The sequence below is a fragment of the Phyllobates terribilis genome, unplaced genomic scaffold (assembly GCF_046119375.1).
Source record: "Phyllobates terribilis strain yellow unplaced genomic scaffold, ASM4611937v1 Scaffold_5__5_contigs__length_657084704, whole genome shotgun sequence".
Lineage (NCBI taxonomy): Eukaryota > Metazoa > Chordata > Amphibia > Anura > Dendrobatidae > Phyllobates > Phyllobates terribilis.
In genome coordinates this window covers 206358181-206430269 of record NW_027362765.1, presented here as the reverse complement: position 1 = coordinate 206430269, position 72089 = coordinate 206358181, and the positions used below count along the sequence as shown (strand labels likewise).

At 44.8% G+C, this 72089-nt stretch overlaps 1 protein-coding gene across 5 annotated transcripts; it reads right to left on the bottom strand.

The window, feature by feature from the left end:
• Positions 1 to 30648: 30648 nt before the first annotated feature.
• CBFA2T2 (CBFA2/RUNX1 partner transcriptional co-repressor 2) lies at positions 30649 to 65050 on the bottom strand. 5 transcript variants are annotated; one of them, XM_073683750.1, is made up of 11 exons: positions 64880 to 65050; positions 40828 to 40971; positions 35955 to 36196; positions 35245 to 35334; positions 34970 to 35151; positions 34633 to 34895; positions 34439 to 34536; positions 33181 to 33373; positions 32880 to 32948; positions 32532 to 32764; positions 30649 to 31489 (listed from the first exon to the last, which is right to left on the bottom strand). In XM_073683750.1, exons 1-11 carry the CDS (start codon positions 64905 to 64907, stop codon positions 31214 to 31216), a joined length of 1818 nt encoding a protein of 605 aa, XP_073539851.1. In that variant the 5' UTR covers positions 64908 to 65050; the 3' UTR covers positions 30649 to 31213. The 5 variants fall into 5 exon arrangements, with proteins under 5 accessions (XP_073539851.1, XP_073539852.1, XP_073539853.1 ...); XM_073683751.1 differs by having other exon boundaries at positions 32532 to 32722; positions 64880 to 65049; XM_073683752.1 differs by lacking the exon at positions 64880 to 65050 and adding an exon at positions 47344 to 47587.
• Positions 65051 to 72089: the final 7039 nt, after the last annotated feature.

Genomic DNA, 72089 nt, shown 5'->3' with positions numbered 1-72089 from the left:
AGGCTAGGTATTCAGCTGGGGGCTGATATTAGTAACCTGGGAAGCTCCATGGGTATTACCCCCTTCCCAGGCTTCAAACATCTGCCCCAGCCGTCTGCTTAACCTCAGCTAGAGCCTAAAATTATGGGGAACCCCACGGCAATTTTTTTTTAAATAAATCCTTTATTTTAACAATAAATGACAAGTACAGTAATCAACACTGTCACTGTACTTCATATATATGTGACTGACATGTTTCTATCTATCTAATCTATGTGTGATTCTCTATTCCTTCTATTCTAAATTGTCGGGTACCGCTGCTGAAATGCCGGCCGGCCTTTTTAAAGAGACGGTGCATGAAAACACTTATTTTTTTTTAATAAATCCTTTACACTAAATGACAAGTACAGTAAGCAACACTGTCACTGTACTTCATATATATGTGACTGACATGTTTCTATCTATCTAATCTATGTGTGATTCTCTATTCTTTCTGTTCTAAATTGTCGGGTACCGGTGTATGCCGCTGCTGAATTGCCGGCTTTTCATGTTTCACTGTGAGCACAGTTCCCATCGATTTGGGCAATCACTCTAATGCCACAACCACCATGGCTGTGGCATTACAGTGAGTGGCAGACAATCCCTGCATGATTGGTGCTCTAAATAGCGCCAGACATGCAGGACACGCTTTTGGTGCATGAACAGTTATCGAACATAACCTCGAACAGCCGAATTTTTTGCAAATCGTTCGGGTTCGTCGAACAACTCGAACACCGCCCAAAACAGCTCAAATTTGAGATTGGCAAACAGTTGTAGTCGAACACCGCTCATCTCTACACCTGAGTGCAGTGCGATTCCCACAGACACTGGCAACAGAGGAGATTGAGAAATTACTTTCTTCGTGTCCTCCGCACCTATGCTCCAATTCTCTGATGCGAGAGGATCGGAGCACAGCGCACTGACACTCGGCTCACGCTTGCAGCAGAGCAGGAGCTGAGTGTCATTAGCATTTCGCATCTGATGCTCTCGCATCGGATGCAATACCCTAGTATGACTCTGGCCTTAGATGGAAGGACTCAGAGTACAGAGCGGGATAAATGTGATCCACAATGTTATGTAAAATGTTCCCAGTAAAAGCTTCAACTCCATCCACAAAAAAAGCAAGTCCCCACTCAGGTCCATCATATGTTAATTAGTGATGAGCGAGCATGCTCGTTACTCAAGATTTACAAGCATGCTCGGGTGTTTTCCGAGTATCTTCGGTGAGCTGGAATGTTGTGTTAGAGTCACTCTGTGTGCATGATTTGCGACTGTTTGACAGCTTTAATACATGTGAGGAATGCTTGTTTGTTAGGCATTCCTATTAAAGCTGTCAAACAGTTGCAAATCATGCGCCCACAGTGACTCTAACATAACATTCGAGCACGCCGCAAATACTCGGCGAGCACCTGAGCATGATCGCCGAAAGGGTTAACAGAACACGCTCGCTCATTACTAATGTTGATGGAAATATAGGGAGCTTCAATGTTACTGGTAGCACAAAGGGTCTGGAAAAGCGTTATAGCTCCTCACTCTCCAAAAGAAATCCAGGGAATTCTGGGCTCACAAATCCATATGCCCCCTCCCTTCTGAACCCCAGTGTGCCTAAATTACATTTAGCCTCCACATGTTTGGAGTTTCTGTAGCAATCAGAGCCCGCCTAATTTACAGGTGCATGTCTCCAGAAGCACGAGCTGGGCATAATGTACTGGGCACTACAATGTACTGGGCCCTTGCAATATATGGGCATTACAATGTACTGGGCACTACAATGGCAGATTTTCAATTTTCACTTAGCAACATCCACTGCTGCTTGTTTCTGGAAAACACCAATGAAGTCAAAATCATCACTACACATGTAGATACATTCCCAGAGGGGTGTAATTTCCAAAATGGGGTCACTTGAGGGGGGATTCTGCTCTTCTGGCACTCAGGGGCTCTGTATATGTAGTCCTCAAACTATTCTACAATAATTTGTTCTCTGAGAATCAAATAGCGCTCCGTCTCTCCAGAGTCTCGCCGTGTGACTAAGCAGTAAGTACTGTACAGCCACATATGGGGTATTTGCACATTCAGCAGAAAGTGTGTGCCAAATTTTGGTGCAATTTTTACCCACTTCCCAATGTGAAAATGTAAAATCTTGGTCTAAAACAAAATTTTTGTGGTAAAAATGTAATGTTTTTTTCTTCACTGCCCAAAGGTAAAAAATTCTACGACGCACCCGTGGTGTCAGTATGATCACTGCACCCTTAGATGAATTCATTGAGAGGTGTACTTTGTAAAATCCCTTCTGAGCTTTGCATTGTGCCTCAAAAATAGTTTTCAACCACATATGGGGTATTGGCATACTCAGAAGAAATTGCGTAACAAATTGTACCACTCATTTTCTACTATTATTCTTTTTGAAAATTAAAAACTTGGGGCAAAAGTAACATTTTAGTGGAAAAAAATGGTAATTTTTAGTGTTGAGCAAACATGCTCGACACTGCTCGGTACTCGCCTGAGCATCACGCTACTCGGGATGTTCGGCGAGCACCGAGCATTTCCGGGTTACTCGGGCGGGAGCTCGGGTCTCCGCCCTGCATGTTTGGCGCTCTTTACAGAGTCAATGAACATGCAGGGATTGCCAGCCAGTCACTGTAATGCCGCAGCCATGTTGGTTGTGGGCATTACAGTGATTGGCTGGCCACACAGCGTCACCTCGAGTATTTAAAACCGGGCCAGAGAAATAGAAGTGTGGTTTTGCAGTTCCACGGTTCAAACCTCTGTATTATCCACTTTTGGGCCATTTTTACCTTAAAAAAAACAGTTTGAGTGTGTCGCTCACTGTTCAGCCGCAAATATATCTATTTAAAAAAGTCTGGTATACACCAGTAAATTATAACTGTGGTTTTGCCGTTCCACGGTAAAAAATCTCTATTATCCAGCTTTTTGTATTTTTTCCGTAAAGAAAAACAGTAGTAGTGTCTCCTGATTGTTCAGACACCAATATATCTATTTAAAAGAGTCTGGTATACACCAGTAAATTACAACTGTGGTTTTGCCGCCCCACGGTGAAAAATCTCTATTATCCTGCTTTTGGCATTTTTTGCCATAAAGAAAAACAGTAATAGTGTCTCCTGATTGTTCAGACACAAATATATCTATTTAAAAGAGTCTGGTATACACCAGTAAATTACAACTGTGGTTTTGCCGCCCCACGGTGAAAAATCTCTATTATCCTGCTTTTGGCATTTTTTGCCCTAAAGAAAAACAGTAATAGTGTCTCCTGATTGTTCAGACACAAATATATCTGTTGAAAATAGTCTGGTGTAGGCCCGAGAAATAGAACTGTGGTTTTGCAGTTCCACGGGTCAAATCTCTGTATTTTCCTGCTTTTGGCATTTTTTGCTGTAAAGAAAAACAGTAATAGTGTCTCCTGATTGTTCAGACACAAATATATCTGTTGAAAATAGTCTGGTGTAGGCCCGAGAAATAGAACTGTGGTTTTGCAGTTCCACGGGTCAAATCTCTGTATTATCCTGCTTTGGGCATTTTTTTCCGTAAAGAAAAACAGTAATAGTGTCTCCTGATTGCTCAGACACAAATATATCTGTTTAAAAGAGTCTGGTATACACCAGTAAATTATAACTGTGGTTTTGTCGTTCCACGGTAAAAAATCTCTATTATCCTGCTTTTGGCATTTTTTGCCGTAAATTTTTTTTTTAATAGTGTCTCCCTGATTGTTCAGACACAAATATATTTGTTGAAAATAGTCTGGTGGAGGCCAGAGAAATATAAGTGTGGTTTTGCAGTTCCACGGTTCAAACCTCTGTGTTATCCACTTTTGGGCCATTTTTACCTAAAAAAAAACAATTTGAGTGTGTCGCTCACTGTTCAGCCGCAAATATGTCTATTTAAAATTGTCTGGTATACCCCAGTAAACAATAACTGTGGTTTTGCCATTCCACGGTAAAAAAATCTCTATTATTCAGCTTTTGGTATTTTTTCCGTAAAGAAAAACAGTAATAGTTTCTCCCTGATTGTTCAGATTGTTTAAAAGAGTCAGGTGTAGGCCAGAGAAATAGAACTGTGGTTTTCCTCTTCCACGGTTCTAATCTACTTTTTTTTTACCCTTTTTCCACTGATAGTGCGAGTGTAAGCTATTTTACTTCCTTTACAATGAGCAAGGCGTGTGGCAAGGGACGTGGAACTGGACATTCTAGTGATGGTGCGTGCAGAGGACGGGGCCGTGGCCAAGGTGAAAATGTGCCACAACCAACAGCCACATCTTCTCACTCCCACTTCTTGACCGAATTACTAGGGAAGCACAGAACAACACCAGTATTGCGAACTGATCAGTGTGAACAGGTTATTAATTGGATAGCAGATAATACTTCCAGTTACCTGGCCACCACCACCTCCGGTCTGTCTTCCACACGGTCAAATCTTAGTAGCCGTGAGTCTCGACCGCATACTCCTCCTCACCCTGATGCTCCTTCCTCCCACCATGCCGAGTGTCATCAGACAGCAACTGATCCCACACTTGGACACTCTGAAGAGCTGTTCTCTGGTCAATTTCCAGATTTGTGCCCCTCGCCTGCTTGAAGTGGTGGAAGATGAGATCCCATGTAGCGATGCCCAAATATTTGAACAGCCACGGCCACAGGAAGTCGACGCTGGCAATTTGTCACAAGAGGTGGACGATGACGAGACACAATTGCCCGGAAGTGAGGAGGAGGATCGTGGTGCGCAAGTGGAAGAGGAGGAGGTGGTGGATTATCTAGTAACTGACCCAATGTGGCAGGAGGACATGCAGAGCGAGGCCAGCAGCACACAGGGTGAGGGAGGCAGAGTACCCCAACAGGCAGAAAGAAGCAGTGTGGTGGCCGCACACAGAAGGCAGGCAACAGTTCCCCGTAACACCAACACGAGGGACTTTGCCAGTAAAACCTGTAGGTCTTCCAGAGTCTGGAATTTTTTTAAAGACTCTGCTGATAACCCCAAAAAGGCCATTTGTACCACCTGCCATGCCAGCATCAACAGGGGTGACAAAACTACCAGCCTGACCACCACCAGCATGATCAGGCACAAGGCAGCAAAGCACCCGACTTTGTGGGGTGAACCCCAGGGTCCACGACCAGTGTCAACGGGTGTCACCACTGCTTCTTGCGCTGTTGTGCGTGCAATAGAACCCCCTGTTGTGTGTGCAAGGCAATCCCCTGTCCATACTGCGTGCAAAGATGCCCCCTCCTCTCAGTCTTCACTTGTTATGGCAGTTTCTCAAGAAACAGTATCAACGTCCACGTCCACGTCCCACCGCAGCGTTCAGTTGTTCATATCCCAGACCTTTGAACGAAAGCGGAAATTGGCAGCCAACGCCCCACAGACCACAGTCCTAAATTCGCACATTTTACGACTGCTTGCGTTGGAAATGCTGCCTTTTAGGTTGGTGGAGACGGAATCCTTCCGCAACCTTATGGCGGTGGCCGTCCCTCGTTACTCGGTCCCCAGCCGACACTATTTTGCCCGGTGTGCCATCCCCGCACTACACAAGCACGTGTCCCAAAACATCTGCCGTGCCCTCAACAACGCAGTTACTGGGAGAGTCCACCTGACAACGGACACGTGGACAAGTGCTTGTGGCCAGGGATGGTACATCTCCCTGACGGCACACTGGGTAAACATAGTTGAAGCCGGGACCCAGTCGGACCTTGGGACGGAACACATCCTCCCCACACCGAGGATTGCGGGCCCCATGTCAGTCAGAGTTGCCCCCACAGTGTACAGCTCCTACGCATCATCCTCCTCCTCCTCCTCATGTTCAGCCTCCATCTCAGATATCACCACATCAGTTACAAGCTGGAAGCACTGCAGTACGGCCTCCGCCAAGCGGCAACAGGCTGTGCTGAAACTCATTAGCTTAGGTGAGAAACCTCACATAGCTTGTGAGTTGTGGACAGCTGTGAAAGAGCAGGCAGATCTGTGGCTGAGACCGCTGAACCTACATCCAGGCATGGTCGTGTGTGACAATGGCCGTAACCTGGTGGCGGCTCTGAGGCGAGGCGAGATCACACACGTACCATGCCTGGCTCATGTGCCTCGTGGTTCAGCGGTTTCTTAAATCGTACCCTGAGTTGCCAGATCTGCTCGTCAAAGTACGCCGCCTGTCAGCTCATTTTCGCAAGTCGGCTACAGCTTCCACCGCCGTTGCTGAATTGCAGCAGCGTTTGCAGCTTCCGTCACACCGACTGGTGTGTGATGTCCCCATACGTTGGAACTCTACCCTCCACATGTTGCAAAGAATTTGTGAGCAGAAGAGAGCAGTTGTGGAGTACCAGCTGCAACAAGGCCGTCGATATTCAGGTCAGACTCCACACATAAGACCTCAGGAGTGGACCTGGATGTCTGACATATGTACCATCTTGACAAACTTTGAGGAGTCCACCAAGATGGTGAGTGGCGATGACGCCACCATTAGCGTCAGCATTCCACTTGTCTGTCTTTTGCAACGCTCTCTGCAGAGAATTAAAGAGGAGGCATTGCAGCCAGAGTATGATGAGATGGATCAAGAAGCCGTAGCGGTCGATTACACACAGCCCAGCCTCATCTCATCCCAACGTGCATTGGGGGACAATGAGGGAGAGGAGGAGGAGGAGGAGGAAGAACAGAAGCTTGTATCATGCTCTGTAGACGGTAGTACCTGTACAACTGTCATACCGTCGGTTCAGCGTGGGTGGCCTGAGGACAGGGGGGGGGAGGAGGTGGAGGAGAGCATGGTCAGTCGTCATCTTGGTGAGGACGCGGAAGTCTTGCCCATTACCAGTGTGGCACGCATGGCTGACTTTATGTTACGCTGCCTTAACCGTGACCCTCACGTTGTCAAAATGTTGGGTGACAGTCATTACTGGTTGGTGACACTTTTAGACCCCCGCTACAAGGAAAACGTTCACTCTCTTATTCCTGAGGTAGAGAGGTCTACAAAAATGTGGCAGTACCAGAAGGCCCTTGCTGCAGAACTGTTAAAAAAATTCCCATCTGAACACGCTAGCGGCAGAGGTCACAGTTCGTTGCCCAACCAAGGCGTACATGCACGAGAGAAGCAACTCCAATCCAGCAGAGGCAGGGGAACACTGTCAACGTTCTGGGACAGTTTTCTCAGACCCTCCCTTCGGACAGACCCTGAGGCGCGGGGTACTCTCACAAGGAGTGGAAAGTTTCAAAAGATGGTGAGGGGGTACCTTGCCGACCGTACCAGCGTCCTCCGTGATTCCTCTGTGCCTTTTAATTATTTGGTATCCAAGCTGGACACTTGGAATGAACTTGCTCTGTACTCCTTGGAGGTCCTGGCCTGCCCTGCCGCTAGCATGTTATCGGAGCGTGTTTTTAGTGCTGCTGGGGGAATTATAACTGATAAGCGCACTCGCCTGTCAACTGACAAGCTGACCCTTATCAAATTGAACAAGGGCTGGATTGGGCCAGACTTCTCATCACCACCAAATGACAGCAGAGTAACATAAAGTCAAATCCACTGTATTATTTCGGGAGGTGTATTCCCATGCACCGCTTCACACCCATACATGGGTATACGCTTTCTCATTTTGGCTGTTTTATGTTCTTATCCTTATCCTCAGCCTCCACCACCACTATACCACCAGGGTGACCGTGGTCCATGTTGCCATTATTGAAAGTTCCTCAGTCCTTATTTTTGTCAGCTTTTGCTTGGAAGGCATAAGCAAAGACTATGGGAGACCCCTCCCCAATAATGGGAATAATATTTTTAAGATGCTGTACTGTATGGCTCTTGTAAGGGGCATTAAAACCGTCTTGTTAAGCTACTGCGACCTCCACCACTTTTCCAAGGGGCATTAAAACCATCTTGCTAAGCTACTGCGACCTCCACGTCTCTTCCGAGGGGCATTAAAACCGTCTTGTTAAGCTACTGCGACCTCCACATCTCTTCTGAGGTGCATTAAAACCGTCTTGTTAAGCTACTGTGACCTCCACCATTTTTCCAAGGGGCATTAAAAGCGGCTTGTTAAGCTACTGCGACCTTCACGTCTCTTCCGAAGGGCATTAAAACAGTCTTGTTAAGCTACTGGGACCTCCACGTCTCTTCCGAGGGGAATTAAAAGCGTCTTGTTAAACCACTCTGAACTCCACAGCTCTTCCAAGGGGCATTGAAATGTTGTTTTTAATTAACTCTAACCTCCACGACTCTTCCAACGGGCATTGCATTTCCTCCTAATTTTAACACTAAGGGAGACCCACTCCCCAATAATGGGTAGAAGGTTTTTAGTACGCTGTAATCCACGTCTGTTTCAAGGGGCATTGCAGTTCCTCATAATTTTTGGAAAGCCTTCCATTCACTGCTTAGGCCAACAGTGCACAGGAGACCCAGTTGCTATAAATGGAAAAAATGGTCTAGTTAAGGCCCTCTGACCTCCATGTCACTTCCAAGGGGCATTGGAGTGGCTTGAAATTTTTGTTAGGCATTGCACTCACTGTATGCCCTATAACTGTGTAGCCGAACCGCTCCTTTTGGTACAGAAACATATCCTACAAGACATGTGTGGTTGACTGGCCTGATATTGATGTGAATGGTCCCTGTTCCTCCTGCTCTTTCTCCTTTGCCACCACCTCATCCATCATTTATCACCTGAAGCTTTGTTTTAACGGGAGTCATAGAACTGGGATAGTAGCAGGAAAACATCCAGCAATCCTCGGAGGAGGTAGGATGTGCGCGAAAACGCTGACCACCTCAGGCCTAGCCGCTACTACATACATGCGCTTGCATTCCAAGAAAACAAAGCAGATGCTAACTTCTATCATCATCATCATGCTCCTCACCTTGGCACTCTCAACTCCCCTGATGGAGAAGCCAGGGCCCACCGGAGGAGTCTGGTTCTCTGGTGGGCTCGTCCAATGCTGCCCTAAAGCAGGCCAGGCTAAGAAAAGTGTGTGGGAAGGTGACAGGAGAAATAGGGGCGGCTGGGGACCGTTTATGGACACACAACCGCCCCCAGGCGGCTGGGGACCGTGTGTGGACACCCGGCCACGGGGTGGCTGGGGACCGAGTATGGACACCCGGCCACCCCCTGGCGGCTGGGGACTGAGTGTGGACACCCGGCCGCCGGGCGGCTGGGGACTGAGTATGGATACCAGGCCGCCGAAGCAGCCATGAGGTAGGGGCCAGCTTCTGCCTACTAAAACTAAAAGGCCCCATTTTAAGTGCAAGCTAGCGGTATGGCATTGCAGCCTGGGGGTTCGTGGGTGGCAGGCTGCACACTTACACTTGCATTAAAAGAAAACAAAGCAGATGCTAACTTCCATCATCACCATCATGCTCCTCACCTTGGCACTCTCAACTCCCCTGATGGAGAAGCCAGGGCCCACCGGAGGAGTCTGGTTCTCTGGTGGGCTCGTCCAATGCTGCCCTAAAGCAGGCCAGGCTAAGAAAAGTGTGGGGGAAGGTAACAGGAGAAATAGGGGCAGCTGGGGACCATTTATGGACACCCGGCCGCCCCCAGGCGGCTGGGGACCGTGTGTGGACACCCGGCCTCGGGGCAGCTGGGGACCGAGTATGGACACCTGGCCGCCCCCTGGTGGCTGGGGACCGAGCGTGGACACCCAGCCGCCGGGCGGCTGGGGACTGAGTATGGATGCCTCACTGCCAAAGCAGCCATGAGGTAGTGGCCAGCTTCGGCCTCCTCCAAACTAAAAGGCCCCATTTCAAGTGAAAGCTAGCAGTATGGTATTGCAGCCTGCGGGTGGGTGGGTGGTTGGCTGCATATTTGCGCTTGCATTGCAAGGAATGGAGGAGGTACAATTGAACACTGCCCTGGGACAAAGACTTGCACAGGGATAGTTGCAAGTCTGCATCTTCTGATGCGGCAAGGATCACTTCTGATGGGCACACTTTTAGGCAGTGACCTGGGTGTCAGAGATGCTTCCAGGGGTCTTCCCCATGCTGTTCCCATGTCTTTTCAGCACTGTATGCATGTGTCACACAGCACATGGCCAGATAAGGTTGTAAAATGTTAAAATGACATTTCCCGGTGAATGCATTTGTCACGGTTGAAAGCAATTCAAAAGTGCAAAAACGCATAAAAAATGCTACTTGTGAACATAGCCCAAGGTGTGGAGGAGTATTTTTGTTTTTGGTTATTTATTTTACCTTATACACAAGTCTTTACCCTGGAAAGGAAATTCCTTAACATATTTCACAGGAAAACAGTTTCAGTTTCGTTTTTGAACGTTTTATTGGGAGCCCGTAAAAGTGGCTTAATACCTCTGACCACGTTGTTGACAGCAGTGACCTGGGGGTCAGAAATGCTTCCAGGGGCGATCCCCATGCTGCCCCCATGTCTTTTGAGCACTGTCACTATCGTTTTGAGCACTTTTTAGGATTTCTACAGACTGCCGGGGGTGCCGCCACAAAAATGCTCGGGTCTCCCATAGACTAACATTGGGCTCGGTGCTCGGGTCGAGCATCCGAGTATCACGGTGAGCTCGGCCCGAGCTTAGAGCACCCGAGTATTTTAGTGCTCGCTCAACACTAGTAATTTTCCATTTAGGCTATGTGCCCACGATGCAGAAATGTTCCGGATTTTTCCTGAGCGTTTCTGCATCTCCCTGGCAGGAAAAAACGCATGCGGATTGTACATGCGTTTTTCCTGCCAGGGACATGCGGATGTGAAGCGTTCTTCACATGCATTTCCGCATGTGGGTTGACAAGCGCTTTCCAAGCGATTTTAGCATCACTTGGAAAGTGCCTGTCAACTTGGTCACACTGTATAAATCCATGCAACCGGCATGGATTTATATAGTGTGACCCGAGAGAATGTATAAAAATAAAAAATAAATCTATACTTACCTTCCGATGGCCCCGGTGCTGACTGCCGGCAGATCGTGGTACACTGCACTGAAGGACCTGCCGACGTCAGCGTTGCGTGACCTGTCACATGACCATGGGCGTACCCAGGATCAAAACTAGGGGGGGGCAAGCCATGGTCACAGATACCGAAGAGAAATATATATATATAGTACAATGCAAAGATTTCACTTCTTACATTACATGAGTGATATCTATTGTAAATTCCACAATAGCTCAGAAACCGGCGAATCGCTCCATACAGTATACTGGCCCCCATAAAATGCTCCATACAGGATACTGGTCCCCATATAATGCTCCATACAGGATACTGGCCCCCATATAATGCTTCATACAGAATACTGGCCCCCATATAACGCTCCATACAGAATACTGGCTCCCATATAACGCTCCACACAGGATTCTGGCCCCTATATAACGCTCCATACAGAATACTGGCCCCCATATAACGCTCCATGCAGGATACTGGCCCCCATATAATGCTCCATATAGAATACTGGCCCCAATATAACACTCCATACAGAATACTGGCCCCCATATAACGCTCCATACAGGATACTGGCCCCCATATAACGCTCCATACGGAATACTGGCTCTTATATAACGCTCCATACAGGATACTGGCCCCCATATAACACTCCATACAGGATACTGGCCCCCATATAACGCTCCATACGGAATACTGGCTCTCATATAACGCTCCATACAGGATACTGGCCCCCATATAACGCTCCATACAGAATACTGGCCCCCATATAACGCTCCATACAGAATACTGGCCGCCATATAACGCTCCATACAGAATACTGGCCCCCATATAACACTCCATGCAGGCTGTTCCCCACACATAATGCCTCATTCAGGCTGTCGTCCCCCCACATAATGCCCCACGCAGGCTGTTCCCCCCACATAATGCCCCATGCAGGCTGTTCCCCCCCATATAATGTCCCATGTAGGATGTCACCCCCCTTATAATGCCCCATGCAGGATGACACACACACCCCTTCCTTATAATGCCCCATGCAGGATGTCACACACCCCCCCTCCCTTATAATGCCCCATGCAGGATGTCACACCCCCTCCCTTATAATGCCCCATGTAGGATGTCACACCCCCCCTCCCTTATAATGCCCCATGCAGGATGTCACCCCCCCCTTATAATGCCCCATGCAGGATGTCACACACCCACCCTCCCTTACAATGCCCCATGCAGGATGTCACATGATGCACCCCCTGGGCCGTGGGGTACCCGGAGCCGGGCCTGTAGATGCTGGGGGTTGTAGTCACCGTGGCGGCGACCCGGTCCGTGACCCAGGGCGGTCAAACCAGGGTAGTTTACGTATAGTCCGACTACGCCACCTGTGGAATGCGGTTATTGGGAACCGCCGCTGTGGAGCAGTCCGCTGAAGCTGGTGGTATGTGCAGCAAGGTGATGTAACTCCCCACAGGAAGAGTGTGTGGATGATGGTGGTGATGGTGCAAGGTGTCGCGGTGCAAGAATAATCACAGAGTCCAAACGGTGCAGTCCCAGATCCTTTACTCATGGTTAAAGCAGTTCCAGTTACAGGGCCAGTGTAAGAGCCCACGGCGTCCTGTGTTCACGCAGTGAGGGGCTCGGACGACCCTCAGATGTCTCCAGAGTATTTATCAGGACCCCCTTCTATGTGTCCTCTCTGGCCTTCTCCCTGCACCTCACACCTAGTAGCACTCCTGTGCAGTGTCCTCGGGCCTTGGTGGGCGACGTGTGTTCCGTCCCCTGGGTCCTATGTGGCCACCTTCCTAGTACACTGGTATGGACTTATGGTCTGCGGTATTTGAAATGCTGCAGCCTCCGGTTCTCTAGTTAGGCCTTGTAGCTCTTGGCTAGTTAAGGGACCGGTTCCCTTTCTCCGGCCTGACCCCCCTACCTCCCTGTAGCGGCAGGCGTATGGGTGGCTTGCTGCACGGCCCGTACTCCTGGGGTCCCTTCTCTTCTCGTCCTAGAGCCTCTTCTGCTCCCCTTTTCTCTCCTTTCTCATTCAGGCTCAGGCCTCCAGACTAGGCCCGCCTCTGGAGCAGAGGTCCTACTGAGCCCCTGCTCCTGCACTCTAAGACACCTTTCTCCCACTGTCTTCCTGAACTAAGATGGTTCCTTACTTTTATATCTTCTACTCTAGTGCTCCCAGGATCTACGTCCTCCACTCCATCCACTACATAGTTCCCCCTCTCTAAGTGGTTCCTCCCCACTCCAGCCAGGGACCAGGGACTGTGCTCTCCCGTAGGAGCAATTTCGCCCTGTCCCCCGGAAATGTGGTGTAGTGGATGTAGTGTTAGGGTCCTGAGCCATACTCCTTCCTTACCTGAGAGTGAGATACCACACCTCTGGATGAGATGCAATACCTCTGTGGCGACCGAACCCTCAGGGGCGCCACACACACACCCCCCCTCCCTTATAATGCCCCATGCAGGATGTCATACACCCGCCCTCCCTTATAATGCCCCATGCAGGATTTCACCCCCCCCCCTTATAATGCCCCATGCAGGATGTCACCCCTCCCTTATAATGCCCCATGCAGGATGTCACCCCCCCTTATAATGCCCCATGCAGGATGTCACACTCCCCCACCTCACCCCCCTCCCTTATACTGACACAGGCCTCCATACAATTAAAAAAGAAAAAAAAATCAAATACTCACCTCACTTCTCACCTGCTGCCGCTGCTCCGGACTCCTCAGCGTCGCCGGCCTCATCCCGCTCTGCGCTGTGACTGCTCAAGAGAGAGCGCGGTGTAAAGACGTCACCGCGCCCTCTGACCTGAGACGTCACAGTGCAGCAGCCGCGGAAGAGACAGGACCTGCTGTGGAGGCATGGGGAGGGGTAAGTATTCTGCCGGGTGCCGGGGCCCTGAGCTAGCGGGGGGGAGCGGGCGCTGATGGTGAGGGGCCCCCCCGCCTGCTCAGGGCCCCGGCATGTGCCCGGGTGCGCCGGGTGCTGACGCCAGCCCTGGTGTGCGGCGTGCGTCCCTGCTTCTAGGGGGGGGCAGCTGCCCCCCCCCTGACCCACGGTGGGTACGCCCATGCACATGACTATGACGTCAGCGCAGGTCCTTCAGTCCATCGCGATTTGCCGGCATGAGAGGAGGAGCGCACCGGGGGCCGCCAGAAGGTAAGTATAACATTTATTTTTTATTTTATTCTTTTTTTCACAGTTTCTATGGTACCCGGGTCCGGAGGAGAGTCTCCTCTCCTCCACACCCGGGTACCATCCGCACATTGGAACGCGTGGATTGCGCATCTACATATACAGTGATGCGGAATCCATGCGTTCTAATGCAAGTCAATGGTGGCGAAAACACAGCGCTTCCGCAAAATAATTGGTAGTGCTGCATTTTTTTCCGCAATGATAATCCGCACAGCACATACGGATTATCATTGGGGAACATGGCAGTCCTTCTACCAAGCGTTTTTTAAGCGTTTCTGCAGTGTTTTTGCCGCTGCGGAAACGCTTAAAAAACGCATCGTGGGCACACAGCCTTACTCAGCTCAATGTTATACAATTCTGTGAATTGCCCGAGGGTTAAAAATGCTCACTACACCCCTAGACAAATTCCTCAAGAGGTATTATGACCCCCACATAGCCCTCCCCTCATTCCACCTCTGCTCTAGTCTCTGCAGCGCGTGGTCTAAATCTCTGCACAGCGGGCGCAATGTAGTGACATCATCGCGTCCGCTCTGCTGAGACGTCAGAACTCAGATGCACAGGGAGCATGATGGAATAGGGAGCTTATGGCCCCCTGTCCCATTACTGATTTCATCTGTATCTGCATCCAGGAGGCAGATACAGCTGGAAGTGTGATGTAGGGCAGGAGTCTGCCACTATTAGCAGTATGCCACTGCTTCTGAGCCCTATCTGATGTCTATGGGACTGTCTATGGAACTGTCAGACAAAGCTGTATACAGCGCTGGCAAAGAATAGTGTAGCGCCCCGAGGGTTCGGCCGCTACAGGGGTATTGCACCTCTGCCAGAGGTGTGATATTCCACTCCCGGGTAAGGATGGAGTATGGACCAGGGCCCAGTTAGCTGCATGCATCACACATACCCCATTTCCGGGGGACAGCTCAACGGTGCTCCCATTTATACAGTAATGCAGGCACGACAGACCATGTCCCTGGCTGGAGTGGGGAGGGGGGAGGAAAACCCAGTGATGTAGGAGCAGAAGGGGACGGTTTCTGAGCATAGGTAGGAGCTCATTGGTTGCTGGTCACCTGAGCTCACACACTAGGGGAAGGTATATAAGGTGGGCACCATCTTAGTTCTGGGAGAAGTTGAGTTCAGTGAGAGAAGGAGTTCAGCCAGAGAGGGCTGACAGGGAGCTGTGGCTCAGTCTGAGCCCAGCTCCACGAGGCAGGCCTAGAGTGAAGGCCAGAGCAGAAGAAAGGAACAGAAACAGAAAGGAACAGAAACAGAAAGGAACAGCAAAGAAAGAGAAGTATCCAAAGTGTAGAAGGGCTCAGAAACAAGAAGGCAGAAGGGTCCCTAAGAACCCATGAGAATACCGGGTGAAGGGTCAGGCAGATTAAGGGTACCGGATCCCAAGTTGGCGGAGGAGAAACTACCCTCAGCCAAAGACCGGAGGTCGTGATCATTTATTGGTGCGACACCTCACCAAACCTGCTAGGAAGGCACCATGTAGGACAGCGGGGAACGGGGCCCACGTTTACCCGCGCAGATCCGCGGTAGCTGGACAAAAGTTGGTCACTGGTGGGGCAGGCCAGAGAAAGGATAGAAGGGGGTCCTGTGCCATATTCCTGAACTGCCTGGGGGTTGACCGAGCCCCTCACCTGGTGGACGCAGCACGGCTTGGGCGGTCATTGCTGACAGAAGTGACTGGGAATATACGAACTGTGAGTAAAAGACCCTGGACTGCAACATGTTGTCTTTGTGCTTTTTGCTTCACCAGCACTAACGGTACTGGGACTCCCTGCACCATCACCCCCACCATCCACTACACTGCCCTAGGGCTGCACTCTTCCCGTGGGGAGTTACCCTACCTCAGCTGCATACACCATCAGCCTCAGCGGTCTGCACTGCAGCGGCGGTTAGCACTGACCGCAATCCACGGGTGGCGTAGTCGGACATTACCTACAGCTCATAGCAGACTACCACTGGTCTGACCACCCTGAGCCACGGAACCGGGTCGCCACCACTACCCCCATCGTTTCCCTGTTGCCCGGCTCCGAGTGCCCCACGGCCCAGGGGGCGAGTCAATAGTACTGCCTTCAACATCACACATGTAAAAATGGCAACATCACTCCCAGTATCCAATGATAAGGGAGAGTACGCATCCTGGTGGACCTAGTCGCAAACATCGTGGAAGCGGCACTCCAAATGTTCAGGTACTATATTTAAAATACATGATGCAATGTTTCGGCTATTCTTATAGACTTCATCAAGCATCATGTTAGAATAAATTTCCCATAAAAGTATTTTAAGACTCGTATACATTATTTCTTGCACAGCGTTTTTAGGCAACAGTGTAATATGTTAGTACAGGCTCAGAGGGACATCTAGTGGCAGACAACAGCTAATCATTAAAATTTCACCTTGTGACTGTATTTATTTATTTTACTCACTCAGTTCTTTACAGACATTATGGGCACTGTCCCCATTGGGGCTCACAATCTAAATTCCCTATCAGTATGTCTTTGGAGCATGGGAGGAAACCCACGCAAACACGGGGAGAACATACAAACTCCTTTCAGATGTTACTGGGATTTGAACCCAGGACCCCAGTGCTGCAAGGCTGCAGTGCTAGCCACTGAGCCACCATGCAACCCTATCTACCAAAGATGAAAATATGCAGTGGTGTAGCGCCAATGGAGGCAGGCCATGTGGCTTCTATGGGGCCTGTGAGCCTGGGGGGTCCGGTGCCATCGCCTGCACTGGGCCCTCCCGCCCATCATCGCACGTTCAACTGTATCGGCATCCTGGATCATTGTGTATACTACCCCTGTACTGTGACATCACTATGTATATTACCCCTGTACTGTGACATCACCATGTATATTACCCCTGTACTGTGACATCACTATGTATATTACTCCTGTACTGTGACATCACCATGTATATTACCCCTGTACTGTGACATCACTATGTATATTACCCCTGTACTGTGACATCACCATGTATACTACCCCTGTACTGTGACATCACTATGTATATTACCCCTGTACTCTGATATCACTGTGTATACTACCCCTGTACTGTGACATCACTGTGTATATTACCCCTGTACTGTGACATCACCATGTATACTACCCCTGTACTGTGACATCACTATGTCTATTTATCCCTTTATTGTGACATCACTGTGCTCACTATCCCTTTACTGTGGGGAGTTTTACTATAGTACATAAGGCCATAAAAGAGGTCACATACATAATCATTATATGGAGGAGACAGGGGTGGACAGCTATTTTGTGTGTGTGGGGGGGGGGGGCAAAGGAGGACATAGCTACTTTAAGCCAAGTTCACACATTGCAGATTTTTTTGTATTTGCAATGTGAACCCAGTGGTCTTGGTGCAGTGGGTTTTGCTCAGTAACAGGATGGTGGTTATATTCAGGCTCTATGTGGTGATGATACATGGTCATGGTGTGACGGCATTATTTTGCAATGTACAGTAGTATTATTGGTATATTGGTCTTGGTATGGTGAGTGTTGTTCATAGTACAGTAGTATATAGTATACGTTATTTGGTAATTGTATGACTATTTTATAGAAGCATTACTAAGAAAATGTAGACATGTTTATAGATTTGTATTTAATTATTTTTGTGGAGGCATTAATGTATGACTAATTACTAGGAGGCACTTTGGTTGGACTATTTTTTAGTTCTGTTTACTATGGTGTTTTTGGGGGTAGTATCTGTATCTCTCTTTTTACTGTAGGAAGCACTGTCTTTATGACAGAACTGCAGGGAACCTTCTGTATGGCCCTGTGTACTGACATTACTTGGAGATGCTTTGTATCTGGAAGCTTTAAAAATGGGATGGCCAGTCCTTAGGCGTCATGCATTGTTACTGATGGCCAGTCCTTAGGTATCAGGCATTGTTACTGATGGCCAGTCCTTAGATAGGCATCAGACATTGTTACTGATGGCCAGTCCTTAGGCGTCAGCAGGGGTGGATTAAGAGTAGCAAGGGCCCCGGGCAGTTTAGAAGGCACGGGCACCCCCCCACACACACACACACACCTGATGTATCACATGTCACATGATCCCCTGTGATAGTTCACGTGAAATTAATTTGGCACAATATTAATTATAATGATTTTTTTTAGGCTGTGTGCCCACAATGCATTTTTTAAGTGTTTCCGCAGCAGCAATTCCGCTGCAGAAACACTTAAAAAACGCTTGGTAGAAGGTCTGCCATGTTCCCCAATGATAATCCGCATGTGCTGTGTACATGCTGCGGAAATTTCCACTGTGGATTATCATTGCGGAAAAATCCGCAGCATTACCAATTATTTTGCGGAAGCGTGGCGTTTTCGCCGCCATTGACTTGCATTGGAATGCATGGAATCCGCATCACTGCATCTGTACATGCAGAATCCATGCGTTTCAATGTGCGGATGGTACCCGGGTCTGGAGAAGAGGAGACTCTCCTCTGGACCCGGGTACCATAGAACCTGTAAAAAAAGAATAAAATAAAAAATAAATATTATACTTACCTTCTGATGGCCCCCAGTGTCTTTATCCGATGCGTCCTGGCTTGCCGGCAGCTCACGATGGTCTGAAAAGGACCTGCCGTGACGTCATTTAGTCATGTGACGGGTCACGCGACAGTTGACGTCGGCAGGCCATCAGAAGGTAAGTATATATTTTTTATTTTTTACCATTCTTTTACGGTCACACTATATAAATCCATGCTAGTTGCATGGATTTATATAGTGTGACCAAGTTGCCAAGCACTTTCCAAGTGATGCTAAAATCATTTGGAAAGCGCTTGTCAACGCACATGCAGAAATGCATGTGAAGAACGCTTCATATCCGCATGTCCCTGGCAGGAAAAACGCATGTGCAATCCGTATGTACAATCCGCATGCGTTTTTTCTGCCAGGGAGATGCAGAAACGCTCAAAAAAAATCCGAAGCATTTCTGCATCGTGGGCACATAGCCTTACATTAATTGTATGACTCAATATGGAGCACACGTAGCCATCTATACACAGCAGGAGGCCGCACGTAGCCATCTATACACAGCGGGAGGCCGCACGGCGCCATCTATACACAATGGGAGGCCGCACGTGGCCATCTATACACAGCGGGAGGCCGCACATAGCCATCTATACACAGCGGGAGGCCGCACATAGCCATCTATACACAGCGGGAGGCCGCACATAGCCATCTATACACAGCGGGAGGCTGCACATAGCCATCTATACACAGCGGGAGGCCGCACATAGCCATCTATACACAGCGGGAGGCCGCACAGTGCCATCTATACACAGCAGGAGGCCGCACGTAGCCATCTATACACAGCAGGAGGCCGCACGTAGCCATCTATACACAGCGGGAGCCCGCACGGCGCCATCTATACACAATGCGAGGCCGCACGTAGCCATCTATACTCAGCCGGAGGCCGCACATAGCCATCTATACACAGCGGGAGGCCGCACATAGCCATCTATACACAGCGGGAGGCCGCACATAGCCATCTATACACAGCGGGAGGCTGCACGTAGCCATCTATACACAGCGGGAGGCCGCACGGTGCCATCTATACACAGCAGGAGGCCGCACGTAGCCATCTATACACAGCAGGAGGTCGCACGTAGCCATCTATACGCAGCGGGAGGCCGCACGTAGCCATCTATACACAGCGGGAGGCCGCACGTAGCCATCTATACACAGCAGGAGGCTGCACGTAGCCATCTATACACAGCAGGAGGCCGCACGTAGCCATCTATACACAGCAGGGGGCCACAAGTAGCCATCTATACACAGCGGGAGGCCGCACGTAGCCATCTATACACAGCGGGAGGCCGCACATAGCCATCTATACACAGCAGGAGGCCGCACATAGCCAGCTATAAACAGCAGGAGGCCGCATGTAGCCATCTATACACAGCAGGAGGTCACACTGTGCCATCTATACACAGCGGGAGGCCGCACGTAGCCATCTATATACAGCGGGAGGCCGCACGTAGCCATCTATATACAGCGGGAGGCCACACGTAGCCATCTATATACAGCGGGAGGTCGCACGGCGCCATCTACACACAGCAGGAGGCCACACGGCGCCATCTATACACAGCGGGAGGCCGCACGGCGCCATCTATACACAGCGGGAGGCCACACGCAGTCACGCACACACAAACATATACAGACATATACATACATGCATAAACACATTTGAAACACAAAAATACATATAAACAGACATCACACAATGATATCTGCCTGCACACACACACACACACTCAATCACACATACACACACTCACTCTCACACATACACACACTCACTCTCACACATACACACTCTCTCACATACACACTCTCTCACACAGACACAGACACACACAGACTCACTATCCCCCGGCTCGGCTCCAGTCCTCCTTTCTGGTGCAGCACTGCAAGCCGGGCGCGCACTGCGTGACGTCACAGTTAGGAGACATGGCCGCGCACAGGGCCGTGTCTCCTAGTAGTGACGTGGCCGGTCCAGCACAGGGAAGTTAACAGCTGCAGTGCTGGCCCGGCCGGAGAAGAAGCAGCATCCGTGCGCCGCTGCTGGGGGAGCGGTCTGGGGACCCCCCTGCCACTGTCTGCCAGTATGTGCCGTGGCACCGCACATATAATGAGGGCAATCTGGCCATAGACACCCCGGGCCCCCTGGAGGCCCAAGGCCCCGGGCGGTAGCCCAGATTGCCCTCATTATAATCCGCCTATGGGCGTCAGGCATTGTTAGTGATGGCCAGTCCATAGGTTCAGGCATTGGTACTGATGGCCAGTCCTTAGGCATCAGGCGTTGTTACTGATGGCCAGTCCTTAGCGGTCAGGCATTATTACTGATGGCCAGTCCTTAGGGGTCAGGCATTGTTACTGATGGCCAGTCCTTAGGGGTCAGGCATTGTTACTGATGGCCAGTCCATGAGCATCAGGCATTGTTACTGATGGCCAGTCCTTAGGTTCAAGCATTGTTACTGATGGTCAATCCTTAGGTTCAGGCATTTCTACGGATGGCCAGTCATTAGGCGTCAGGCATTGTTACTGATGAGAAACCAAAAACAAGCAAAATACCCAAATAACTGGAAGTAAATGGATAAATCGCACAGTGCAAAATTAATCATTATTTGCCTGGCCTGGGGGCCCAAGAAGCATGCCAGATTGCCCTCATCAGGCGCACAGCAAGGTCCCCCCTCCACCTTTGGGCCCCGGTGCACATGCACTGGCGGCCATTTTATCAGCGGGCCCCCATGCGTCCTGATCGGGGGCCCGCCGAGGACCCGGGCCCGCCGGAGGATTCTCCGGTGTCCCGGTGCCCCAGTCCGACCCTAACTAGGAGCAACCTGTCTTGCCTCTTTCTCTTCCTTTTCTAGACTGACTAAAATGGATTCTCTTCTCCCAGAATCCCACAGAACTCCCTCCCACTATGGGCTGTACTTCTACTTAATCCTCAAACTGTCTTTGTGCCTGCTGCCTCTGTGTTACTAAGCAAATTTCACCTCTCCCTTACATTCTATACAAGAGTGAAAAGGAAGACAGTGACATCTTGTGGCCTCCGGTCAGCACTGCAGCCCACAGGGAAATAACCATTAAAGGGAATCTGTCACCTCCTGGGAGATATCAGATCTCTACTATGGGCATACAGGTTATAGAAAAGTAAATCTATACATACCTGTATGGCTCATAGTAGAGGTTTTATTGCAGAGAAAAGTGTTTGTATCACCTCTGTTTTCCACAGGCTTGGCGTCCCCCGGACACCTAGAAATCCCCACCTAACTGTTTATTATTCCTCGAAATCCCCACCTATATGCTTAGTTACCATATTTCCCCCTTCCCCTGCACGTCACATAGCCCTGTGACGTGCATTGTGCTCCCTGACTTCCCGGGATGCGCAAAGCATCGCTCACATAGAGCGCGCTTTGCTTCATCTCGGCCCGTCTCTCTGTACACTGCGTCGCAGGGTTCTATTGCGCAGGCGCTGGGGAGTCAGTGTCACTTCCCGGCGGCTGCGCAATAAAACCCTGTGGCGCAGTACATGGAGAGACGGGGCCGGGATGAAGCAAAGCGCGCTCTGTGTGAGTGTCACTTTGCGCATGCCCGGGAAGTCAGGGAGCACAATACACGTCACAGGGCCCTGTGACGTGCAGGGGAGGGGGGGGATATGGTAACTAAGCATATAGGCGGGGATTTAAGGGAATAATAAAGACATGTTAAAATGACACGCATGGTGGAAGCAATCTCTCCATAGTCCTGTGGAAAATCATTAGGACTCCTGAGGGTAACTAATTATACCTGTAAACAGAAGAGTCACCCTTCAGTCACTGCCACCTGCGCAGCAGCCCCGACGCGCGTTTTGGCAAACGAGCCTTTGTCAAGGTGTAGCGACGGAAGGGTGACTCTTCTGTTTACAGGTATATCACAGGCATATTACTTCCCACATATGTGCACGGTGTACAATTATGTACCTATTATTGTTATGATATCTGGTGGCAGGGGTGGATTAAGAGTAGCAAGGGCCCCCGGCAGTTTAGAAGGTGCGGGCCCCCCCCCCCCCAACACACACACACACACACACACACACACACACACCTACACCTGATGTATCACGTGACATGTCACATGATCCCCTGTGATAGATCATGTGATAGTTCACATGAAATTAATTTGGCACAATATTAATTCTAATGATTTTTTTTAGGCTGTGTGCCCACTACGCATTTTTTAAGTGTTTCCGCAGCGGCAATTCCGCTGCAGAAACGCTTAAAAAATGCTTGGTAGAAGTTCTGCCACGTTCCCCAATGATAATCCGCATGTACTATGCACATGCTGCGGAAATTTCCACTGCGGATTATCATTGCGGAAAAATCCGCAGCACTAACAATTATTTTGCGGAAGCGCAGCGCTTTCGCCGCCATTGACTTGCATTGAAACACATGGAATCCGCATCACTGCATCTGTACATGCGGAATCCATGCGCTTCAATGTGCGGATAGTACCCGGGTTTGGAGAAGAGGAGACTCTCCTCCAGACCCGGGTACCATAGAACCTGTAAAAAAAGAATAAAATAAAAAATAAATATTATACTTACCTTCTGATGGCCCCCGGTATCTTTATCCGATGCGTCCTGGCTTGCCGGCAGCTCGCGATGGTCTGAAAAGGACCTGTCGTGACATCATTTAGTCATGTGACGGGTCACGCGACCGCTGACGTTGGCGGGCCATCAGAAGGTAAGTATAGATTTACCATTTATTTTTTATATCACACTATATACAGTAAATCCATGCAGGTTGCATGGATTTATATAGTGTGACCAAGTTGTCAAGCACTTTCCAAGTGATGCTAAAATCGCTTGGAAAGCTCTTGTCAACCCACATGCGGAAATGCATGTGAAGAACACTTCACATCAGTGTCTCCCTGTCAGGAAAAACGCATGCACAATCTGCATGTACAATCTGCATGCGTTTTTTCTGCCAGGGAGATGCAGAAACGCTCAGGAAAAAATCCGGAGCATTTCTGCATCGTGGGCACATAGCCTTACATTAATTGTATGACTCAATATTGAGCACACGTAGCCATCTATACCCAGCAGGAGGCCGCACAGAGCCATCTATACACAGCAGGAGGCCGCACGTAGCCATCTATACACAGCAGGGAGCCGCACGTAGCCATCTATACACAGCGGGAGGCCGCACAGAGCCATCTATACACAGCAGGAGGCCGAACGTAGCCATCTATACACAGCAGGAGGCCGAACGTAGCCATCTATACACAGCAGGGAGGCCGCACGGAGCCATCTATACACAGCGGGAGGCCGCACAGAGCCATCTATACACAGCGGGAGGCCGCACGGAGCCATCTATACACAGCGGGAGGCCGCACGGAGCCATCTATACACAGCGGGAGGCCGCACAGAACCATCTATACACAGCGGGAGGCCGCACGTAGCCATCTATACACAGCGGGAAGCCGCACGGTGCCATCTATACACAGCGGGAGGCCGCACGGTGCCATCTATATACAACAGGGAGCCGCACGGTGCCATCTATACACAGCGGGAAGCCGCAAGGCGCCCCCCCAAAGACAGCAGGAGGCCGCACGGCGCCATCTATACTCAGCAAGAGGCTGCATGCAGTCACGCACACACACAAACATATACAGACATATACATACACGCATAAACACATTTGAAACACAAAAATACATATAAACAGACATCACACAATGATATCTGCCTGCACACACATACATACACACACACAGACACACACACGCGCGCGAACACACACACGCGAGCACACACACACACTCACCATCCCCTGGCTCGGCTCCAGTCCTCCTGGCTCCTGCTCCTCTCCGGTGGTAAGTAGCAGTGCAGGCCGGGCGCGCACTGCGTGATGTCACAGCTAGGAGACACGGCTGCGAACAGGGCCGTGTCTCCTAGCAGTGACGCGGCCGGGCCAGCACAGGGAAGTTAACTGCTGCAGTGCTGGCCCGGCCGAAGAAAAAGCAGCGGCCGTGCACCGCTGCTGGGGGAGCGGTCCGGGGGCCCTCCCCGCCACTGTCTGCCGGTATGTGCCGCGGGGCCGCACATTTAATGAGGGCAATCCAGCCATAGACACCCCGGAGCCCCGAGCCCCCTGGAGACCCGAGGCCCCGGGCGGTAGCCCGGATTGCCCTTATTATAATCCGCCTATGTCTGGTGATATTACATCTCGCCATAATATATAACACCAATTAGTTACCCTCAGGAGTCCTAATGATTTTCCACAGGACTATGGAGAGATTGCTTCCACCATGTGCGTCATTTTAACACACTTTGTAGTTTCTGTGTATGTCTATTCACCAAATTACTTATTTGTATCTGCATAATAAAAGTGATATACTTTGATTAAAAATATTTCTCTTTGGATCATCATTTTTTGAGCCTGGTGGCTCTTTCCGATTAATGGGCCATACAGGTATGTATAGATTTACTTTTCTATAACCTGTATGCCCATAGTAGAGGGCTGATATCAGCCAGGTGGTGACAGATTCCCTTTAAATACCTAGCAGTAACATACATGTAAAATACATTTTCACACATTTAACCAACAGAAATATCAGAGGAGTGGGATGCTATCCTCACCACCCTCACAAGTGTATTCATACATTTCTAGAAGGAATAGCAGAATGGCACAGAGAGCTCTAAGAAAAGATGGATTTACTAAAATAAACGTATTAGGTGGGCCAACAGGTCCTTATTGACTAATTAGAGGCATAATCAGTGTTAGGGCTCATTCAGACTTATGATGTTCTCATATGAGCGCTAATCGTGGTTTTCACGGATAGCATTCGTACCTGTGATAGTCCATGGGGCCATTCACATGTCCCTGATTTTTTGTGGACCGAGTGTGTTTTTTATTAAAAAACAGGTGCAAAAGTAATGATGAATCAGGGCTTCACTGTAAGGTACATTGAAGTGGCTGTCCAGTCACAGCATATTGAAGACCTTTCCACAGGCATAAGTCAACAATATGGGTGTCTGACAACCCGCGTGCCCAGAGATGGCCGGATGTAAACACTGAGTGGAGCTGCAATGAGCAGCACCTTTCAAAGAGTAGCAGCTGCTGCCAGGTACTGCAGAACAGCTCCTATTCTTTTGAAATTGGAGCTGATCTGCAGGATCCGGCAGCAGCTGCTAAACACTGAATGGCGCTGTTTTGCTGCTCTGTTCAAAATGTTTACATCTCTCAGAGTGGCCCATGGTCTGAGATAGATAAAAAAAAAAATACTAATTATAAACTCACCCCATGTCCCCATTGATCTTTTCATTTCCTCTTTTGGATTGCATTTAATATGACCAGGGTTCTAAAGATCCTCATCTCAATAGAGCAGAGGTTGGGCATGTGCATTGCGGCAAATTTTGGCCACACCCCAATCCACGCCCTTTCACAATTTCTTTTTACACTAGCAGGAGGAGAAGTCAAAGGGGCGCTGGCAGTGAGGGACATTTAGCAGACTGCAGGGCATAGACCTAAATCCAAACTGTCCGCTGTATCTGGAATAGCTGGGACTAGAGATGAGCGGACCGATTCACGGGTTTCTGTTCCAACATCCAGATCAGTGCTGCTGGACGGGAGGCCGCAAATCTCTTACCTTCCGGCGTCCCCAGCGCAGCTTTTGATTAGCCAGGGCACATGACGTCATCTGTGCGTCCTGCTCATCTCTACTTGAGACCTGTGGATTATTTTTTGTTCATTCACAGTCGGAGCCGTCAGAACTTTCTCCTCTTTATGTATCTTCACTATATGACATCTGGCTTTTTGGTGTCTGTGTTTCAATGGACCGCTGTGGAGGCCTGACCCGCCAGGTCTCAGGCGTATGACTTGCTGCACCTAGTCAAAAGATGGCTCCAGCCTGAGACCTTGACTCCTTCCCAGATGGTAGAGAGGGTGGTGGTTGACTGGCTTGTAAAAACTCTGCCAGCAGCTATACAGCATTGGGTGGGACAAGGGAACCCGGGCACCCTAGATCAGGTGGCTAGCCTGATCGAGCATTATACAGCCACCCAGGATTTCATATGGGACTCTGCCCACTGCGACTATCACGCTGTCCCCTGCTAGCCCACGAGCCTTGGAAAGTATCACGACCCTCTGCTGGGGACATGTGGCTGTCAACTACACCCTAACCGCTGAACCTATGGACTGCAAGTTTACTCAACGGGTGTCAACGTATTGCTACACTGTCTATACCGCGGATGCCGTCAGTTCAGCTGGGGAACCCCATCTGTGCCAGGACACCGAGTGGAGGCTCTTTTGAACTCAGGGAGCCTCGTGACACGCGTCCATATGCCACTGATCTGATCAGAGCCGCGGCCTTGACAGCGAACCCAAAAAGATGTGCCATAGGTCTCGAGGAAGCCCGGTACTTGGGGTACACGATTGGCCGTGGGGTTATCAAGCCCCAAATAAACAAGATCGAGGCCATTCAAAACTGGCCCCTGCCTCTTACTACAAAACAGACAAGAGCGTTCCTTGGCATTGTTGTGTATTACCGACGGTTTGTACCTAATTTTGCCGGGAGATCGGCATCCCTGACCGATCTTTTAAAGGGGAAGAACTCTGTTATGGTTCGGTGGAACCCTCAAGAGGAGGAAGCGTTCCAGTCCATGAAGTTGGCATTGTGCGGACAGCCTGTCCTCAATAGCCCCAATTTCAAGAAAGGCTTTATCGTGCAAACGGATGCCTCTGAGGTAGGCCTACGAGCAGGAGGTGAACGGAGCAGAACATCCGGTCAACTACTTGAGTAGGAAACTTACTCTGGAAGAAAAAAATTTTCTAGTGTAATGGAGAACGAGTGCTTGGCCATTAAGTGGGCCTTGGAGTCCCAAGGTTATTTGCTTGGGCGACGTGTCGCTTGGTAACGGACTATTCACCCTTTGTTTGCATGAAAAAATGCCATGAGAAATGCTCGAGTCATACTTTGCCCAGGTGAGCGATGGGGAAATCACATTTTGTATAGGGGAGCTGTGAGGCACATACTGTGCATAGAGGAGATGTGGGCCAATGATACTTTGCATAGGGGAGCAATGGGGGCATCACGCTGTGACTAGGGGAACTGTGAGGGCATCACACTTTGATTAGAGGAGCTGTGAGGGCATCTAACTGTGCATAAGGAAGCTTTGGGGCCCATTGGTGTTCAAGGATGTTCATAGATGGACATTTCCTTTAAATTACACAAAAAATTGTATTACAAGTCATCTTCAAATACAGGATTTATTGAATAAACTTAGTAATAAACGCCCAGCTTCTCCATATAGGATACACAATTACATAGCTTATTTATGAAATATTTGATAATATAGAAAATGTGGGCTTCTCTTATGGATGCAGCCATGAAGCGAACCAATAAACTCATTTAAATAGGACACTTGACTAGAAAAAAAATAGAGAACTCCGAGACAGACACAATGAGGTTTGCATTTGGTGATGCATTGTCTTTGGACGAGAGGGGAAATTTTCCATTACAAATGATAGACGAATGATAGGGGGCAGGATATATATAAATGGTTACTGAACATACACACCTTGCCCTAGCTGCAAGCTGAATAGCTGATGGCTGGTCTTGTACAGATGGGGCAGGACTGGTTTTAGCATTTGCCTCAGCCACGTATGTTATCGGTGGCTATGGGTAACCTACTGTATTAGCTTACTTCATTGCCTCAATCCAGTGCATTAAACTGCAAAGTCAGATATGCTACAATAACACATTACACCAACATTGACGATGTTCATAGTGAGCAACATGCAGGATCATGGCTAAGCTTTCCTTCACACTGCGCAGATACCGGACTAGGGCAACAAAATGTATCTAAATACCCTGGACAAGGGAAATGCTTATTGGCACCATCCATAACAGATCACCCAGGATAAATGCCCTGCCAACCTGACACCTTACCTAGCCCTCTGGAAAAAAAAGATTGTGTACAATGTCTAGGGGCATCACTTATTTCGGATTAAAAGGCTGCTCTGATTATAAAAAGTAAGAGTTGAAGGTCTAGAACGTGGGACCCCCACCAATGCCCTGAGGACCACTCCAGCTTTGCATTTTCAGAAATCACAAGAAAGAAGACATTGATTTCTTTGGTGCATCGGCACATTCATGTTCAGGCTTCTTGAACCCCTTGATTGGTGAAGTTCCCAATTCCTGGACCAAGACACTGTCTCTTTTAGATATTTACAAGATTTTGAAACAAAGTGTGAGATTTACTAAAACTAATTTTAAACACCAGTCTAAAAAGGATTTATATTAAAGTAAAATATATATGTATTTTTTTTTTCAATCAGCTGCCTTGTAGCCAGAAAGCGAGATAAACCAGATATGAGTGGGATGGAGATTTTTCTCCACTTTTTGTGCCGTTTTTTGATTGATGTTAAACTTAATTGGTTAAGGCGTTGCTGATCGTGCTCCTCCCGCTAAATCTTGTTTACTTGTTGTCATTTTTCAAAAGGGGCAAGAAGTGGAGAAAGTCACATATTATTGCAGAAATATGACACGCATCCTAACCTGTGACTTTTTGGTGCCAGAAAAGTGGCACAACAAGGTTCATACATTTCTCCCAATATATGCCACAGCAGCCATTTTTTATTGCTTTTATGCATCTAAAATCTAACAATAAAGCCACTTTGCAAATAGTCTTCAAGAGAAGTTTGTTCTGTGCGTACAGCTCCCGTCTCCATGATTACAGACTAAAAGCTGAGCGAGTAGTTTGACCTGAATATTTTGTAGAACTCTGTTGGGCTCGTCTCTTTTAGGCTGGCAGACAACCAAGGGAATGGCCATAGGTAATGGGCTGAGGTGTAACATTCTGCAGAGACCCGAGGGGAGACTCCTTCTGCAGTCAGATGCAATATGGGACAAAAAGTGATTAAAGAGGAGGAGGAATTGCTGGGGTGGTTTTGTATTTTACGTGTTCTTCTTTTAGGGCAGGGATCAGATGGACAAGTACACCGATCCCCACCCACAGGATAAGCATTGGCCATAATAAGCACTGGCCAATAATTATTTACAAGTGAAATGTTTGCACAGCTTTGCACATAGAGACAAATCATAATCAGTCGCATTTAGCCAATCATTCCATACACTTGTATTGTGAAACAATGACCAGGCTTAACTATAGGGAGAGAACAGGAGTTGCAAAAGCACCCGGACCCTGGAGCCTGTGGGGGCACAAATGGCCCATATTAAAAAATCAACACGTGACAATTGAGGGTCCTGTTGGAAATTTTGCATTGGGACCTAGGATATCTGAAAAAGTCAAACCTAATGAATCACTTTTCTAGAAGACAAACTGATGTGGATCATAGTTAATCATTTGCATGATTTCCTATAGACCTTTAATATATATGGTCATGTGTTAAGCTCTCCATATATATCAATAGCTTAACACACTGTTTGTTGTGTATAACCATGGAAACACTTCGGTCTGCATAGGAGCTGTATACATTAAACAGAACATTTTTTAAATCAAGACTATTTGCAATTCTTTAGTGCACTGGAACAATAAAATAAAACAACTCTTAAAAAAACCCTGTGATTGGATTTGAAGACCAGTCATTCGATGAGTTAAATACTTGACAATCTCGCTCATTGATTATGGGCACATTTAAAGAAACAGGAAAGCGCTGTTTGAAACATGTATAGGAACTATTTGCATAGTAAGCATGCAGCACGTCATTTTCCCTTTATCTCCATTAGGCCATGGACCCACTATCAGTATTTGGTCAGTATTTTTTCTCAGGAGTGGGAGCCAAAACCAGGAGTGGAACAATCAGAGAAAAAGTATAATAGAAACAAGTCACCAATTCTGCATTTATCACCCACTCCTGGTTTTGGCTCCCACTCCTGAGAAAAAATACTGACCAAATACTGATAGTGGGACCATGGCCTTACTCTTCTGGTACTGCCTACTTCTAGATCTAGCTGCCCAGTAACAAGTGCCCAGATACCCATGATGCAGTGGCTCTTATTAGCGCCACCTTTTGTCCATTGAAAGTAACACTTTCTACCTGAGCGGGTTGCTCTTCCTTTATTTCTGATCTACTGATCTATATTCTTAAGTGGAGGGGCTTAGCAGCCAAGTTACAGAAGTACTTAAAATCAATTACAAAAATGCAGACAAATGTACAACAATGGGCAAAGGACAAAAGGACAATTAAAAAAAAAAATAACATGCAAAGTAACAACGTGATATCTTGTGCTGCCATTTTGGTGGATATCGGACTTTTAACCTTTGAGTCTCAGCCATGCCTAAAAGTTCTTATCTTAATATCAGGGGATCCATCTTTACAACCAAGACTGGCCCATTATAGGATGGGACGTGGTCCACAATCAAGTATGCCTTGATGCCTTTTGTGGTTGGGCAGAGAACTATATGGATTGCTATTTGGTATAGACAAATCTTCCAAGTTTTTTTAGTCTTGTGCAACTCTTTTGCAATCCATTTGGTCCACCTTCTACCAAATCCACATGTAACATGTATGTTCATATATAGATATATTCTTATAGTGTAATCCAAAGTCCTTGTGGGTGGCAAATATAAGACAAAAGACAAGACAATGTAGACCAAGTTCCTCATTCACAAGCTTTCGACAGCAGTGATAGACGCAGGAGTGGAGGAGCGGGAGGTGGCACTGGATGACCGTTCAACAGCGGGACTAAGCAGAATGGGGTCTGAGGGTTTGGGTACTAAGGAGCGCATAGGAGTTAGTGCCTTGGAAGGGCCATGTATATTCTGCCCACAGATACGATGATGCTTTTCCCAGTCTTTGTGCTGGCAGAATGATCCGCAGTAGCGAGCAATGTTACACCCGCTGCAGGTCTCGCTGGCCTTACGACCACAGTTCCAACAGGTCTGCAAAAAAGAAAAAAAAAATTGTAAGATTATCAAATTACAAACACTAGGAGAAATAAGAGGGGACTGAACTTGGGCATTAACCCATCTTATTCAGCTGTATCACAGATCAAGTAGAGAAGACCAATCATATAATCAGTTTATACAGGGAAGGAACAGATCATAATTGCATTGTGAGCAATCCAGAGACTGTTTTTTGGGACAGTATGTCGGACAACCGCAGAGAAAAGACTATGTGTCAATGATTTTATCCATAGTAATCAGTCTATTATTGGTTCAGATCACAGACGGGTAGGCACTGACAACATAGTCCTCATATTGGCTTACATTAAAATCAAATCTTTCCTAATTTCACCTCCCCTTCCTATAAATCATAGATGATCAAGTCTATGGGCAAGAACAAGGTAAGTGGGTATGATTACATCTCTGCCAGGAAATATGGAAGCACTTCAGCTTTTACCCCTGACTACAGATCCCCTCATTATAACACTGCACTATATATCCCAAGTATCTCTCTGTTGTATGAATGTGATGTCAGAGTTAATTGTTTAACAGGTGACAAGTTTTCATTTTTGGGTCAGTCATGCTACACCGCCAGCACTTGCTCATCATTACACAGAAATTGTCCTCAAATCTGCAGCAAAAGCTGAATACAATTGAATCTAAAAAGGAAAAAAATAGCAAAAAAGTGCATTTGTTATAAATGTCTAATAGGCGACAATACTACCGCTGGGACCCCTGCTATCAGAATTGGTGCTCTCTGAACCCTCCTTAGGAGTGCCCCAGCTCCTTTAGACTTATAAGGAGGATGCCATGCTCACACTCTTCCTCACGCTGTCCGATTGCACATGACAGCCGACAACCACCTTGCCTTGAAGAAAGAGGACCCCTGTTCTGATATTTTTGATCCCATAGGTCAGACCTTTTTGGCTTATTCCAAGCATGATCCATACATGTGATGGTAGAAAAGGCTGATGAATAAGAGCACAGGCAGGCTGAGATCCTGGGGATCTCTGCTGCTGATGGACAGGCCATTTCATACCTCGGTTGACTCCTCCTGCTCATTTACTACGAGGAATGCGTCTTCAGCTGCCCTTCTCTTGGCATCTGCGATAGTCTGATCCATCCTGGCTCGCTCCAAAGCGATTGTCTCACACGCTTTCTTTTCGGCCTCAGTTACCGCCTTTTGTACCTCAGACATGGCCTGTCGCTTCACCTCATTAACCGCTTCTTCTGTGTAGGGAGGAGGGAGGTTAATGTTGATGGTCGAATTTACTGTATTAACGTTTTAAATGGTAAAAATTAACAAAAACCTGAAAAACAAATATTTCATCCTAAAATAAAAAAAAGATATATTTTTAAAAACAATACATTAGGCTATGTTCAATACCTGCTTTCCTCCAGATTTCTTCAGTGACATAATTCCCTCCAGTTCGGCTTCCAAAGTCCCTCTGAGAGTCTGCAAGAGAGTATTTATGTTAGGTTATTGGGGAATCCAACTTGGATGTCCCTGATGTTTGGCAAAGCTTTATAATGTAGTAGGTTGAATTCTCATTAACATCGGAATGGCTGCCTTCTAGGATGTACCCAACACGTGGATGGTTCCCTTTGCTATTGGCAGGCAAGATAGTACTATTACTAAAAATAAAACTATATACCCCAGAAAAGTTTGTTAGGACCTGTTTTCTTACCACTGGTGCCCGAGTCAGTTGATGTTGGACTGTACTGTCTGCTTAAGAGTTCACTTCCTTTCCTAAGCTCAGAGGACTCGCTGTAACGCCTCTTCCAGTAATTCAGCTCATCCCTGTCCACCTCCTGACACCTGCGCAGCACTGCCATAGAGCGTTTTGTTTTTTCCACCATCTCCATGATGCAATTCAAGGCCTATTCAAAAATCACATAAGCAAAAAAAACTTGTAATTTGTCTTCTAAAACACTAGATGGCGATCTATGTATTCTAGATATATGTATTCTACATGGTCAATGAACTGTAGCAGTGCATATATTATGTTACTCACTTGTATAGTGCCATCACTTTCCGATCTATTTCCATACATTATCGGCACTGTCCCCATTGGGGCTCACAATCTGGATTCCCTATCAGCATGTCTTTGAAGTGTGGGAGGAAACCCACGCAAACAAGGGGAGAACATACAAACTCCTTGTAGATGATGTCCTTGGTGGGATTTGAACTCAGAATTAAAGAAAGCACTGTTCCAGAACTATAGACAATAGTGCCAATTTTAATTACATGGTTATATCAAGTGTATCATAATCACAAATTACTCAAAACAATGTGACATCTAGTTTAAAGGGGACCTATCATGAGATTCATGCTGTGCAAACCATAGGCAGCATGGATCCCTTCCTGGCTGCACAACTGCAGCCATGTATATTTTCCTGTGAAATGCCAGAGCATTTTAAAGAGGATATACTTAGAAGATCCAGATGGGGACCATAGCCGGAGAATAGGCTAGTCCTGCTCTGCTTTTGGCCAGCTTTTCGCTGCAGGTCATTAACAGGTGTCTGGATTGAGAGGCGCTGTGAGAATCCAGCCAAATTTTTCAGTGAAATACATACCTGGCTACAATCGGATTCCTGCTGCCTGTGGGTTGGGCAGGTTCTCTTTAATTCATGCATAATTCATTCTGCTATTCAATGCACAAATAGTACTGCAATACAGTGTTCAAATAATACTAGTGCCCACATATGCCTATGCCATACTATTCAATGTACAAATACAATAGGTTTACATTCTCCGGTAGATCCTGGGTGTCAAGGTCACTGGGGTCCTAAGCAATCGCCCCTGTATGTACATTTCACTTTAACAAATCAGGCAAAAGGCACTTAAAGTCAGATAATAGCAAAAATAGAAATCTCCTAATGCAAATTAATTCATAAAAAAAAAAATGAAAGATTGCATTCCTAAATTTTTCTTAGTAGCCTTACATGATCCAAATGTTTCCATTCCTCTGCCCATTCTCTCTCCGTCAGTCGGTGGTCTACAAGTTCTTCTTGGTAACCATTGTTTAAGCTACCATTGATTCCTACAGATCGAGAAATAAGGTTGAATTATAAATAGCTGCAGCAATCAGTCCATGTTAGGGAGAAGCACACATTTAGGAAGGAAGTGTTGCGCTTACCTCCTGTTACAGCATGTTGGCGCTCTCTTCCATCTCTGCACTCCACAATCTTGCCCAGAGGTTCCCTGTACAACTGTGATCCAGGGATATCATCCAGCGTGTAGTGCTGCAGGGGTGGAGGGGTGGGGTGAAACTGGCTGGAATTGTTCAAGAGGGGCAAAGACAGAGCTGGGCTGTGTCGGGGGGCCGGGCTGATGGTGCATACCCTCTTAACTGTTGGCTCTTGGGGTAAAGGCTCTCTTTCAAAGCAATTATCTTCTCTCCTGCAAAGAAGAAAAATTGTTTGATTTGTAATATTTATGATGCAAAACCTCACACATGTGCATTAACCCTGTACCTCTCTGGGCTATGTCTCTTTCCATTCCCATTGACTTCCATAAGCAGCTCGGAGGAGTCTGATGGAGAAGAAGTGTTGGTATTGAGGAGGATGTGCTCATGTTGCGCCAAGTACTGTGAGGGAGTTTGCTTGGCAGCACGAGCGCAGTGCAGCAGCTCCCTCTGGAGAAGCGGCAAGTTGGCCTGAAAATAAAATCAGCATCCAGATTACTTTTAACCCCATAAGTAAGTAGCCAGCAACAATAGATCAGCGGAGGGTGCAGCTAGAATTTTCACCTTGAGGAACGGGATCACAAATGGTCGGAGAGGGAAATTGGTGGCCTCCTGGAGCTTGCAGTGAAATTCTTCTATAGTTATAGTGGAATTCTGTAGAACATACAAAAAGTTAAAATGACCACACAGGGCAATGAGACCAATGGAATAGATTTCAGGTCAGACCTCAGGCCTGTAATGTATCTCAATGGTTTGCCATTAGCTATTAATGTCCGCACAGCTGTTTACATGCTTATTGCTTAGTTTCTACACTATTTCTAACAGTATACTGACCGTTACAATATGCTTGGTATTATTGGATTTACATAGTACTTACTACCATTAAAAATGCTAAATTTATATTAAAACCCTGTCCCAGAATGCTCCAAAAACAACCGAAGTGCCAAAAAACAACCACTTATGGCTGTGTCTTTGCTACGCCAAGCCTCTTTCGTAGTCTAGTTCGAGGGACTGTTGGCAAGTAAGGATTTGTTGCACTATATGGTTCCTTACATGGTTAATATATAATTTTTGTTTGTCTACAGAAGTGGTCTTCAACCTGCTGTTGAGAAACTGCAACTAACAGCAAACCCTGAGAGCCTTAGATTGTCAGGGAATGCTGGGATTTGTAGTTTTTCCAACAGCACGAGAGACACAATTCGGAGACCACTCTCCTACAGCAATTGAGTCACTGTATCTACTTCCAACTTGAGATGTTCCTAGCGTCAACTTACCACCAGAGCAAGAACAAGGGTTCGGACCTTTTCCCCAATCTCTGGAGAGATATCGTTGCCAAACTGCTGTAATGTGGTGAGGAACCTCTTCAGTTTGCTGAGCTGCCTTACGCCACACGTGGCAGGGAGCTGCTGATTGGCTAGAGAGGAGGATGAGGATGATGAAGGACCATTGCTGGAGCGCTGCGGTGGAGATGGAGCTCCGTTCAGGGATGGAGGAGAATGGTTCATGCCATTAGAAACTGCAGAGTATAGAAGTGACTTATTAAGGGTAATAAGGGATGAGGGTTTAGATTTATCACATTTTTTGTAGGTGGGCATGTAAAATATTAGTTTCTGGACTGTAGGTGAACAAGGCACGAGGGTACAGAAAGCAGAAAATGGCAGACAGAAAGGCAAATATACCACAAAAACAAAATCTGAGATAAAAGGAAAAATGCCAAATAGGTCATTAAAAGATACTATAGAGAAGGCCAAAAATTACTGAATCACATCCTGTTTATTCTCAGTCTATATACATTGATCCTACAGCCTGACATCTAAATGCACAAAGGGTTAAGTAACATATAATAGAAATATATGGAGGCACTGTCCTACCACCATGCTGTGTAACCGAATAGAACCCCAACACTTATGGGTTTACACCTGGGTGTAGCTATATTTACCAGTAGGGTGTTACTGCATTGTACTTAGTGATACCCATGTTGACACCCTAGTTACTAGAAAAACGTCTTCAGTTGCACGGCTCCCCAAAAATACAGAATGGATACTTTTTTTTTTTTTTTTACAAAGAAAATGTAGATTTTCGTGATTTTTTTTGGATATTCTATCTCTCAATGTTAAAATTAACCTACCCTTAAAATTATAGACTGTTCATGTCTTTGTCAGTGGACAAACTTACAAAAACAGCAAATACTTATTTCCTTCACTGTATGACTAAAGCATACATGCAGCTATAGATAGCTCAATACCTATACAAGACCAATAGATGCAGAAGGTTACTTCCAATAATATATAACCAAAAAAAGAAGGGAAGTGAATACACCCAAATGATAAAATATAGAAATCTTTATTATCCAACTGATAAAAAAATACTAATAAAGGGGGGAAAATAGAGGGCAGAGTAATGCCAGGGTAAAGCGCAGTCACAATGGGTACATGAATGTTCAATACATGGGAATCCAAGAAGCACCAAGAAATCTCAAATCCAGGTCACCATAATATAGTAAAGCCATCTAGCGGGCAAATAGATGAATGACCAAGTTACATAATGAGAAGCACTACAAATGCTGAAAAGTGCATGATAAACTAAAATAATATGGGTAACCACAGTAAATGAGGCACGAGAAGATGCTTTTATTGTATATATGCGCAAATGCAAAAATTGGAGGAAAGATAAATCAAACCAAAATGAAGAAATAAATGAATATAATATAGTAGCTGCTAACTGCACATGATGTCAGAGATAGCTAAAGTGCAGAGATATAGTGCATAATAAATAGAAAAATTCAATAAATAAATATCTAGTGATTACCAATGATTAAAGCACACAGCAAGCACTCAATGTAGCTAGCAAAGAAGTATGTGCAAAAAAACATGTGTAAACAATGACATATATGAAGTAGAAAATAGGAGCAGAAGAAAAAAAGCAGGCACCGATAAAGTACAGCTGCAGAAAGGAGAGATGGAGGTCTCATCTCCAAAGTGGTTACATAGATAAAAGTAGAAAGATGTGACACGCCACCATGAAGAAGTGACAGCAAAAGGCGCATTGGGGCTGTTTGCCTGAGCACAGTCTCATACAAGTATCCTATATGTTCTAGATGTATGTGTATACTTTTCACTACTAAAATTTCTTGAAGAGTATAATATTACAGGATATAATATATATATATATATATATATATATATATATATATATATATATATATATATATATTCCTTGATAGGGCGTTGATCCAGGGAACTAGTCTGATTGTCGTATGGAGTCAGGAAAGAATTTTTTTTCCCCAATGTGGAGTTTAGTGTTTGCCACATTGTTTTTTTTTGCCTTCCTCTGGGTTGAATTAGATGGACTCTTCCTTCAACCTTAAAAACTATGTTAAGGTACAGTCACACTTAGCGATGCTACAGCGATCCCGACAACAATACGACCTGGCAGGGATCGTTGCTGTGTCGCTGTGTGGTCGCTGGTGAGATGTCAAACAGTCAGATCTTCCCAACGATGCAGCAACGATACGACCAGTAGCGACCTGTATAACGATGCAAGGCAAATGCACACCTGTGTGTGTTAGTTCTGAGTCACCAACGAGGTTGTTGGTAAGGTGTCAAACACACCGATGCATGCTACCCAGCGGGACCTCAACGATCAAAAAATGGTCCAGGCCATTCCGACAGGACCAGCGATCTCACAGCAGGGGCCTGGTCGCTGCTATGTGTCAAACGTAGCGAGATCGCTACGGAGGTCGCTGTTGCGTCACAAAACTTGTGACTCAGCAGCGATCTCGCTTAGTGTGACGGCGGCTTTACTATACATTTGTAGCCATCTTTCTACTGTTATCTATTTAATCACTTTGCAAATGATTCAATTTCTCCTTTCTGCAGCTGTACTTTATCAGTGCCTGCCTTTTTTCTGCTGCTCCTCTTTTCTATCTCATATGTCATGTTTTACACATGCTTTTTTTGCACATACTTCTTTGCTAGCTACTTTGAGTGCTTACTATGTGCTTTAATCATTGGTAATCACCAGATATTTATTCTATATTTTATCATTTGGGTGTATTCACTTCCATTCTTTTTTTGGTTACAGCTATAGATAAGGTCCAATCGCTAGGACAGGACATCTTATTCTTTCCTTAAGAGGTGAGGAACTTGCATGGTATAGTGGTGGGGCATGTGAACAGCTCCTCCGTAAAACTCAATTAGAGAAATTAGAGAAAAGTTGGCCGAATCAGACTATGTTTTGATTATGGGGGGCTCCCGATTGTGCCCGATATCATCTGTTTGGACATGTTTAATTTCAATGCACAAGCCCTTGGGCATAAACAGCTGCAAAAGCCATCTGGAAGCAGTTTATTTCCCTCTCACTATTTAAATAAAAAAACATGGGAAGCATGGTGGCTCAGTGGTTAGCACTGTAGCCCTGTAGCGCTGGGGTCCTGGGTTCAAATCCCACCAAGGACAACATCTGCAAGGAGTTTGTAGGTTCTCCGGTTTCCTCCCACACTCCAAAGACATACTGATAGGGAATTCAGACTGTGAGCCCCAATGGGGACAGTGCCAATATTGTCTGTGAAGTGCTGTGGAATTAATGGTGCTATATAAAAGTAAAATGAGTAAAATAAAAATATAAAAAATGCTTGATCAATCCAAGTGTGCATATGTATGGTGTGAGGGGACAGAAGGATTCTGTGTCAGGTATTGAATCTGTATGGCCACCTCTAGTCACACAGAATTATATGGTGTGGTAGCTCACATGCGCAACATACTTGAGGTCATACTGGTAAAAAAATATATATATTTCCCCAAATTAAAACAAATGATTGAACACTATAAAACTGTATTGCCCTCCTTTGTTAAAGAGCCTATCCACTGGTGATAATTGTTAGATTGGTGTGGCTTTAGCCATGGGGACCCCCCTGATCACCAGGCACAAGCCCCCCATTCTCCATTGGTTCTCCCCTGGCTAAAAGACCATAGCCAAGGTGAGAATTGCTGCTTCATTCTAAGCACTGAACATATGAAGATAGCGGTGTTCAGACATCTGTGTCACTGCCATACTTGCAGTTCAACTCCTCCTGGCCATGGTTTTGCGACCAGGGGAGAACTGATGATTGACTGGCTCCAGCAGTGGCACCCACACTGTTCAAACAATTATCACCTAGGTCATTATTTATTTAGACCAAAATACAAAATAAAAATCTATTTAACCATTTCATAGTTGTAGCAGTTTGTGTTAAAGATGACAATCAATACGGCTAGAATGACAACTCCCACAAACAGCTTCTCCTGTTTTGTAGGGATATGGGCTTTAGACACTGATTGTTGTGTAAAGGTACATTTGCACTGCACGATTATCATAGGAATGCTCAATTCCCGATAATTGTGCAGTCTAAACAGGCTGACGACCACCAGACGACCAAGAAAGTGCTCGTTTGTCAGGTGAAATGATCCTGTGTAAACAGCACCTGTACTAAGCGGTCCATTACAGATCGATCAGTGCACATCTAAAAGTATGTTCCACCTAGGTAAATAGGCTATTCAACGACCAATCGGAAAATAGGTAAATTGACGGTCATCCAACACCGTCAAGTCAGCTGGAGGGATTGTGCCTTAATATAGAAAACTTGCCTAGCAGGAGACTGGAAAAGTAGAAGAATACGTTAAGTAGTTTACAATAGGGCTATGGAGTCGTGGAGTCAGAGCCCATTTTGGTGGAATCGGAGTCGGTATAAAATGGACCAACTCCGACAATATATAATAAATTGAGTACAGTAGTTCAAGGCAGTTTGTGGGGAATATTTTTTCATAAGAATCTGGGAAAGTTATGAAATGTCCTATAAATGTCTGTCCTATTCCTGATCTAAGGGTCTAGACTTTTAGCTGAGATGAATCTGTGCTACTGTAAATTGATCACTTAAACATGAGCCATGTATGAGGGAGTCGGAGTCAGGGAAATTGAGGAGTCGGAGGTTTGGCTTACCAACTCCACAGCCCTGGTTTACAAGCAGCCATATTGGTTGTCACCAAGCCTTCCCAAAAGACAAGGAGTACATAGAATTTTTTAAAAAAAAGTCACCTTTCATAAATGATCACTTAGCTGTATATAAAAGAGAAAAGTTTATTACATAGAGAGTGTTTTCATAATACATACGTGATGAGGGCGGGAAGGACACAGGCCGGGGGCCACATGGGTTTACAGGTGGCAAAGGTGCCATGGTAGGAGGTGAGGATCGAGAATGAATCTTCACTTCCATGGGAGACCCGGGCATTGAAGGCACCCTCTTATCTCCAGGGACTACAAATGAACAAAGATGGCAAAACATAAGTACAGATATCCTGTGAATATTCTTTGGTCCAAGAGTGTTCAGCACATCATGTACAGCTGTGGTTGTACCAGAAGACACCCCACATATGAATTCCCCAACATTCAACACAGGGGGCACTCAAAGTAAAGTTATAATTTACCCATACTGCCCTGTTGGTCAGTGAGTTGATAAGCACGGAGACCGATTACAAGTTAGTACATCACCTATATATCAAGAGAATTAAAAAGGAAAAACTAAAAATCACAGGTCGGTCAACAGCATCTTGTGGACAGTTTCCACACGTTAGCGGATTATTCTTCTACGATGTACAATAAATAACCCAAAATATAACAAGCGGCCGTTGCTTGTATGATTACCATTGACATACAGGTTGAAAGTCCCAACTAGTTTGGTCTACTAGAAAAGTTACACATTCGTGCCTGAATTGGTTAGGTCATAGGTTACACAAGAAGGCTGGCATACATGTAGGCTAATATGCAAACAGCTTCTTCATGAAGGAAGAGGACAAGGACTCTTGTGCCACCTATTAGAAGTAGCAACACTAAAAATCAATATTCACCCTTTACAAGGGCTCGTTCACACGCTGAGTTTTTATCCCGCTAATTTTTTCAAGGGTAACAAAAGCTGCACTTTACAATACCAGCAACGGGATAGAGATTTTTGAAATCACATGCTGCTTATTTTTTTCCTTGAGGACTTAAACCATCAAAGCATTTTTCCAATCTGCAGCATGTCAAGTCTTTCAGCGTTTTTTGCAGCGTTTTTCGCCTATTCAAATGAATGGGAAAAAGACGGAAATAAAAAAGTTTCAAAAACACTTATTTTACGCAGTGTTTTTCCTCTCAAAACACTTGTTTTTGGTAGAGAATAATCTGCTGCAAATGCGCAATGTGTGCACATACCCCAAAGGGCTTTGCCACAAGACTTAGGATAAGAAGCCAAACCAGACATGTGTTTTGAGGCTTTTGCCCCTCATCAGTAATGTAAAGCATAACTGATTTGGCTGAGTGAGAGACCTCTGACAGAGGGTTTAAGGGCGCAGTCAGATGGCCATATTAATCAGACCGAGATCGGAACGCAGTGCACGGACTGGCTGGTGGCAATCCCGACCAAAGCGTGACAGCTGCACAGAAATATATGAAGCATTCAGGCTAAGGTAGGGAGAGCAGCTGGCCAGTCCGTGAACTGTATTCCGATCTCGGTCTGCTTTATACGGCCATCTGACTGACAGCACCCTAAGGTAAATAACACTATTTACTATAAATTAATGAACCAGTAAATCAAATCTATACATATAATCTGCGGTTTTATATAGGACAGTGGCTATAATGGTTCACCACCCAACCACATAGCAGTGAAAACACTCAGCTCTGCTACACCAGTAAAAACAAACCCAAAAATAGATGGAAAGATAGATAATAAATTGATGGTCGCCTACACGATAAAACACATGAAATAAAATTCTCTAGCTGCGACTTTCCCAGAATCCTCTTGGTGTTTTTCCCTGAGCGCAGTGGTAAAACCACTTTCCATCTGTTTCCCGTTTCTGCCAGGCTGAGGTTTTCTGCTGATATTAACCTCTAGAACACCAAACAGAAGACAGCGGAGTGTTAAAAGCAGACAAGGTTGGTAGAGTAACCAGAGAGAGCTCGACGACTCTAATCAGGAATATCCTGGGGTATCATCCACAGAGGAGACATTCCCACAAGAGTTAGGAGAGTGCCGGGCCCTACCCTAGAGAGGGCTTTGATGGAAAGAAAAGTGGCCAATTCAGTCACCAATAGTATTTGTGGAATATCGCAGACCTGCAGATAAGAGAATCAATTTTTATCATCTCAATGTTTTCTGGACTGGCTGACAAGAAAAAATAGCTTTGGCGATAGCCAATACAGGACCTTTGTGTTTGTGACTACTGGCCTGTTATGTCACTCTATGGCTTCCATTGTGGAGACTGGAAGCATGAATTAATTGCACTGGAAGGCCTAATTGACACCAAAGCAGGCCTCCCCTCCCCCTCCGCACATGTCTGTCATGCACAGGAGTCAAGGACAGCAGCTGATACTGTGATAGTCACCTGCAGCCATGCTGATCTCCATCTGAAACAATGGGAACAGATGAACGGTAGTGACTGGGACTGCGGGTAACACAGGCTGCACCTGGTGTCAGTTACAGGGGGGGGTGGGACACGTGCTGGGAGCCCGATGTACATCTGTCACTGCACCGTACAAACTGCAACGTAGTTTGCCCTGTAGGGATGAGGGTCTCAGGTGGTCCACACAAGCAACTGGTTGGCTTTGCTTTTTTTTTTTTTTTTTTTTTAAACTTAGAAGGCATGTATTTCGGGCTAAAAGTCATCCATGCAGTTCAGTTTCATGTAAAATGTTGCACCATTTGGCTTTTACAGGCTCCGTTTCCCTCCGCATTCAACTTTGATGTGGTCTGTGGCCATGAATCACCTGAGAGGAGCTCAAAAAAAGACAGTTAGGAGCTATGCCATTTCTCAGAATGAGCTCACTAATTGATTCTCAGTTAACCCATTCTACAGCCAGAAATAGGCAGTGCAACATGGAGGCTATAGAAGGCAAAGGATACAAATTGTTTAATGATACACAATTACAAAAAAGATTTTTAACCAAAGATACATTGTGAAAAAAAAAATAGAACCCAAAAGGTGGACAACCACTTTAATACATATTATATACCACATGGAAGACCGAGCCCTAGTATTTTGTTAAAGGTGTTTTCCACTATTTCAATACGGATGACCAATCCTTATAATGGCAGCTGATTAGTGGACTGCCTAAGGATATCAATATCAATGTTGTGGAAAACCACTTTAAAAATGTTCTTACGTTTTTTTTTGGTAAAGCTGGATGACAACCAATGTGACCAGTCTTCCTGGCATGAATATCCATCTTTTCTAGTCTCCTGCATGGCATATCTGCGCAGTTATGCGGCGGTACATTTACTGTTCCTGTACAGCTGTATAACTAGAATACAAATACATTTTATAAAGCTAGGTGACAACTCTGCTGCAGCTGTAATGGCGCCCACGTTGGCTGCAAAGGCGCCCACGTTGGCCAGTCTAAGTAGGGGTGCAATGGCGCCCGCATTGGTCAGTCTAAGAAGGGGTGTCGCTGTAGTAGTGCAGGCAGAATTAGCAGTCGCACCCATGACCTAGTGCCTGGAGGACCAAAACACATCTCTACTATACAATATGACAGCAATATTACAAATGGCACAAGGTGGGTGACTTACATTGAGGCCACCAAGTTATACCTCTGCAAGCACGTGTTTTATTAGGGACTAGAATAAATTGCTGCCTTAATGGTCCTAAATCCCAATAATTTAGCATGGCCCCATGTGGGATTAACAGGAGCTTACTTTATATCCTGGCACAGAAGAGGACATACTGTCAGATAATGTCCATTTATCTGACGCTTTGGAGTTTTAGCAATCGAAGGTTTCTAGACAGCTGGATGGGTGACTAGGATGGGTCGTGTGAGTGATGTCCAAAGACAGTCAGTAGGAGATAAAATGAGGCAGTAGCTAACTGGGCCACCACCAATCACATGTTGGCATATCCTAGTGATATTAGTTTATACGGTTCAAAAAAGACAAATGTCCATCAAGTTTAACAGAGGGTTGGGAAAAGGAGTACATGTACAACCACAATGCATGATCCGATGCGCCCCAAAATTTACCGCCGGTTTCTAAATTGTGATAAACCTCTTTTCCTGGTAGTGTCAGAAAGTGATGGCCAGAGAAGTGCTACATATGTACTAAAGGATTCCGAGACACATGTTACTAATATATGTATAATGGCCATGAGGTGGCGGAACGGGACATTTACTACGTAGAAAAATTAGTGCTGGATGCAGTGTACATCTCAACATTGCGCAATTAGAAGCTATAAAAATAAAACATCCTGTAAACCCAGCAGTAACTGAAATCCCCACAAACTTTTTAACAATATAAAACCATTGAGGTGAAGTATTGCTGGGGCTTTACATTGGAAGCAAGGGTGTGCAACTTTTTTTTTTTGGCTCCATTGTACCCTTAGCAGCAGGGCTCTGGAGTCGGAGTCGGTGCTCATTTTGGTGGAGTCGGAGTCGGTATAAAATGGACCGACTTTTAAAATATATAATAAATTGAGTACAGTAGTTCAATGCAGAATGTGCTGAATATTTTTTCATAGGAATTTGGGAAAGCTATGAAATGTCCTATAAATGGCTGTTCTATTCCTGATCTAAGGCTACATTCACACACAGCGTTTTTTGCGGATACGTTTTTCAGCTGCAAAAGCAGATCAGCTTTTTAAAAAAAACGCATCACCTGAAAGGTTTTTGAGCTCATAGAGAATGTTTTCAATAGCAAAAGCAGATTAGAAAAATGCTGCACAAACTGACATGCTCATTCTTTGTGAGGATCCATTTTTGAGCCCAAAAATGGATCCTCACAAACGATGTGTCTGAATGTCATATCTTGAAACCCATTGACTTCGCTGGGATGCCCAGAGTCACTGCATTTTACTGCAAAAAACGGATCCGCAAAAACAGTGTGTGTGAATCATGGCCGTAGCCAGCGAGGGGCAGGAGGGGCAGCTGCCCCCCCTAGAAGCAGGGGCACGCACCTATCAAAACTCACTTGTATGCTGCAGTGCTCCCGTCCTGCACTGGCTCCAGACTGCAGGGGGCAATCTCCCCTCCTCGGTCCTGTCTTCTGCCATCTTCACGAGAGACAGGAGGGGGAGGGGTGCCTGCCCTGCACAGGATCCGATTCCTGGGCCCTGAGCTGGAGAAAGTGAGAAAGTGAAAGTACTACTGCTCATCTCTGTCACAGGAAGGTAACTAATGCTAATATTGTAGGTGATTATTATGTGCTCTCTGTACAATGTGTGAACTATATGTGTGATATGTGCAATGTACTATTTGCTGTCTGTAGCTCTCATCTGTCTATCACACTCTATCCCTCCATGTATTCATCTATCCATCCTTTCATCCATCCCTCCAGCTAGCCATCCATATGGCTATCATCTATCTATCCATATATTTATCCATCCATCCCTGTATCTATCCATCCCTCTATTTACCTATCCATCCCTCTATTAATCTATCCATCCATCCATCCCTCCATGACTTTATCTATCTATTTAAATATAAGCAATATATGTGGGAGTAGGAGTCGGAGTCGTGGAGTCGGTGTAAGGGAAATTGAGGAGTCGGAGTCGCAGGTTTAGCTTACCGACTCCACAGCCCTGCTTAGAAGAGCGAGCGCTCCTGTGTATGGCAGAAACGGCTGAGATGATTGCAGGTCAAACAATGGGACAAAGTATTATTTTGGCCCCTTTCGTGTATTGCAGGCTTTACACTCTGGAAAACTGAACAGAAAAAAGGTCACAAAAAAAAAAATAAAAAATTGTTGGGGGCCACACAGAATGACACTGGGAGCCAGGTGCGGCCATCATGCGGTGCACCCTTGGATGTACAGGATACACTAGTAACATCTCAACAATGTTTTAAGGATTTTTTTTAAATTGCTTAATTGAAAAAATTTCTCCAAACTGGAAAATTTTTCAAACACCCACCTTAACCTTTACTAGAAGGTGGGCAGCAATGCAGTCCTCTACGGACCTTACTCGTCAGCCAAATCTCCTATTTTATATAAAAGAGAAATCCCAAACAAACTGCAATATTCTCCACAAGCTGAGGTTATTTGCTGGGGTCTTTATCCCTAAAGAGTTGGTGGTCCTGGATCACTGTATTCACCTGACTCTGCCCTATAAGATTAGGATTGCTCTATTTTTTTTTATCCATGGTGACCACCAGCCCTCCAGTGTGGATCCTACTGAACATCTTCAGATTTCAGTTGCGGTTGGGATTTAGTGTGACAATGAGCAGTCGTCACAGCGAATGGTTAGGTTTTGAGTAGAGTTTCACTGTAATGATACATAACAAATATGAAATCTGCCATATACCACATACACATATATACTACTTACAAGAACATCTATAAAAAGGACCATAAAGCAAGAAAGGGCACCCTATTATGTATCCAGCCAAGAGCAGGGCAGAACGGATTATTATTGATCTGAGGAAACAGAAAACCAATTACTAAAATCTCTGCTTAATACGCCGGATTTCGCCATGATAACCAAAGCTGTTAACAAGACGTGCTCTTAAATATGCTACGCTTTTTATTATCATGGATGTCTTAAGGCTCGCCGTTAACCCTTTTGGCAACGTCTTAAAAATATCTGCAGTAGAGATCAAATTATTGATCCGTATTCAAGGGCATAGGGAGGTAGCAGAGGGGAGTGCGCTGAAATGCGAGCGACTTACCGTCTGGGTTCTGCGGGCGTGGAATTTTTAATAGGATATTTTCTTGGGTTGAGTTGAGTGGGATACCCCTCCGCCCCTGCGTGTGTTTAACACATCTGTGATTCCTCTGTGTGTTGGAAGAAGCAGGACTGTTCTGGCGCAGATGGACTGCAGATGTGTTGTCAAACTGAATTATCCCCCCCCTCCTGCCAGGGAGAGAGAGACACCCCCTCCTGTCTATATCTGCCTGGCGCTCTCACTCTGGCTGTTACTAGGGCTTTCTGCATTTCTATGTCACTAGATATACACCTACCGCTGGCTCAGAGCCAATAGGACTGGAAGTCCTTAATATACGCAGGGCTTGTTCATGGCTGGTGAACCAGAGGGGACATTTCCTGGCCAAGAGCATTGTACACCCGGGTGGTAGAGAGACCACCACAAAACTGTCTGCTGTCACCAAACTCAAATGCTAATGTTTCCTATCTACTGGCTAGCACAGTACAAAGATACATTTTTCTGTCACTAAACTCAACAAATAAAGAGAACCAGTTACCTCTCCTGACATGTCTGCTCCGAGAAAATATTTCAAGTCCACATGAAATTATTTTGGGGCATCTTTTCTTATAACTCTGTTGTGCTGTTCCTCCAGAATATTTAGAAATAAATTGCTAACTAGGTGTTACCAGACAGCCTGACATTGTCCAATCAACACTGCCAGTCTTCAACTGAAAACACAAGTATTTGCAAGAAAGACTTATCAGGAGAGGTGACAGGCCTTCTTCAAAATGATCTTTATCGAAAAAGTTGTTTTTTCTTTTTATCTCTGACGTCAACTTGTGAAAGCTGTATGATAGGGTTTCATGTGGACCCATTTACCAGTGACTATGTTGGCCAAAATCTTGTATGTTGCCACCAAGTGAAGTAATGGTATCACTGACACCTCTGCTCCACCAACATTAGAGAAAAAAAACACATGGAAAGTGAAGGCTCCATGGCAGCCATGATTATTGTAAAAAGGGAAGAGCTGTAAGCGAGCTCCTCTCTTGGTAAACGGCATTGCCAATCATCCAACTATCACTACAGTCAGAGGACAGTCATTTTGTTCCCATATAGACAAGACTGAGCATAAAATGCCAACACAATGCCAAAACAGGCTGGAATTTCTCCATGCGCCATCCTTAGGCTTGGATACAGCAATTAACAGCATTCATATCCCATAATGGCGAGGACTATTGAAATGGATTTTTTTGCTGGATGAGGTGTGGATAATTATTTGGTGAAGTATGGGATAACATGTCATTCTACTTATTCGAGCCTAAAGAAGAAAAGTTATCCCTCATTTACAGGCTTGAGTATAACTATCTGATCGATGGTTTAGATAGGTATATGGCACTCAGAAAAATTGTGCACGAGTAAAGAGATATAGACACACACACTTGGCACATAGAAATTGCAGAGAATAGCGCCATATACTCAGCAAATTGTTGCCCTTCCACAACGCTGTATACTTGTAGCCTTGATAACGTTTGCAACCTGTGTTTAAAAAAGGCCCAGATTTGTAGGGCCAAAACGTCATCATTGGGATGCCTTATAAATAAAAGGAATATACCACTATTTTCTTCAATTTCTGAGTGCCAAGTATATATATATATATATATATATATATATATATATATATATATATATCTGATCGATGGAACTGTAAGAAATAGGAGAGTTCAGCACTCAGCTTTCCCTGGCAGACTCAGACAATGAATGGAGAACAGGTCAAGCATGCGCACCTCTGCTCCATTCAAGGTTGGACTATAGAGGGATTACTGGAGGTCCCAGATATTGGACCCCTAGTAATCAGCAAGCTATTGCCTATTCTACGGATAGGGTGTAATGTGGTATTTTTTTGGGAACACTTTAAAGCTTACTCCACTTTCACAAGAAAATGATTATAGTGCAGGACTCCGCATTATAATCACTTTTCTAAATCACTCTGCTACTAGGCTACAGTCTTCAGAGTGGAAGCGAGCGCCATAGGATTTTACAGCGCTCACTCCTTCAATGGAGACTGTATCCAAGAGTGACGAGCAAGACATTACAAGGTTTAGTGTAGTTCGCAGCACTAACTTAAACATTTCATACTGCGGATTACCATCAAAAAACGCTAGTAGAAAGATTTAGAAATACAAATATAGTGCACTACAATAGTTTTCTTGGAAAAGTGGAGGAACGCTTTAAAGCAAGCCTAAGGCTCTATATACCTAGTACTTGAGTCTATCGTAAAATACATTCGCTAGAAGGCAACATATGCCATACAAAGTCATACCTTGACTCCTACTGTAAACAAAAACCTGATAGCACACGGTGTATTTTTGTTGCAGTGACCCTTTGTATAGGAAAGGGTGTTCTGAGCCCCTTTGGTATGTGTTGGCACACTTTTTTTAAACTGTATACAAAAGTGTAGGAGGTCATAAGAAAGACCTCCCATCAATTCGATGCAAAGTGATCCCAATCTAAGGTGTCAATATACATTTGGTATATGTTGGCAGAATCCATTGACTTTGGCAGGATGGGCAACTGTTTAGTGTGTATGTAGTTCACTATTGTCGATCGATCGGGGATAGGAAGTGGGCAGCTTTCTTAGGGCCTATTCAGATGAGAGTATGATTAACTCATGTACCCCACAGACCCATTATAGTCAGCGTGCCAGTGCACATGGCCAATTTTCAATGCACCCCGATAGACTGTATGAAAAATGATCACAGCATGCACTACTTTGGCCAGTTTTATGGATCAGAATAGTGCATACAATGTAAAGGCAGCTTCTGCACCCATCTGCAATAGAGACAAGTACATAGGTTATGGACCTTGCAGGTTCTATCTCCTTCGTACATCTCTGAACTAATCTCCCGATATATTCCCTTACGTAATCTCCAGTCCTCTCAAGACCTCCTTCTCTCCTCCAAACTTATTTGTTCCTCACCCAATCGCCTCCAAGATTTCTCCAGAATATCCCCCATCCTATGGAATTCTGTGCCTCAACACGTCCAATTAGCTGCCACATTTGGATCCTTCAGACAGAACCTGAAAACCCATCTCTTCAAACAAGCTTACAGCCTGCCATGACCTTGCTTGCTGCCACCCCCAACAACACCGGAGCTACTGCAACCCCCCCAACCTACTCTCTCCTCCCCATTCCTGTAGAATGTAAGCCCGCAAGGGCAGGGTCCTCTTCCCTCTGTACCAGTCTATCATTGTTAGTTTGTTTACTGTAAGTGATCTCTGTATTTTGTATGTAACCCCTTCTAAAGTACAGCACCACAATCAATGGCGCTAAATAAATAATGATAATGTCCGAAATTTGTGGTATTGTCTGGCCCAATTTTCAATGCATCCGTTTGAACCTAAACTGAGAAAGACAAGTCGTTACTAGGAGTCTGAGCACATGTAGGAGGAAGGTTACATAAGGTGTATGGGGAGCCTTACATTTCATTTGGAAAGTCTGTAAAAAACAGCTTACATAAGCATAAATCGATTTTACTGCATAGCAAAAAAAAAGGTGTCGTGAGCAGAGCCTCAGTCTATTCTTACTTTATATTCAACATAATGTGCAACTAAAGGAATGATGGTGGACACAATTTCTCCTGAAGTTTTGGGAAAGTAGCTGGTGGTCCTTGTTTTGTCCTTCGGTAACCACATAGGACTTATTATTTCTCACAGTTGGATTCTTCCGGGAATATTTAAACAATGTTTAAATAAGAGCGAATACTTCTCCATGGATATTGGATATATAGAGAAATCCCTATAGATGTATCCCATGTCTATGAAGGAGATAAACAAACACTGACCTCCCTTCCCCCTCCCACATTCCTAAATCACCATTTAGAAACAAATTTTTGACATTAGTATATGGATTTACTGAGGTTTCTGTCACTTTCTCTACAAAAAAAATGGGTTTTACTACACCTATGTATTCTTTTGATTTTTTAGGAGAAACAGAATTTGGATTTTATAAATGTAAAATATTCCTCATAGAAGCTCTACAAGGGTGTATGGAGCTACAAGGAATGAGGCCTTTCTAAAGAGCAATGTCTGTGCTCAGTTACGTGTATATCCTCAGAGCTCTCTTAGGGTGCACTCTGGTCAAACCACATACAGTTTAATGGCATGTTCAGAAGGGCATATTTCATGGCTCGTATTTGGACAACAATGCCAGGACTGACCACGGTCTCCTGACACAAATTTACAGCCTCAGACACATAAGGCTGTAAATATGGGCAGCGCAGTGGCTCAGTGGTTAGCACTGCAGCCTTGCAGCGCTGGGGTCCTGGGTTCAAATCCCACCAAGGCCAACATCTGAAAGGAGTTTGTATGTTCTCTCTGTGTTTGTGTGGGTTTCCTCTGGGTTCTCTGGTTTCATCCCACACTCCAAAGACATACTGATAGGGAATGTAGATTGTGAGTCCCAATGGGGACAGTGCCCACAATGTCTTTAAAGCACTATGGAATTAATGGCGCTATATAAAAGTGAGTAAAATAAATAAATAAAAATAATATTCAGATAGGAAGACCAGCAGTCAGTGTACAATCGGAGAAATACCCATCTTAAAGGGAGTCTGTCAGCACAGAATGACTGGAGGGGTGGAGATAGAGGGAAAACAAGCAGGTCAGAAGGTGTATATAAAAGGATTGTAACCTCTTGCTCTGTGGCCTCCCTTCCTCTGCTCTCCAACTAATCCAACTGTCCCCCCGCTATTCCCCGGCCTCCCCTTTCTGTCAATCCCCTCACTGGCTCCCCATTGCCCAGAGATTCCAGTTCAAAACCCTAACTTTGGCATACAAAGCCATTCACAACCTGTCTCCCCCATACATCTGTGACCTCCCCTGGTACATACCTGTACGCAACCTCCGATCCTCACAAGATCTCCTGCTCTACTCCCCTCTTATCTCCTCTTCCCGCAATCGCATACAAGATTTCTCCCATGCATCCACCCTACTCTGGAACGCTCTAGCCCAACGTATCAGACTCTCACCTACCGTGGATACCTTCAAAAGGAACCTGAAGACCCACCTCTTCCGATAAGCCTACAACCTGCAGTAACCCTTGCTCCACCATACCGCTGCATGACCAGCTCTACCCTCATCTACTGTATCCTCACCCATCCCTTGTAGACTGTGGGCCCTCGCGGGCAGGGTCTTCTCTCCTCCAGTCATCGTCACGTTTTGTTAAAGATCATTGTACCACAGTAAAACGTTCAGGTCTGCATTTGGGTCACAACCACAGCTCAACTGTACACTGTAGAAAAGGAGATAAGGTTTTGTGACGCCGGCGCTTTCCTGAAGTATCTTCTGCTTTAAAAAACTATGCTGGTAATTTGGCGTCTAAAAAATGTCGTATGCACATAACCCTTAGCTGTAAGTAGTTTTCAAACCAAACCAATTTATATTCCAGGACTATTTCTTGGTGCTGCAACGTGTGAACCCAGCCTTATTAGCAAGAACCAATGCAGAATTTATTGCCACTTTACTCTTAATTATTGCAAAATACCATTATTTGCGCGTCTTTTATGGTCATCTGTTATTTCACTTTCACCATAGATAAAGCGCAGATGGAATGAAGATATCCAGCATTTGATTTCTGTGATATCCTGTTAAAAGGTTCTCATGACCACAGATCCTACAACCATTAATTGTTCCCCCTCAGAGCGGAGCAGAGTGAGGTTTTGCTTGCATTCCAGAGGGCCAGCCTGCGGCTCCAGGATGTCTGATGGAGAAGGAGCTGCTCCCAGCTATTCATTTCACAAGGAAGTCAGCCGCCCACCTCCATTACACAGCATGTCATTACTACATAGCCCCAGGAGCAGAGGTGGACTATGCCATGTGTGCACTGTATATAGGGTCAGCAGGACTTACTACTTGTTTAGAAACTTGAAAACAAAACAAATATTTTAAATCAGAAAAAAAGTCCAAATTCTGTTGAGAAGCATTACATCAGTGCTGAACTGATAAATATTTAATGCGGAGAATTACAAGCTCCAGCCATACAAGTTTTGCACTTGAACAGTATTGTGATGCAGTAGCACATAGTCACACACTGGCCGTACCACGGTGCTTGTGGTTAGACAGTAATCATCAATGGAGCTCATGAAAACCAAAATGGCAGGAAACTGCTTTTTTGTTGTTCGATGTGTAGACATGCAGCAAGAAACTTAGCATGGCCCTAACAACTAAATATGCTCTAAGGCCTTATTCACACATCAGTATTTGTAAGTCAAATCCAGGAGTGGCTCCAAAACACAGAATAACTGTGAAGCTTTCCATTAGGTCTTATTCAAACGTCTATTTTTCATGTACGTGTTCCATTTGTAGCTTTCACGTGTAGAACACGTACACATTTTAGTCTATAGGGCAGCTCATATGGCTGTGTTCTTTTGCAGACCATGTACCTACAAAAGAAGACATCTGGGGGGATTTTGGTGTCACAGATGAAAATTATCCATACAAGTCTATGGAACTGTGAAAATAACGGACCGCACATAGAGGACATCAGTGTACAATCCATGTGCTATCCGTGGTTAACAGTGTAATGGATAGGAGAAGATTTGGTCATTTTATTTTTTGAATATGTTGAAAATCACTGATGCAACCCTGATGGTAAAGTTTGACCAAATACTGATGGAACGTAGACCGGTTTTCTGTGTTCGAGAAAAATCCCGTCTGAATGAGGCCTTAGGTGGTTTACGTTGTCCGCCATTCAGGGTGAAAGTACTACAATATGCTGTTGAGTTTGGGTCAGGAGACGTGTGTCCAGTCAGGACAATGCAGTCTGTATGTAAATCCTGAATGCCAAGTGTGCAAAACCAGTCTTCCATTTTCTCCTTTCTCTGAAGCAGTGTTTCCCTATCTCCAGTCCTCATGGCCCCAAACAGGTCATGTTTTCAGGATCCCTTAGTATTGCACAGGTGAGAGAATTCCTGATGCCTTGATGATGTTTCCATCACCTGTGCAATACTAAGGAAATGCGGAAAACATGACCTGTTGGGCACCATGAGGACTGGAGTTTGGGAAACACTGCTCTGAAGGATCTACTCCTGATTTTGGCCAGGTTCACATGAGCATGTTTTAGTGTGGTGGTAGGTCTCCCAACCTGAACTTACAGCCTCATGTGTCAGGAGCCCGCAATCAATAGAACTAATGGTGGACACCGCGTTCTTTCTGCCAGGACTATCCACACAGTACCTCACCGCACTGGAGCCATCGCTCCTTCTGGACTCTTGTCTTGTACGCTACACCGTACACTGATGAAGGTCAACAATTGTGACTGAAACGTTTGTGTTTATGTACTTCTTCCCCCAATTAAAACTTTATAAAATAGAATTTTAATCTGTAAGAGTGCAAAGTTCTCTTTATATACTAGGAGCCCGCAGTCAGACCGCATTGTGGTCCGTATACAGACCGTGAAATGCGCTCGTGGGAACCCAACACATGCCTGAAACATTTTGGCACATATTCTGTGCTAAAAGCTGGATGAAATCAGCCCATAAACCACCTATTTGTTTTAATGGGAAAACTGTTACCGTTCATAATGCTGCAGATATTGCGGAAATCACTTCAATAAAAAGGGACATGTCACTCATTAGGTTGCGTTCACATAGAGCAGTCATACTGTGGTTTTTACCAGCAACAGTCCTGTTTAGCTTGCAGGGAAACCACTGTAATGAGGCCATGTTCACACGTTCAGTATTCGGTCAGTATTTTAGCTCAGTATTTGTAAGCCAAAACCATGAGTGGGTGATAAATACAGAAGTGGTGACGTGTTTCTATTATACTTTTCCTCTGATTGTTCCACTCCTGGTTTTGGCTTACAAATACTGAGGTAAAAAAACTCAAAGTGTGAACGTGGCCTTAGACCTGCAAAACTGCGCTGCCATTGCAACTGGTAGCTTGGTTAGGCAAATCAAAGACTGTTTCTCTGCAACAAAGCGGAAAGAGCTGCAGAATGGCCGCCGTGTGTGAATGCAGCCAGTGTTTTCCACACAGAATCTACATTATGGTCAACCTTGGGTGCAAAGGTTGCCCTTCTTCCACCCGAGAGGACACCATTTTTCCACAAATAACTATATATTTTATATATGTACACACCCACTTCGAGGAATCACTATAGCTGCTGGGGTATCTACTAATAACTGACAGAGTAACGCGATTGACGATTTCCTGGCACTTTCCCCGCAGCGCCTACTCTGCTGAACGTACATTGTGAAGTATATACATATTGGTCTAGCTTGAATAACTTGGTTAAAGACAAAGATGGCTTCCTCCTGTGAAAATCCCATGTTCCTGCAGGTTGAGCAATTTTAGGAAATAGAAATCTGTATTTTCCCATTTTTACCCATCGGTGTAGAAATTGTGTGGTAAATAAGCCAGAGAGATTAGATTGGGCAGAATTGTTTGGAAGTGAGCTGAGGGCATAGGGAGATTTCTTTGTGTGTTGCCGCCACATCAGTAAGTCAGCTAATAGGCAGCTTTCTGCAAAGGCCTCTGGGAGGGGTCATTAGCCGCACAAAGGCTGCTCAATGCATGAAGGAAATGTTTTGTCACCCAGCTGAGTGGGCTGTTAACATATAAATACAGGGCTGTGGCTATTCAGGAATATCCGCATCTGCCTCAAATAAAGTTCCATTTCCAAGGGGAAAATAAAAAAAAACATATGGGGGCAGGGTAAAGATTCCTCTGGAGATGCACATGATAGTACTATGGTCTGGATCATTTTGTGTGATAGCATAGAAGAGGTTAAATACTTAATACACATCCCCCACAGTCCAGGCCTGAGGTAAACTCGGAGTCCTGGCCACCTGGTGGGAAGCGTTGTAGCGAGTCCCAGGTGCCATACAAGTCACACACCTGCCAGGTGGCCCTACACACCTGGCTGCTCCCACACCCACAGGAGGCATGTATGGTCTCCACTAGTACATATATTAATGACTACACAAACATCCACATCATGAAAAGGCTCGTGTGTGGGTATATACGGAAAGATACATATCCACGGGAATAGCCTTCTTAGCCATAATAGCCGTGACTGGGAATATTCCTCATGCATATGGATGTAATCCTCATGTTTTGGCTGGGTTCACAAGCAGTTTATCGAGTGGATCCGCTTCAAAAACACTTAGAATAACTCTTCCTATTCATTTCTATGGGAATTCCACTTTGCTGTTTATATGAGGAATTGTTTCAGCACTTTCTTTTTCCTGAAGAGGTTTTGTAAAATGCCTGGTAGTAAAAAAAAATAATTGACGTGTCACAACTTTGAGGCAAATTCCTCTTGGAATCAGCTCCAAATTGACACATCAAGTCAAAAGGCTTCAAGGGTATGTTCACTCTCAGATTTGGGTTACCTGGTTTTAGGACTGGATTCTGTACTAAAATCAACGTAAACAAAATCTGGTCACAAGATTCTCATTTATTTGAATGAGAAAACGTGCCTATGATGCACATGGTGCTTTTTGAATTTATATTTTACTACGTATTTGGCCTCATTCACACGTTTAGTTTTTTTATCTCAGTATGTGTAAGCCGAAACCAGGAATGGGTGATAAATGTTGAAGTGGTGCACGTGTTTCTATACTTTTCCTCTGATTGTTCCACTCCTTGTTTTCACTTATAAAAACTGATTACTGATGTAAAATACCGACCAAAATAATGCCGTGTGAATGTGGCTTTAAAAAAGCATCATATCAATTTTTTGGAGTGTAAATCGTGCTTTTTCAGCGTAAACACATAAAAAAAATAAAAAAAACACACACACACCATACTGATATATCCCATATTATAGTTAATAAAAAAAACATATAAAAAAAGTGTCAAACACCACAGCAAAACTGTACTAAACTGGAAAGACTGGTCTGTTTTGGCCACCTCCAAAAAACTCCACCTATACATAGACTATATGCCATGCTATATTTGGACACTACATGAATGTGGGCTGAACCAGTACAAATCTATGTGTATGGCGGCATCCTGTCTGTTCCCAATGGCAAATATTGCAGAAAGAGAAGACTTTGTCCTTACTCCCTTTTACCTAATTAATGAAAACATATACGGGGTGGCCCCAAAGTAGATACAGTATACCATTAAATCAGTGAAACTTATCACAACAAATGATATAGGTAAACTACACTGTCACACAGTACGTCATAAATTCCGGTCTGCATCAACAAACTCTTAATTTGTCCATTGTCTGGGGCTTCCTCGGAAAAACCTTATTCTTTACTACACCCCAAAAAAGAAGCCTATTGGTGTCAAGTAGGGTGAACGTTGTGGCCATTCAATCCAATCCAATGCTGTGGAAAGGTGTCGTCAAGGTAGTCCCTTACCTCAAAAGCATAATGATGAGGTGCCCCATCTTATTGGAAGAGCAGTTCGTCAAAGCTAGCCTTGGTTCCAAGTTGTGGCACTGCCACGTCAGTGTAGTTGTTACTATCCAGAGTGAATGTGTACCCACAAATCTTATCGAATTTCAATGATTCAATAGTAAAAATACTTTTGGGCCACACTCTATATGTCTATAGGGAGGATGGGGAAATCATCTTGTGGTCGAATTAGCAGTCATCCTGTAGCTAACTTATGTGTATGGTCCAGTTTGTAAAGCTATACAAACCCAAACTTACCATAATTGTTAGACAATCTCAACATTTTAGGCTTGATTTACTGCTATCCAAATATCTATAGCCCAAGCTAGACAGAGCCCACCAAAATGGTCTACACCTGTTCACAGGTATCTTATGTCTATAGACAGCAGATAATATATGAATACACATTTATATATTGTACTTTTCATTATGGTTTTTGCCTTTTGGAAAACTGCATATAAAAACACATTTGGTTCATTTATGTAGGCTTTGTCCACCAAATTTGGCATATCTAACGATTTCTACAGTAACTGATGATATTCCGGTGGGCTTGGTGCCAGTTAAACTGTATCTGTCGCCTGCTGTTGGCTACCAAAAATAGGATCTGTTGTGGATTGGCTTATTCCTCATTAAACTAGCTTATTAGGCACAATGCACATATTAATGGGGATCTCAGTCGAGATAGCAGTTGGCTGAATAAGCATGCAGCCAATAGCTACCTTATGTGTATGGCTGACTTTACTATATGTTCACAAATATTAATATTGCACTGAGATGTTACCTTAAGTATACTAAATCTCATTCATGCAGAGTATGAAAACCACATTGCTTTGAGAGCATGTGTGTTCAGATGCAATTTTCCTCTATAGACTTCAATGGAAAAAAAAAAAAAAAACACTGTACAGAATAAGAACACAGTACACACACATTAGACAGCTGTCAGACACGATAGTGCAGCCGGCATCTATTTTGGCAATCTTTCCTATACACAGGAATGCTCATTCGGCCGAGCACTCCTCTTTTCTATGAGAGAGTTGTTGCCGACTTATCCCTTAGGGAAAAAAGTCATAAGGCCTATAACTAAGACAAGGAGCGCAACGCAATACTCGGACTGGCTAACTGCTCTCCTAACCTGAACGTGACAGCTGCATAGAAATACATGCTGTCACGCTCAGGTTAGGAGCAGTTGGCCAGTCCAAGCATTGCGTTGTGTTCCTCGTCCAAAATATATGGCAGTCTGACTCTTCCCTTAGAGAACAAAAGGGTCAGCAGTCTCAATCGTCTGGGGTCCCCATACACAATAGACTGTGGGCCAAACCCTTAGTTATTGGCGGATGCAGGCAACATTAGTCTAATGTGTATGGGGGGTTTAAGAGTGAATTCGGACATTGCAGATTTGCTACAGAATTCAATACTCATCTGAATGAGGCTTGCAGAAATCCAAGAGCTTTTCTGCAAGAGCAAGCCCTTCCACATGAATGAAGCCAGTATTTAGCAGAAGAAATTTCTGCAACAAAATTTGCCACTTGTCAATATATTTAAAAATGCTGCTGCCCATGGTCTATTTGTGTGGATCCAGCACTACTGATTGTGTACATACATTCTCAAACACCCCACACACATTAGATGGCTGTTAGCCAATTGTTCGGTTGGCAGCTATCTCGGCTGTCTCTCCCATACACAGGAGGGCTCACTCAATCGAGCGCTCCTGTGTGCTCTATAAAAGACACTGCTAGACATGTCTGGACGGTGGAGGCTCATCTTAGTGGGAAAAAAAATGGATTGGCAGGCTGAAATCTGGCATACCGGTTCCTTAAGTCCTTCGACAAATGTTTCGTCTTGTAATAATCAAAAAGGTAGTCGGCTGGACCCAATAACTACTCTCTCACGTATATTGAGGCCTAAAGGCTAAAAGTCTAGACCCTCAGATCAGGAATAGGACATTTCATAACTTCCCCAAATTCTTATGAAAAAAAATATTCCCCACAAACTGCATTGAACTATTGTACCCAATTTATTATATGTTTTAGGAGTTGGCCCATTTAATACAGACTCCACCAAAATGGACACGACTCCGACTTCACAGCCCTGCTACATATGCCAATAGTGGATTTTTTGGGGGTCGAGGATTCAGTCAATGCCGATCGGCAGAAGAAAAATCCAACACATCCAACTGGTGTTTTGAAGAATTACAAAAGTTCATTGGTCTGTCAGAACGAATGATCTCTCAATTCACTGACCCAGCCGACGATAGTTCATTAATCTAATGGGTATATGCTCCAAAAAAGAACATCATAGCAAGCTTTTAAAAGGGCCTTTTCAAGCTTCATAAACCCCTGTCTTCTGACTTCATATTTAAAAAAATAAATAAATAAAAAAGCTTGTGTTACCCACCCTCCCTGGGTCCAGTGCTAAGTCTCCACCACTGCCCCCAGTGCCTATTATTGTCTGCAGCGCTGAAGACAAGTCGACAGCAATGCAGCCAATAAGTGACCTCATGCTACCGACGTGACATCAGTACTGCAGACAATGACACTGGGAGTAGCGGTGGAGACTCAAAGCAGGACCCTGGGAGGGCGAGTAAATTAGTTTGTTTTTTTAATACAAACTGCAGATGGACAGCGGTTTTCCAAATCCAAAATAACCCATTTTAATTTACTGCAATTAGAGTTATTCGCATATAGAATAGAAATATGGAGTCAGATGATGGGACCACATGGTGACACCCATAGTGTGCGCTATATATTGCCATACATCTCCGTATGCACACAGTTGTCATTTGTAGGAAGCCTAATAGCAACATAATCCGGTGTAAACTAGGCCCAGAGTAGTCACAGCCACGAGAGAGAAAAGGAATGTGTACAGGTAAAAAGTGAAGGAACTAATTATGGGAGAAATGTCTACAAATCCTTCTCTAGAAAGCCTGGAGCCTGAGGTACAATCTGGCAGCTAGACTGTCTGGCTCCAGAGATGTATTGCTAGCATGAATCTCCTGTACCTGCACACATGTGCGTTACATATGTGTATAACTACAACCACATGTACGGACGCAAACACACTAAACAGTTTGATTTCCCTTTAAGAAAAAAAAAAAGTTACTTCAAGAAAAATTCTATTTATATGCAGGCGAGCTGTGTCTGTCTAATCAATGGAGTCTCGGACGTTAATCTATAGCAGCTGTTCTCAGAGACGGGCTGGCTCTGGGAAACCTCACACACCATAACGCAAGCCAGGCCTGGACCCTGATAATGTCCACAGAGCAACGAGAATTCAGCTTCTCATTCCCTTGGCTTCTTCTCAAGTTTATTTCTCCAAGGTGAATTTTGCTTTGAGCCATAAAACATATTTCTACTACTTGGTTTTGGCTTTGTTTCTAATCCTAAAAAATGAAATTTAGGTTACAAAGTGAAAGAAAATGTGACTGACCAATATAGACTTCTAATGTCTATTTATAAGCCATATTGGAGGGAATCTTATGAATCTCACGTTGTACACTGGAAACATTTGGTTGCAATTAATTACTACAACTCTATACAAGATATTATCTATTTATATAAATCAGCGCATGGGATACATCCTAGGAAGCCATTCCAAAATGCCATAATACATAAATGAAAGCCTAACATGCTTAATTTATCATCGATTGAAGTTGCAGGCCCAAAGCCACCATAATATGGCATCTTGTTATATAGACATTCTGTGAATCTAAATCACTAGCCATAACAACATCAACACCCTCAACACCATGAAGCTTAGTGATATGACATCTGTTGTCCTTAGGATAGGCAGGGGAGTAACTAATAGGTGCAGGGCCGCAGTTGCACCCAGGCTCTAGAACCAAACTAAGGGGTCCAAAAAGCCCAATTGGCCTAGGTGAAAAGACCAATGCTATTAAAGACTTGCAATAATTGGAGGCCCTACTGGGGCCCTGCTGGAGCTTTTGCACTGGGGCGACTTGTATTGAAGCCTTTGGCGAGTGAGTCGCGTGCAACTTGCAACCAAGTACAGAAAATCCAACATATTTGGAAAAAATGCGACACCACAGAAAGCCATTCCATGCAATGTTACACTGATTTCATTGCTGCATGTTACCTTACGTCTCAATAACTTAGCTGATGTATTTGGCCTATATCAATCCTTATTGTGTGGCCAAGGTTGAGCTGCAGCAACAAAAAACAAGTAGGTCATTCAATATGGAGTCCAAGAAAAGTGCAAAAACAGTGAAATCTTGCAAAACTCACTAAAAAGAGATTAATATATAATATATTATTTATATCTCTCTATCACACCTACTGCAAATAGGCCTCAGTATGGATGAAGTATGAACATACAAAATAAATATTCATATATGGACTAAATTCTGCCAAACACAGACTGAATTCAGCTAAACAGATATTGGCGGTATTGCCCGACAGTCTAATTTGTATGGGGGCCTCCCAACTCTCCCCCAAGAGCTCCCATAGGAAAAAGGGGAAGTCAGTTTAGATGGCTGTTGGCCAACAGCTATCCTAAGGGGCTGTTAACTTAGGCATTCTAAGCAAACTTTGTAAGGTGAACTGTTCTACAATTGCAGATCTTGGCTACTGCAGCTACAGTGGTGGAGTTAGGCTATGTGCCCACGATGCAGAAATGCTCCGGATTTTTTCCTGAGCGTTTCTGCATCTCCCCTGGCATAAAAAACGCATGCGGATTGTACATGCGTTTTTCCTGCCAGGGACAAGCGAATGTGAAGCGTTCTTCACATGCATTTCCGCATGCGGGTTGACAAGCGCTTTCCAAGCGATTTTAGCATCACTTGGAAAGTGCTTGATAACTTGGTCACACTATATAAATCCATGCAAACGGCATGGATTTATATAGTGTGACCGAAAGAATGTTAAAAAAATAAATATCATACTTACCTTCTGATGGCCCCCAGAGTCTTTATTCGATGCGTCTCGGCTTGCCGGCAGATCACGGTAAACTGAAGGACCTGCCGACATCAGCATCGCGTGACCCGTCACATGACTAAATGACGTCAGCGCAGGTCCTTGAGTCCACCGCGATCTGCCGGCAAGCCAAGACAAGCACACCGGGGGCCATCAGAAGGTAAGTATAATATATATATTTTATTTTATTCTTTTTTTTTTTTTTTTTTACAGGTACTATGGTACCCGGGTCCGGAGGAGAGTCTCCTCTTCTCCAGACTCGGGTACCATCCGCACATTGAAACGCTTGGATTCCACATGTACGGATCCAGTGATGCGGATTCCATGCATTCCAATGCAAGTCAATGGCGGCGAAAACACAGCGCTTCCGCAAACTAATTGGTAGTGCTGCGTTTTTTTCTGCAATGATAATCCGCCCAGCACATGCGGATTATCATTGGGGACCATGGCAGGCCTTCTACCAAGCATTTTTTAAGCGTTTCAGCAGCGGAATTGCCGCTGCGGAAACGCTTAAAAAACGCATCGTGGGCACACAGCCTTATACCTTTTCTCTGATTGTTCCTCACCTGGTTTTGGCTACCACTCCTGAGAAAAAATACTGACCGAATACTGACCAAATACTGATCGTGGGGCTGTGGCCTAAGGGCTTGTTCTGCTGATATATCCAATGGAAACATTTAGGGTTTTTTTCACAGCATTGTTTACTCTTTTTCTCCCTTTTTTCTGTTGGCGCGGATTTGACAGTTTTTTCACACTTTTTGAATGGAGAAACTTTGGGATTCTGCATTTAAAAAATACAATTGCATTTCTTTACATTCATTTTTTCTGGTTCCTTATAGAAGCATATAGGGAAAAAAATAACCGAAAGAAAAGTTCAGCATCATCTTTAAACGCAGTGGGGAATGCAATGAGTTTTCATGAAATCACATCCAATTTGCTAGAAAGTGTTCCCCACAAAAAAAAAAAAAAAAAGCCTGAGGCAAGGTTTACATCTGTGCGATATTTTCAGTTTTATCACAGGAGCATGAAAACTGATTCCCAACGGCACACCACGGATCCAAATGATGGGGGTCTGTCAATGTATTGGGAAAATAGCACTGCATTATCTGGGATGGAGGCTTCAGCAGAGCAAAGTCTTTATTGGATTTAGTACCAGCATCGAAAACGCATACATGATCCCATAAACAGAACCTAAAGCCTATAACATTACTATAATCATTTGGACAACAGCACCTAAGTTTTTTTTTTTTTTTTTAAAGAGTCCTACCTACCATTTCGGGAACTGTCGCCACTGAAATGTAAATACAGTGATGTATGGCATGATCTGGCCCATAGACAACAGCCAAAAAAGGATCGACCTGCGCTAATGTATAGAGGATAGACCTCCTGCTAGACTGTATATGCTGCGTACATTTTATGGGGAGATAAACAGAACACCAGGAAAAGACATAATATTTATAGAACTGAGCACGGACTAGTACTAACATCCAATATATACACATACATGATACACGCAGCCACCGCTCACCATCACCACATGCCATCAGATCATCCTTCTGCAAGAACATCTGTCCATTCAGCAACAGTTTGGAGTCAGCAGATAACTTCAGAGCCAACATGTTGTCCTAGATGTAGAACAGCTATGGGATTGCTGGTCCAATTACGTTACATATAAAAAGATAAATTGATGTGATGGGATCCTCACAAATGGCCATAGACCTTGCCGAACAAGACTCTTTAAGCATCTCACATTGTGTCACGATCGGATTGTTAAAACTACAATCAAGAATCCAAAATTCTCTCTCATCCTTCAACATGGGTTCAGCACCACATGACATATGTGTCTGTCTGACGTGGGCATTAACACTTTCACCACTTACTGGCCAAGACCTGCCTCATCTAAACAACCCATATCACACATAGCGTCATGATGACATCACCAAGGACATAATGCAACTACAACAGTGATAACCCATGTACAATCAGAACTGATCCCCTGAAGGCATCTAAGAGCCATGACGTACAGGTTTATGAATTATCACAGTTAGCTTTTCTTTCTGGAAGGAAAGAGCTAAAAGATCATAATAAGGAGTTCATCCTGAATAAGTGATCGCACCATCAACTGGGTTTATCCTTAACACTGTAATTTCCAAAGCACACGGCTTAGAGGACACAGTAACTCCAACCAACAAGTGAGAATGAGACAATAAAGAATAGGATACTTACACTGGAATGATCCTGGGATTCCCACCATCTTATATATCCTCTACAGGAAGACAATATACTCTGTACCCTCCTGCTACAGCTCTTTACCACACAAGAGGTTACAGGGCCTCTGCTGGAGGAGCCTGGAGGGCTGGAGGATAGGGGGCTGGGAGGAAGACAAGGAGAAGGGGGCAGGGAGACAATCCTCCTTCCCAGCTTCTAGGGTGGACCTTCCACTCTACAGGAAACACCTCCCTCCCATAGTAGATAGCATTATATGTGCACATAGCTGAGCTGTTCTATGGGATAAAACAAGCAACTGAAAGAAGGTTGTCTCATATTAGGCAGATCAGACATCTATCTGCACTGGTATAAAGCTACATACATATTGTGTCTATAAACTAACATCCTAGGAAGTCTCACTTTACAGAATGATTTCACACACATAGGAGCATCTCATTTCTTTACTTACAACCATGATTTTCATTTTTTATAGAGTTGTTCTTTTGTTTGTTTTTATTATTATTATTATTATACAAGTGTGTGGCATATTTAATCCTGCATGGCTATGTTCCATATTGTGAATATGCATCAATTTGTCTGCTGCAGTTTTGTGTGAAAAATCTGCGCATTATAGCAACAGCTTTATAAATGAGATTTCAAGAAATGACGAGTCTTTCGTGAACTTTTAGTGTATGTGCACACGGTCAGGAGCCGTTGCGGGTTTGAAGCTGCGTGTTTATACAGTGTGAAACCCGCAGCGTCCAGATGTTACAGCATAGTGGATGGGATTTGTAGAAATCCCATGTCCACTATGTGTCTCTGTGCACCTGCGGATCACCCGTGGAAACTGACATGCGGTGCCTCTTTAAGACCCGCAGCATGTCAATCTCTCTTGCAAGTATGAGGAAAGTCTGCATGTGAAAAAAATAAAATGGCGCTGCTCATTTGCATAATGGGTATGGCTATAGCAGCGCTTTGGATGCAGCATATTTTCGCTGCGTCCGATCCCGCATGTAAATCCTCATGTGTTCATTGAACAGAGTTACCACACCCTATACATTCTATTGCGGAGACTAGCATCTCTGCAACAGAAATTGACATGCTGCGGCTCTTAAAGCTGCGCCACGGGTGAGTTTACGCGGCGTCAAATCGAAGCACAGTGGGGCATGGTATTTTTATAAATCCATCCATTGTTTTTCTTCCGTACAACGCAGCGTTTTAGACGCAGCGCATGTGAGCTGTATCCAAATTGTAGGCACATACCCTTAAGATGCGTTTATTAATTGTGAAAGAAAGCAGCGTTTTAGGGTATGTGCAAACGTTAAGTATTTGCAGCAGAGTTTTTTGCACCATTTCTGCATCTCTTGGCAGGATTAAAGTTGTGTAAAATAGGCCCGTTTTTTAAATGCATTTTTGTTGCAGATTTTCCCTACTCATTAGTATGGGCAAAATCTGCAGCAAAAACGCTGGAGATGCAAATCTGCATTGGAAAAAAAATGCACTGTGTACATGGGACTTCAGGAATCCCATTCACTTTGATGACACTAGGAATTTTTCAGGTTTTGTTACAAATCTGTGCAGAAACAAATGCTACAAAAACGCGACAAAACTGCAACATGTGCACAGACCCTTAGCCTACGCTCCCACTACGCTGCATTTTTTTTTGTTTACTATTTTAGTTAACAGGTGCAGAAAATCTGAAACATCAAAAATGCTCATAGTGGGAACACTGCAATGAGCTTTTGTTGCGTTTTTGAAGCTGCATATTTTTGCTATGTCAAAAGTGCAGCATCTAAGGCCACGGCCCCACTATCAGTATTTGGTCAGTACTTTTTCTCAGGAGTGGGAGCCAAAACCAGGAGTGGGTGATAAATGCAGAATTGGTGACTTGTTTCTATTATACCTTTTCTCTGATTCTTCCTCACCTGGTTTTGGTTCCCACTCCTGAGAAAAAATACTGACCGAACCGAATACTGATAGTGGGGCCATGGCCTAATTGTTCCACTCCTGGATGTAATATACTGACTCGGAATGGGCCGACCGCTGGAAGTTTGGATTCTGGTACCTGACCCCGACTTTTGAAAAAGTTTGGTTTGGGTACCAGAACTGTACCCGAACCTCCACCACAATTCGGACCCCATTAAAAATAATGGAGACCCGAACTTGTAATAAAAGAAAAAAAAAAACTCTCTCTCTCCTTACCCGAACACTGCACCGGACTTCAGAAGACAGTCCGTGTTCGCCAATCAGACCCGAACAGTGACTCTCCAATGAGAACAATTCTGTTTGGGTTCGCCCATCTCTAATACTGAACGTGGCCTTACAGTTGTAGCAAAATAGATGGGATTTATAGAAATCTCATGCCCACTGTGCATTATTTTACTCAGCACAAACTAAGCAGGGGTGCGTGTTCCAAATCCGCAGCATGTCAATTTCGGTACGCTTGCGGGTACGCTGAGTTTTCTGTGCGAATTTTCCCCATAGACTTGCAATAAATGCAGAAAATCCACAGGTAAAAAACGCACGTGCATTTTTAGTGCATTTCTGCGGAGGAGACGTACCTAAGTATATTAAAACAGTTTTGTTAAAGCCAAAATGCCAGAAAGTATCAAAAACAAAGCAGTTTTGTTTAAAGCACGACACACCAAAAAAAGAGACAAAGCAGCGTGACAAATGCGATAAAACGCATGTTAAAAAAAACACACACAAAAACGCAATGAAAGACCTCCAGTAACATAATTTAAATAGGTGCAGAAATTCTGCAGTGTCAAAAACTCACCAAAATCTCATCGTGGGGATGTAGTCTTATATTTCCAGCAAAGTGGATGGGATTTATAGAAATCTCCTGCCCACTGCGGGTTTTTTTCCGCTACGTAATCTGACCTGGGGTGCATTTTTTAAATCCTCAAAATGTCAATATCTCTTGCTGGTCATGCTGAGTTATGTGTTTTTATGAGATTTTCTCCATAGAATTGCATTAGATGTGAAAAATCCGTAGATAAATAAAAATGCATATGCATTTTTAGCGTGTTTTTTCTGCGAAAAACCACTAACAACATACGTAATGACTATCAATAAAGTTGGCAAAGCCAAGTACCAGGAAGTATATTAAAAAAGCAGCTTAAATGGGTTGATCCACGAACAATGTATATTTAAAATTAACCACTTCACCCAGCCCCCAGCCTGTTTTTACTTTCCTGACCAGGCCAATATTTATAATTCTGACCAGAGTCACTTCATCAGGTTATAACTCTGGAACGCTTCAACGGATCCCAGAGATTCAGAGACTATTTTTTTGTGACATGTTGTACTTCATGTTAGTGGTAAATTTCGATATGATTTGTGTTTATGAAAATATAAAAAATTTGACAAAAAGAAATATTGAAAATTTACAATTTTCAAAGTTTGAATTTTTATGCCCTAAAACAGATAGTTATACCACACAAAATAAATAAACAACATTTCCCATACGTCTACTTCACATCAGCATCATTTTTTAAACTTTTTTTTTTTTTAAGTTTTAGGGACCACATCCCATTTGAAGTGATATTTTTGGGGGAGGGGGAGGTGGGTATATGTGACATAAAATACCCAAAAGTGACACCACTTTAAAAGCTACAGCCCTCAAAGTGCACAAAACCGCATTCAAGAAGTTTATTAACCTTTTAAAAAATATTGCATTCGCCCCAAATTTTGCAATTTTAAAAGTCTAACAGGAGAAAATGGACCATACAATTTGTTGTGCAGTTTCTCATGAGTATACGAATAACCCCATATATGGTGGAAAACTACTGTTTGGGTGCACATCAGGGCTCGGAAGGGAAAGAGAACAATTTAACTTTTGGAGCGCAAAATGGCTGGAATAAATAGCGGACGCCATGTCACGTTTGCAGAGCTCCTGATGTGCCTAAACAGTGGAAATACCCCACAAGTGACCCCATTTTAGAAACAACACCCCTCAAGGAATTTATCTAGAGGTGTGGTAGGCATCTGCAGGTGCTACACAGAATTTTATAATGTTGAGCTGTGAAAATAAAATCACATTTTTGCTTTAGCCCTAAATTTTTTGTTTTCACAAAGGGTAACAGGAGAAAATGGACAGCAAAATCTGTGGTGCGATTTCGCTTGAAAACATCAACACCCCAAATGTGGTGGAAATCTCCTGTTTGGGCATATGGCAGGTCTCAGAAGGCTCGGAAGATTGCCGATGTCATGTCGCATTTGCAGAGCCTCTGACATGCCAAAGCGGCAGAAACCCCCACAAGTGACCCCACTCTGGAAACTGCACATCTTGAGGAATTCATCTAGTGGTGTAGTGAGCATTTTTTACCCTCAGACGATTCACAGAATTGTATAACACTGGGCTGAATCAATGGAAAATTACCATTTTTTCTACTAAAATGTTGCTTTTGCCCCAAGTTTTCAATTTTCAGAATGGATAATTGGAGAAAATGGAATGTGCAATTTGTTATGCAATTTCTCCTGATTGTGCCAATACCACATACAGTGCATAGCTCAGAAGGGAAGAAGCGCCATATTGGAGTTCAGATTTTGCTGGAATGGTTTGATGGTGTCATGCCACATTAGCAGAGCCCCTGAGGTGCCAGAACAGGAGAACCCCCCATAAGTGGCCCAATTTTACAAACTGCACCTCTCAATTGATTCATCTAAGGGTGAAGTGATCATATTGATGACTCGCCCCCTGGGCCCTGGGGCACCCGGAACCGGGCTTCTATGCGATGCTGGGGGTAGTAGTGGCAACCCGATCCCGTGGCTCAGGGTGGTCAGACCAAATTGTGGCAGTCTCTTTATCAGTGTTTTGAATGTCCGACTACACCACCCGTGGATTGCGGTCAGAGATAACAGCCGCTGCGAGGCAGACCACTGAGGCTGGTGTTGGTGTGCAGCACAGGGGTAGGAAAACTCCCCACGGGAAGAGTGTAGCCTCAGGGCAGTGTAGGTGAATGCTGGGGGTGATAGTGCAGGCCGCAATAGTAAGAGTTCAGAGTCCGCTTCAAACAGTCCAGGGTCTTTATTGCAGATGTTATTACTGACCCAACAGGAGTACCGGTTAGGAATGGGCCTGGGTATCTGAGAGCATTCGGGCGAGCCCCACTGGTCAGGGTGAGTGTGAAGGCCTACCGTTCTCTCTATGCTCTTTCTGACTATCCCCCTCTTCGTGGTGTAATAGCCCACGTCCCCGAGCTGGCCGTGTACTTTGCCTGTATGGCTTGCGACTCGGGCCTTGGGTACCTTTTGCTTCTCCTTGCTGTACTGGTACCTCTGTGTGGCGGAGCCTCCAGGCTTCTTAGGCCAAGGGACCTGAAATCCCTCGCGGGTTGGTTCTCTGCTGCTGGGCTTGCAACCCTGACAGCCTCGGACCCCAATGTCCGGTGGTGATTCTCTCAGCCAGGACCGGCTCTCGTCGCCTCTGTCCCTGGCTCGCAGTCTCTCCTCTGCCTCACGGACTCCTCAGCTGCTGCTGACCTGCCCTCTTCTCTGAGAACCCTTCTGGACACTTCAGAAGTGGGTTCTGGTCTCTCTAACCCTGCCCCAGTTCCAGCTTTTATAGGGGCAGCCTGCTCCCCCTACTGGCCTGGGACAGGAGGTGCTGCATGCTAATGGTCCCTGACCAGGGAACCTCCCTTCTGCTCTCAGACACAGCCTTAAATATTTGTGGCATCCAGGCCTGGGGTGACACATTGACACCACATGTGCCTCACAGAATTTTATATTGAGCGGTCAAGAAAGAATAATTACATTTTTACCACTAAAATGTTGTTTTAGCTCTAAATTTTTATAACGGCTAATAGGAAAAAAATGAACTTCAGTTTGTTGTGCAATTTCTCCTGACTGTGCCAATACCCTACACCCGGAACTACTTTTCAGGCACAGTGGAAAGCTCCGAAGGGAAGGAGTGCCATAATGTAGTGCAGAATTTGCTGTTAGGCTACGCTCCCACGATGAGTTTTTGATGTTGCAGATTTTCTGCACCTATTAAGTAAATTAGGTTACTTGCATTTTTTCAAAAATACGCAGCATCAAAAACTCACAAAAAACTCGAAGCCTTATGGTTTTTAGGTGCCATGACCCACTGCAAGAACTCCTGGGGTGCCATAAGTGTCTCCATTTTACAAATTACACCTCTCTATTGACACCACAGGTGGGTCCCACAATTTTATGCAATATAGAAAAACAGCAACACACACTTGAACTTCAATGCTTCATTTATAAAACTTAAATTTTCATTTCCAGTATATAGAATACTTTATCTTAACATTATAATGTAATAAAAAGTTTGCAATCACTATATTCACCGCAGTGGTTTCAGTTCAGTAAGTTCGGTGTAGACGATTCTCTTCACTCCAACGAACTAGAGCAGATGCAGAGACACCGTTCAGACATTCAGAGGGTCTGCACATGTGGACTATTCAGGGATCCTCCCCTTCCACAAACACACAAGCCTCCTGCTCTTCCTTCCTTAAAACGATCTACACCAGGTGACACCCTGCACCAATCCTGCAAACAGGTATTTTAAAATACATAAAGCTATTCATTTTATTTCAACAATTTCTATATTGCATATTGTATGGCAATTAGGGAAAAAAATGCATTTTGGCATAATTCACACAAGGTGTAACAGTTCTGGATTCTTTTGTATGCTTTCCACAGAATTTTATACCATTGGACAGCGAAAAAATAATTTCATTTTTACCGCAAAAAATTTGTTTTAGCCCCAGATTTTACATTTTCACATGTTCACATGATGAAATTGGTATATGGCACCAAAATTTATCCCACAATTTCTCGTAAATGTGGCAATACCCCATATGTGGCTGTACAGTACTGCTTAGCCATACGGCAAGACTCGGGAGGGACGGAGCGCTTCTTGTCTCTTGGAGAACAAACTATCGTAGAATAGTTTGCGGACTCCATACACAAAGCCCATAAGTGCCAGAAGAGTAGAATCCCCCTTCAAGTGAACCCATTTTGGAAATTACATATCACTAGGAATTTATCTACAGGTGTAGTGATGATTTGACTCCATTGGTGTTTTCCAGAAACAAGTAGCAGTGGATGTTGCTGAGTGAAAATTGCAAATCTGCCACTGTAATGCCCATACATTGTGCACAGCTAGTGTTTATGGAAACATGGTGTTAGAACCCTCCTGTTTGTTTTTTTTCCATCTTGTGTTTTGCGGTCACGTGACCATCTGCCTTTATATTCC

Coding starts and splice junctions, on each gene's coding strand:
- CBFA2T2 (XM_073683750.1), bottom strand. CDS start 64,907: ATGGTGGGAATCCCAGGATCATTCCAGT. Junction 36,197..40,827: donor GTCCTTCCCGCCCTCATCAC/GTATGTATTATG, acceptor TATACTCTGCAG/TTTCTAATGGCATGAACCAT. Junction 31,490..32,531: donor AGCAGGAGGAGTCAACCGAG/GTATGAAATGGC, acceptor TCTTTTTTGCAG/ACCTGTTGGAACTGTGGTCG.